Source organism: Lycium ferocissimum, chromosome 5 (assembly GCF_029784015.1).
Source record: "Lycium ferocissimum isolate CSIRO_LF1 chromosome 5, AGI_CSIRO_Lferr_CH_V1, whole genome shotgun sequence".
Lineage (NCBI taxonomy): Eukaryota > Viridiplantae > Streptophyta > Magnoliopsida > Solanales > Solanaceae > Lycium > Lycium ferocissimum.
Genome location: NC_081346.1, coordinates 64,573,842 through 64,628,553, shown reverse-complemented (window position 1 = coordinate 64,628,553; position 54,712 = coordinate 64,573,842). Strand labels below are relative to the sequence as shown.

The following is a 54,712-nucleotide window of genomic DNA, read 5'->3' as shown; positions in this document are numbered from 1 at the left end:
TGTAGGTGAAAATAAGATGAGATGGTTTAAAATCATTAAAATTTAAAAAATCACAAAACCACATATATCAATGCATTCCCGCTAACAATAACAATTGCTATACTTATTACTTAGGTTGTTAGTAGTAATAGATGTTCTGTTAGTTAGAAACGTTAGTAGTAATAGGTTAGTCGTAATAGATGTTTTGTTAGGTAGTTCAATAGAAATAGGATTAGTAATTAGTAACATTAGTAAGGTTCAAAAAATGGTTAGTAATTATAATATTTATCCATATTATTCATATCCAAAGAAATAAAGATGTTGGCTTCAGTAATTAGAGAAGATTAATTTACAACATTTTGTCCACAAATCCAATCTAGTACATAGTTGCAGTGGGAATAGAACTTCGAACCTTTTCAATGACACGACCTCAAAGAAAATCTTTTTTGGAAAATATCCACCCAACCCCACCCCCACCACCCACAACCAAATCCCAAAATGGATCACCCTCGAACGCATCATCTACCTACCCACCCCAACTCCATCTTATCCCACACCACCGCTAACCTGTCACCCACCCCCTCCCAAAGCGTCTATTTCATATATGACTACTTTGTACTTTGAAGACAACCCCAAAAAGTGACTATGTTTGTAAATTAGCCATTTTTTAAAAGTGACAAAAAATGGCTATTTTTGTAAATTGACCATTTTTATAAAGTGACACAAAAATGGTTATTTTTGCAAAAATTTATTTCTTGAAAACAACCGAAAATGTAAATTTGCAAAAATAAGCAACTTTTTTGTCATTTTTCAAAAAATGGCCACTTTACAAAAGTAGCCATTTTTGTGTCACTTTAAAAAATGGCTACTTTACAAAATTGACCACTATCTTAGATATGGCACATTTCAAAAAATGGTTATTTTAATACTTTCACAAAGAAGCTATTTTAAAAAATGGCTACTTTTGCAAAGACTACTTTCACAAAATGACTATTCATGAAAATTGACTACTTTCAAAAAGTGACTATTTTTAAAAGTGTCTACTTTCACAAAGTGGCTATTTTCTAAAAGTGACTATTTTCTTAAGTGAATACTTTTGCAAAACGACTATTTTTGAAAAGTAGCTACTTTTCGCAAGTAATATTTTGAAAAAGCTGCTACTTTTGTAATGTGATTACTTTTGCAAAGTTGCTATTTTTTTGAAAGTTACTACTTTCACAAAATGTCTAGTTTTGCAAAGTAGAGATAATGTGGTAGTGAGGTGAGAGGTAAGGGTCAAAGGATAGGGGTAGGGGTGGGGGCGGGTCAAATAAATGAAGGAGGTATCAAGGGGTGGGGGTAGGGTGGTTAAGGAACTCGTTTGAGAAAATATTTTCCAAAACATTTTGACCAACCAAATACGGGAAAATTGAAACATTTCCTTCATACCAAACACACTCTAATACTCCATTTTACCCATTAATTTACCCATATTTTAAGTGATAATATGGGTTGACTAATTGGACCCATATTAAATGGATAAATCCAACCCATTTAAAATGGGTTGGATCGGGCGGATAACCATATTTTTAACCCATTTTGCCACCTCTAGTCGTAATAGATGTTTTGTTAGGTAGTTCAATAGAAATAGGATTAGTAATTAGTAACATTAGTAAGGGAGGTAGTTCAATAGAAATAGGATTAGTAATTAGAAACTTTAGCAGTAGTAATAGTAAGGGTATAACAACAACAACAACAAGAAGCCCAAGATAATTCCACCATGTCTAGAAATACGAGCTAAGCCCCACCTGAAAGGTAGAGGCGGCTGAAAGACCCTCGGCTCAAGAGAGGAAAACAAGACAAAAGGTCGATAGCCCACAAGCATATCGAAAACAATATGAAAACAAGGAATAACAAAAGCGAGAAAGTCATGGTAGAATGTAAATCCATTAACCACTATAGATAAATAAGATAATCAAAGTACAACGCCCAACAAATATAAGCAAGAATCAAATGCCAAATGGCAATAAACAAATGAGCAAAACTACAACTACTATGGTGAAAGGATAAGCCACCTAGCCTTCTATCCTAATCCTCCTCCACAACCTCCTATCTAAGGTCATGTCCCCAAGCTGAAATCGCGCCATATCCTATCTAGTCACCTCTCCCCAATACTTCTTCGGCCTTCTTTTACCTCTCCTGAAACCGTCCATAGCCAACCTCTCACACCTCCGCACTGGAGCATCTGTGCCTCTCCTCTTCACACGCCCAAACTATCTCAGCCTCGCTTCCCGCATCTTGTCCTCCACCAATGCCACTCCCACCTTGTCTCGGATATCTTCATTCCTAATTCTGTCCCTCCTAGTGTGCCCACACATCCACCGCAAAGATTCGCATTTCCGTGACTTTCATCTTCTGAACGTGAAATTTCTTGACTGGCCAACACTCCGCCCCGTACAATAAAGTCGGTCTAACCACCACTTTGTAGAGTAATAGTCAGGGTATAAAAGTTGAAATATCCTTCAAATATTGAACGGTTTGTACACCCTTAAAAAACTTAAATATCTTTAAAGACGTATTTCAATATTGGATATAATTGTAATATTCAAGATTTATCTAATATCGAGGACTTCAAATTTATCTAAAAAGTTGTTATTTGACTACAATTGAATTTATCATGCTTCTAATGTACAATCTAATTCCTAAATAATAAGGTTTTTAATTAGTAGTATAGTTCTCTTATATTTTGATATTAGATTTCTATTTGAACTAAAGTAACTAATGTAATTTTTGGCTATCAAAGTCTTTTATTAATTGGACCTAGGGGTGTTCACGGTTTGATTAAAAATCTATCCGAGCCGCAAATCAAATCAAATCGATTAAATAAACCGATAGTTGTTTGGTTTTGATTTGGTTCGGTTTTAAATTTTTAAAAACCGGTAATAATTGGTTTGGTTTGGTTTGGTTTTATTAAAAACAAACCGAAGAAAAAATTGAACCAACAAAATAATATACACAAATTATATGTATACAATATATTAATTTTTATGAATAATTTTAAATACTTTGTTTACTATTTCATCATTTTTTTTTATCTCTATCAGGCGAATAACTTTATACCTTAAGCACGTTTCCTAAAAGAAATCCATGAATTCAAAAAAATAATTACTATGAGATTTAGCTTTTAGAAAGTTGAATTTCTTATAAACCTTATTTAGCTTATGAATCTTAAGACATTTTTTCCGTAATCCAAGAAAATTATAGCTTCCACAATAAAAGGGTAATAAAGGATGGGCAGAGGTGCAAATATACACATCAACTTTGCGATTTAGAGAATATACCCTTCCTTACAAAAGTGGTGTATATATATCCCTGCCGTTACAAAATGGTACAAATATACCCTTTTCGCTGGCGGGAGTTTTTTTTTAAAAATCATTTAGGTTATTTTATAATTAAAAAAAATACCACAGGACTTTAAAAAAAGACTAACTATTTTTTTTTTTTTTTTGAGTATACATATTTTTCGAAAGCCATGGTAAAAAAAATTTCTACTGTGTCGGTTATGGTTCGTTTAAAAAAAATATCTACGTTACTTTAAAAAAAATAAGTCTACCCATTTTTTTCAACAAACCAGACCCGACCCATTAGAAAAAAAAATTACTATGTGGCTTTAGAAAAGTATATCTACTAAAAAAAATGGGTAAACTTTTTTTTAAAGTCCCATGGCATTTTTTTTAATTAAAAAATAACCTAAATGATTTAAAAAAAAAAAAAAAAAAAAAAAAAAAAACCTGTCAACGAAAAGGGTATATTTGCACCATTTTATAACGGCACGGCACCTAATCGTAGGAAATAAATGAAAGAGAGAAATACCCTTAGGTTTCTTAAAAATCGAAAAACCGAACCAAACCGAACTAAACTGACAACAACCAAACCGATGGATATGTATTATATCTAATTTGGTTTGGTTTTAGTAATTGAAAAATGACTAGTTTGATTTGATTTTGATTTTAACCAAAAATCGGCCCAAATCGAATCATGAATACCCCTAATTGGACCCTACAAATAAGACTCATTCGTGTTGTAAAATTAACAAAATAAATGGTTGCTATAAGATACCAAAAAGTACGACTTTTTGACATAAATTAGGTTTTACATTTGATTTGGATTCCGCAACTAATGAATTAATTTTACGATTCTGTACATTACTATCATAGAGATATCTAATTAATAAAGGATATAAAAGTCGTTCAATATTTGAAGGTTATTTTGGGTCAACCAACATTTATATTCATGCTTTTTTATATATATATATATATATATATATATATATATATATATATATATATATATATATATATATATATATATATATATATGGGTTTTGCTAACCTACAACATAAAGGTTGTAGGATAGCAATGTACCTACTTTTTAATTCACAAAAATACCCCTGCCACCTCATACTGATTCTCTTAAATTTAAAATATTTCTATAGAGTCTTTTCTTATTCCTTCTTTGTCGCAGGGTTAAAACCAAAAAATATTTGCTATTTCTCGATGTTTTCTCGCGTTTTCTATAATACCTTCTCGAAACGCTTATGATAACATTAATGGAAATACAAAATGTAGAAGCTAAGTGAGATAGAGGATAACCCAAATAAGAATTCAGAGAAAGAGGATGAGGACATACAAACACTTGACACTTGACTTCCCAATACGCATAAACCTCTTCTTTCTAACCCCTACTTTTAACCTATTAGTTTTTAATTGAGCTTGAATCCGATATAAAATTCTTCAACATTTTACTCGGCCAAATATATAATCTTAACTGAATCATCCGAAGATGGACTTTAGAAATTTTCCTTTCAACCAGGAAAGAAGAGAAGGAAATGAAGACGAAGAAGAAGAAGAAGAAGAAGAAGAAGAACAACAACAACAATAACATACCCAGTATAATCTCAATATGTGGGGTCTGGGGAGGGTAGAGTGTACGCAGAATTTATTCTTACCTTGTAAAGATAGAGAAGTTATTTTCGATAAGACCCTCGGCTTTAGGAGAAATGAATGAAGAAAAATGAGGAGGAAATTAAGGAAGAAGGAATACTTATTGAATTGGAAAGTAGGCACATGTTCAAACTTGAGGAAAAGGTTTCCAACTTGATGGAAATTATTCCCTCTGTCCTAATTTATATGATACATTTTTTTTTTAGTCTGTCCCAAAAAGATAAATTTTTTATATTTAGAAACAATTTAACTTAAACCAAATCGTTATCTAGCCGTGTCTCAAGGATGAGAGGAATTCAACCAATCATAACAGAAGAGAAAAAAAAAAAAAAAAAAAACGCCGTTGCCAAGGATCAAACCCGAGTCACCTGCGTGACAGGCGGGAATACTTACCACTATACTACAACGACTTGTTTATATTGCTGTCCAGGTTTTCCATTAAAATGGTAGCGCAAATTCAAGAATTCGAACATAAAGTCACACCCTAGCACATTAAAGATGCTAGCGCTTTATGTTACAAGTTAATCTTTAAAATGATCTGAGATGGAATAATGGATCTTACAAGTGTTTAGTTATCATATGTTGTGGACAATATTTTATTTTTAAGTAAAATGTTTTCCACTAAATAGAAGAAAAAAAAAAAAAGACTCGATTCACTCAGAGGCAGGAGCCATTTTCTTTTACAAGAAAACTCCCCCACTAGTTTCATCACATCATTTGCTTATATCAAAGCTTATACATGATTATACCTTTTAACATTCAAAAATATCAGCAAATGACTATTCTTATACCTTATACTAAACCTTGTACCATATATCACTACTTTTTTGTTTAACCAGCGCGAAAACACAACAACAATAACAACAACAACAACAACAACATACCCAGTGTAACCCCACAAAGGAGGCCTGAGGAGGGTAAAGTGTACGCAGACCTTACCTGTATCTCGTGACGTGGAGAGGCTGTTTCCGGAAGACCCCCGGCTCAAGAGCAACAAATCAAAACAATTATGAAAAAGAAAGTGTTACAGTGAAAAAAAATCAACCAACACTAAAACATAATACAATCATATGCATCTTTAAGTTGTTGAGCTGATCTTCCTTTCCGGAAAAAAATGAAAAATCAAAACCTTATTACATTTATAAATTTGAAACCAGAGGTTTATCATCCTTTTGCCCTTTCTGCATGCTGAAAATTTTGATTCAAGACTGCTTAGACCATTTTGTGGAATACTTTGTGAATTACTATTGGAAAATTACATCCCTATTTTTTGATCTTCTGTATACATGACAAAATATAGCTTGACATATGGCATAACGAGAAAAGAACACATGGTAGTTGAAGGTGAAATGCTGCTTAGTCGTTTAACTTAATCGGAATGAAAGACTCCGGATAAACTCGGAGCAAACCAACGAGGGAAATTGTCTCGAGTCATTAATGAAGGGTGAACATTGTGAGACTGGTCCGGGTTCGAAGCAGGTGTTGTGATTTAAGATTAAAACAAAATTTATTGTCTATTATTACTCATTATTGAATTTAATCACGGCTTAAGTGCTGATATATTTGTATTATAAAAGGAGCTTAAAGGCAACCAAGAAGGATCATCGAATAACTACTTAGACACATTCATACTATTCAATCTTTTGCAATTAAGCTTACTTTGTCATTCATTTGTACCGATTTAACATTAATTTTGCAAGGCCAAAGCATACAATTAGTTCCACCGAAGGAAAACCTATCAAAAGATTCTGTCCAATGATCAACAAAGCCTAGGCTTATTTAATTCATTATTGCTTATAATTCTTTACTGATTTTATTCATTTGATTTCTCTAGTCATTATAAGCATTTTTATTAACTGTTTATAACAAATCAGATCACGTATCCTTTAGATCACAAACAAATTTAACTGTACTCTTTTTTAGGGTAAACAATATGGCGCCCACCGTGGGGCTAAGGATAATAGTGATATTGTTTTGTTGCACTAATTACTTTACTTATCACTTATTCAATCTCTGTTACCAGGTAGTTTTTGACAATGACAAACATTGGAAATCAAGTTGATGGAGTATTGAACAATGCTAATGCACAAGAAAGAGATCTGGGAATAGGAGAAGTCAGGCGAGGAATCATCAAGCCCAGATTTCTCCTCGTGGAAGCATACAGGAAATGATCTAATTCCTAATGATGAACACGAAGAAGAAGTGGCGGCTGCAAATCCAGGGTTAGCAAAGATCCTGGACCTGCTGGAAAGAAGCAAAAGGCTATTGCTGATCTGCAAACAGGAAGAAATAATGTTGGAACAAACTTACCCAATACGAATGCTGAGCACGGAGAAAGCAGCAATGAAACCCAAGTTGACAAAGACATTATGCAATACTTGGAGGCCCTTTCCAATCGACTAGAAATGAATGAGAAAGAATTAAGCAGTTAATTGGATCGGAACGAAAAAGAATTTAAGGCGTTCAATTCCCGGATAGACCAAATTCCAGGAGCCCCTCCGGTACTGAAGGGACCGGATTCAAAGAGATATGTCCAGTTGCCATACCCACTAAGCGCAGCGCCTAAATTAATCCCGAAGAGGTTCGAAATTCCTGAACTACCCAAATATGATGGGACCACAGATCCTCAAGAACATGTGATTGCATACACATGTGCCGTTAAAGGGAATGATATGTAGCCAGACGAGATTGAATCCGTTCTACTCAAAAAGTTTAGTGAAACGTTGTCCAAAGGGGCAATGACTTGGTATTCGTTGCTTTTGGAGCATTCTATTCATTCTTTTAAAATGCTAGCGGATGATTTTGTTAAAGCACATGCTAGAGCAAAGAAGGTGTCAGCAAGAAACGCAGATATCTTCAAGATTGCCGAGGGCGATACTGAGTTGCTTCGTGAGTTTGTTATAAGATTCCAAAAGGAACGGATGCTATTGCTGACCATCTCGGATGAATGGGCAGCAGAGGCATTTGCCAAGGGGTTAAACCCTAGAAGCTTGAGCGCGTCACGACCTAAATTACAACTGTGATGGCACCCACACTAACTCCCCTGGTAGGCGAACCATCCCTCAATTCATTTCTTATCCAAATTACGAATCAACATAACAAGATCAATCATAATAAGTTTAAGTCATAGATAAATGATAATGTGCGAAAGATATTAAGTCATAATAAAATCCCCATAAACTGAAGTCACCGTACAAGAACAACTAACTAAACGATGTCTAAGAGTAAATACATATGTCTGAAATACAAATAACAATGTCTAATGGAAGAATAATAGATAGATAGGATGGACTTCAGGGCTACAGTCAGGTAGTAGCTCACTCTGGGAATCACGACAGCAAATAGCCTCAAGGCTAGAAATAGGGTCTCGAATATGATCCGAGCTCAAACTCTGCACTCAAAAAAAATGCAGAGGTAATATCAGTACACAACGTACCGGTAAGCATCATAAGCCGACTAAGATTAGTTCATGCATATAAGGCACAAAATTAACAAGTTAAACGGATAGGCACATAATAATCACTCGGAGTTACAGAATATCACATAACCAAATCATAGCCTAAGGTGAAGCTTCTAAACCACAAGTCTGTCAAGTCTCAATAACTCTCAAGGCAAACACAACACAACCACAACCAACCTCAGTAGATCAATGTAGAATGGATGATAATACCTGCAATGCAATGAGATGGATGTCATGCAATGCAATGGCCAATAATCAAACCTGTATACATATGCTACGGACGGAATCTCGACGTCTCAATAGTCATGATCCATGGGGGACTCGCAAGGTCCATACACCTTGTTGCGGCGTGTATATATACAGATATATATATATATATACACATATATGTATGTATATATATATGTATAGATATATATATATATATACACTAAGATATACTAAAATAACTATATATATATATAACTAAAATAACTATATATATATATATATATATATATATATATATATATATATATATATAAAATAACTATATATACTTATATATATATATATATATATATATATATATGTATATATATATGTATATATATATATATATGTATATATATATATATGTATGTAATATATATATGTATATGTATGTGTATATATATATATATATATATATATACATATATATATATAGACATATATACATATATATAAATATGTTTAAGTTATATATAACTTATATATATGTATAACTTAATATATATATATATATATATATATATATATATATATATATATATATATATATATATATATATATATATATATATATATATATATGTATATGTATGTGTATATATATATATATATATATATATATGTATATGTATGTGTATATATATATATATATCTATGTATATATACATATATATATATAGATATATATACATATATATAAATATGTTTAAGTTATATATAACTTATATATATGTATAACTTAATATATATATATATATATATATATATATATATATATATATATGTTATATATTATATACTATATATATATATATACACACACTAATATATATATATATATACTACATATATATATAACTAAAATAACTATATATATATATATAACTAAAATAACTATATATATACATATATATATATATATATATATATATATATATATATATATATATATATATATATATATATATATATATATATATATATATATATACACACTAAGATATACTAAAATAACTATATATATATATATATATAACTAAAATAACTAAAATATACTAAGAATATACTTATAATATATAGTATATATATAACTTAAACATATATATATGAAACCAGCTACTTATGCTTAACTGCTCTAATTTGATTACAACATTTCTTTGTAGTATTACTAATCCACTATTTGAATCTTCTCCTGTAATTAAAGTATGTATTTTATTGGTAAAATTGTATGGATTTGCTCCCATGGATACTAGGTATTGGAATTCCATTGGAAAATCCTCCTTATATACTTCCCATGAGCTTTAGCCGATTCTCCTAAAAATGTCTCTAAGTATTTATACATAGTTTCCGCATACGTATCATTATAGGTTTTTATATAGTCTGGCTACTACTATTCCTTTCCAAAGGTCTATTCTGAATTCCATCTTTGTGGATCATGTTACTATATTTAATATTTTTCCTTTATTACCTCCTTCTTGGAGAATAATAGGTTCTTCTATAGGCATTCTTTTCCCCGATGGTTTTATATTTTCTATTGGTTCTCCTAATGATCTAAAAACTCTTCTTCTAGGTACATTTCCTTTGCTCATGTCTACGTATTGTTCTCTGTTGTTCTTTGAAATGGACTAGAACTAGATGCACTAGATTCCATTAATTCTTTTTGGCTTATTATTGAGTCTATGTTTCTTCATCACTATCTTGTATATCTTCTAATATCTTATCGAAAGCGACTGATTTCTCTTGGTGTATATGTTCCACTCTATATCCCCAATTATCGGTTCTAGCTCCACATAATTTAAAGTGACTTATAGTTTCGTCTATTGTTAGATCTCCTAACTTACATCCTTTACATCTAAAAGTTATATTGTTATTTTTTCTATGACGTATTTTTGCTTCTTCTATAGCTATGTCTACTTTCTGGTTGATGCTTTTTTCTTGAACTTGTGCTCTTTGTTAATGATCGATGATCTGCTCGTCTTCAAACACTGCTATTTATAGGAGTTGGCGGACTTCAACTGCGGACTTCAAATTTGTGAAGAATCTTTTTTGGAGTTCGGCGGGTTTCTCGTAATTTGGTAAATCGTCACGTGAAACTTTTCAAAAGATACTTTATAATTTTGTAGTTTCTTTGAGAATTTGTCCCATTTACGGATAAAACTTCTACTTTATTAAAGCTACTTTAATAAAGTCTAGTCTACTTTTTCCGAAACGTCCCTTTCAATTTTCCCAAAGTCTTCTTTTTTCGATGTTGTTTACTGAGAGTCTTCGTTTCTTGATATAATTGTCTCATCTTGAAATATAACCTTTCCATGTCATTGTCTCCATATTTATTGTTTTCATCTTCCTTCGAACCATATACTTACCAAATGTCTTTTTCAATTCTTTTTCTTGCCAAATGTCTCTTTCACTTTTTTCCGAAATGTTTCCTTTCTTTTGATTTTGTCTTGTAATGTCTTCACGTAGTTGTTAGGCTCTATTATTTCTTTCATTATCTTTTCTAAGTGTCTAAATTGTGTAAGCAATTGAATCAAAGCTACGTTCACAGCCTACATCATTTGGATCTTGCGAGTCTTGGAATGCACTGTCTTGAAAATTAATATCATCTCCTTCAAAATCTGAATTATGGACCGGTGACATCCCTTGTCTTGGAGATAATTCTGGACTATAATTTTTTACTATATGTTTATCTTGTTCCTTTGTCTGAAAGAATTTTTCTAGTGTCTCTTTTACTATATTTTCTATTTTTTCATTTTTCTTCTTTTTTGCAAGTGTGCTTTTCTTTGTAGAAGTTGCCCCTTGCGTAAGTGTCTTTGGTAATCTTAAAATGCGGTTTGGAGAGATGAACATCCCTCATCTTCACTTTTGGCAAAGTGACAGCCATCAACGGATTTGATAAGTCTTTCTGGACCGCCACCGTTTGAACCGGACTAGCTGTATCCTTACCCGATACATTGGGTCTAATTGCATTCATTGGGGAATGCACACCCGTCTCATCCATTTTTATCTGAGATGGAGAACTGGTAACATAACAATGGAAGTTGCATGATTACAAGAGATGGAGTAATTTTTCTAAAAAATATTACTCATACACCAGTACAAGCTGATAAAACTGAAACTAGAATCGACATAAAAAGATCTCTACTCCGGACAAATAAACCTACAAAAGAAAGAAGAGTTGTTGTAAGGATTGTCAAGACAACAATACATCTTTGTAAAAGCAAAAGAGAAATAAAGAATTTAATTCTAGAAGAAGAAGAAATACTAGACGACGATAATCTAATAGAAAAAAAATTATACTTTAATAGATATAGAAACAGAATTATATAATTTTAAAACATGGATAGAAAAGATAGGAGTAATAAAAAATCAAAACGATTTAGATAATATAATAAGAATACTAGATGAGATAGAAATTATAGGTGAAAAACCTTTAAAACATTGGAAAAATAACAAAATTGTATGTAAATTAGACATAATAAATCCAAAATATATAATTAAAACAGCCTCAATAGAAGCAACTAACCAGGACGTAGAAGACTTTAAAGTACAAATAAAAGAATTGTTAGAGTTAGGAGTAATAAGAAGATCTACTTCTAAATCTATCATCGTAAATTACTATTAAGACTTTAGTTCCTAAATTTTTTCTAGTTAATCCTTTTAATCCTATTACTATTAATCCCATATGTATTAGCGTCCTTCCCGTATTTTTTATTTGTCTTAAAGCTTCTGGATTTATTAGATTTATAGTAGTAACTTTAGTTCCTATAGGTGACAATTGCTCTTCTCTATAATGTCTATACAATTGTCTTTGTTCTTAAATCGTCCTATGTTGTATAAAGTCTTTGGATTTAATAGTTTTAATTGATTTTGTTGAAAATACGTATGTCTCGGCCCACATCTATTACCTCACTTAGCTCAAGGTTGTTTTCCTCCGTTTTTTTCTATTTAAAATTCTTGATAGAAAACTATTACCTATTCTATTATCCGAAAAACTTCTTGGTCTTGCTTGCCTTTCTATTTCTCCTTCGTTTCTTGATCTAGTTGGAAGAAGGTCCATTTTTGTGCTTTTCTAGTTATTTTGACTTTTTTTTTTTTGAGGTGTTATTTCTACCTTTTTTAATTGGTCTATTAATTCTTCAACTTCTTTAGCGGGCTCTTTATTTTCTCTTTTTGTTCACTTAATAATAGAACGCGCTCACTTATTACTTCTAACTTAGGTACTATTATTTCGATTTTTCTTTATTATTTCTAAGATTAATGAAATTATAGTAATATTTTGTTGTATGAGTGTTATTTGATCCGATTTAGCGTTAGGTATATAATCTTTATAGTCTGTGGTAAAGGTATAGACATTTCTATTAATTTTGAGGCTTCGTGTTGAGCTAAGGTCGGTTTACTCATATATATATATATATATATATATATATATATATATATATATATATATATATATATATATATAATACATATATATATATATATACATAGATATATGTGTGTATATATATATATGTATGTGTGTGTATATATATATGTTATATATACGATGCGCGCAACCCAATCCAAATATATAGGTTCAAATGAATTCATGAGGTGTATAAATGCGAGAAATCCATGAAATCAATGAATATACTATGGAATCACAAACCACCATAAGTCATATCAAGTCTTGCATAAACCAACAACACTCATAGAAACGGATCAATATCGACTTCCAATCACTACAATGAATCTATCACATCCCACAACTCCAATCAAGTAATCAAATACACCACCTATCAACAATGCGTAAATAACGGCACCAACCCACATAATCAGAAATCATACTAACCTAATTGAAAATCCATCCCAATATCATGTCCGAAGATCTATCATGTTTTCCCCATCAACACTACACAATCATAAATGAGTCTCTAATCAAAGTCTAACTAGAGCAAGCCATAATCTACCTTGATGCCGAGCACGAGCGTCGAACCGTCAAACTTGGGCTTTCCCCTTCCGAAGCCCCTCAGAACGATCAAAGTCTAACAATTAATAAATTCTAAGTAAGTAACCGATCACGGAATGTTCAATTATTCGCAAAAGGAATCGGTGCAAAAGTTAACCCCAAAACCCAAAAATACCCCTAACGAGCCTCAATGGAAAAACTGGAAATTAAGGGTGAAATTACATTACCCATAATTTAAATAGTCATTATACTTAATTTCATGAAATTCTAACCACAATTAGTCCTTCAATTTCATTAAATACCCAAAAACCCCAATTTCAACCTAGGGTTTATAAATTTCTAATCCTCAACCCAACATGTGATTATAACCATTAAATGATGAAAGAAGTAAGGGAAATCATGAAATTGGGATTAGGAGCTTACCCCAAATCTTAGATTCGTAGAAGCCTCTTGAAAACTCTCCAAAGAAAACTCAAAAACTTAGAAATTGGAAATGGGAATGAACCCTCGAATTCTAGGAATTTATCTTCAGTCGCTACAGTGCCTTCTTCACGATCGTGAAGGCTTACAGAAATCCCGACCCAAAGACCTATCGTGATCGCGAGACCGTGGCTCGCGATCGTGAAGAATTGTGATTGACCCACTCAAAACACGCGCCTCCTCGCGATCGCTGGACCTCTCCACGCGATCATGAAGGAGAACACCAGCAACAACTTAAACCAAATTTTCTGGTTTTTGACTCCAACACCCTGAAATCTCGAGACTTATCTAGAGCTTTCCGGATATAAACCAAATATACAAACTGACACTAAACGACGCTACAAAGTCACCCGTGCCCTCAGAATTTCCAACGGAGATCATCTTGACCCGGGCAACCCCCAAACGGCTAAAGTCAAGTTTCCAATCAAGTACACAAAATGGCCCCGACAGACGGAACCGAACCAAATACCCCACCAAGTCATAAACGAGGACTCGAACCTCACAGAATTGACGGAATTCCAAAAAAGGCCCGTTTAGCCAAAAATCAGCTATTAGTCAAACGTTTTCACTTAAAGGTCCTATTTTTTTTTAGTTTTTTTCACTAGAATAGCCCGATAAACTCAAGAACTGGGTCGACGGGGATAAAATGGTCAAAATGCGCATAACGACAGAGCTGGTCGTTACAGAACGTCTCGTTGAAATTAAAAGAAAGCCTGTAGGAATTTCCCGCTATAACATACGCGGATGTTCATTATAGGTATGAATCAAAAATTTGAGTGGAAGATGATCTGTTTGGTTTACAGGCTGGAGCCGAAACCATGACAAACCAAGAAGGAATACTGATCGCGATTTTAGATTTGGGAAAGAAAGGTATAACCCATATCGCCAACAGGAGAGATCCCATTCAATACCAGAACGGAATCCAAATAATCAATATGAGAGGCAAAATTCTGGCAGAAAGACTGATTCAAGTTAAAATAGACATGGATTACAGTCCAAATCTGCAACAGTGGATTCAGTTACAAATAATTTTGAAAATCAGAGGTTGTCGGAATATAATTTCAATGTTGATTTAGTGGAGTTAGTCGTTGCAATAAGTAAGATTGATGGTGCGAAGCGGCCCTGACTAATGAGGTCAGATCCAAGTCAGAGGGATATGAGCTTATTTTGTGATTACCATGGAACCCGTGGTCATTAGACCACTGACTGCAGGCACCTCAGGGACGAGGTTGCACTGTTGTTAAAAGATGGTCACTTAAGAGAATTTTTAAGTGACAGGGCCAAAGATAACTACGGAAAGAATAGGGATTTGGTCAAGCAAGAGCTTCAGACTAAACCACGTCATGTTATCAACATGATAATTGACGAGCTCCAGAAACCAAGAAAATTCCTCCGAGTAGAAATGATGAGGTGACAGGAGTTTGTGGAACTCTTGATTGTAAATGGAAGAAAACTTTGTCGGTTGGCAACAGAAGTGAAATCACATCCCGACCTATTGATTTGGTGATTTCTACTTTGATTAATAATTGCGTTGTTTCCGGAGTTGCAGTTGTTCCAAGAAGTGCAATGAACATTATTCAGTGGGAAGTCATAGAACAGTTAGCAATAATGGGTGAAATAGAATTACCCGTAGAAATTGAGAAAGGAGTTGTGGAATTATTAGTTGTCACTGGGGGCAGAGAAACGAATACAAAGTTCCAAGTAGTAAACGGAGGCATAGATTTCAAGGTTATCTTGGGGAGACCTTGGATTTAAGATACAAACGCCGTGATCACAGCTCCATTCAGACAGTTAGAGTTCCAAACGCCGGAGGGAGTTGAGTTCGTCCTGGCAAAAAGTTTCGACGAATGGAATGTCTGATAGTGGCATAGACAAGGCAGATTTACCCAAAAAAAAAAAAAATTACAAGTGAAGATGGAAGAATAAGCAGAAGGATTAAGCAAAGGAGTATTTAACCAGATAAGATTACAGGGAAGAAATTCATACCAAATGATTGAAAGTCAAAATCATTCGGCGTAAGTTTTAATTCTTCAAATGTTTTTTCTAAGAAAATTTCAACACTTATTACAGGATTAAAAGGAAAAGTGGATCCCAACAAGAAATGAGTTTAGAATCAAGGGAAGATTTCAAAATTACTCAGAGAACTTAGAAAATACATGCTGCTAGGGCTGGGCGTTCGGTCAGTTCGGTTCGGTTTCACAAATTCGGTTCGATTTTTCGATTTGTAAAAAATGGGAACCGAAACCGAACTGAAATAACTTCGGTTCAATTCGGTTTTTGCAATTTCGGTTCGATTTATTGGGTCGGTTTCTTCGGTTTAGATATGAATGACATAGTTAAGCATCAAGCTGATACTTCATCATTCCAGAAAATCCTAATAGAGCTTGGTGTGAGATAGTAGAAGTGTTGACTGCATAATAATCACTTTATCAGCCAAAATACAAATTAATGCAGTGGAAGAACTTTTCCCCACATTTCACTTAAGTCCACTATTACTAGTATTTCTTATTTGTCAGCCAACATCTTCTATAAAATCCAAGAGATATGACAGAGGGAATGGAGATTATAAGTAGTTCCTACTTGTCAAACTTTGTTGTATCACATCTTCCTACCACTAACCAAGAAGAGTTTTTTATTCACAATTTGCAATGTTAATATTACTAAGATAACACCCATTGTCACAAGAAAATATGCTAATTGGTGTTCTAAGATACATTGTTGAGGAAAGTTATTCAAAATCTACAAGGAATTGTATAAGGAATATATAACATATGTTTCAAGAAAAAAGTGGCTTGTTAAAATTTGGTTTTTCGATTTAACCGAATTAAATTTTGCATAAACCGAAAATCGAACCGAATTGTTGAAATCTTATAAATTTAAACTGAATCGGACCTAATAAATCGAAAAACCTAAACCGAAATTAACTTTTTGGTTTGGTTTGGTCGGTTTTTTGGGTTTGCATCATATTATGCCCAGCCCTACATGTTGTACTCTTTTTCCTTTCGTCCGGTTTTTATCCCTGAAAATGAGGAAAGAGTTTTTCAGGCAAGATTTTTAATGAGGCAAAGAACAAACGTGTTACCTTGAATAAATTGGATGGATCAAACATCGGAGGCAGCAGGAAATCAAGAATGACTCAAAAAGCTTTCGAGAAGAGGAATCAAGGCGAGAGACTGGGGACTGACGAAGGAAATGTCATAAGAAGTCAAAGCTTTTAAATCAAAGTCTGATACAGTTTTCCTAGATAACAGTTGGCCAAACTCTAAGCTGGCTGGTCAAAAAACTGTACAAGTTTGATGAATTTATTTCCTAAAAGTTTTGTGTTACAATAAAAGAGAAATGTATCAATCAAATAGACTTTTTCTCTCCAAGTTAGATTGTGATTGAGAGTTGTGCATACTTGAATTATGCACAAATTATAAGTTTTCACTTAAGAAAATAATGCCCAAATGAATTAGAGACGTCTAATTCATCAACATAGTTATAAGGCCTTATTCATGAAAGAAAACTGAGTTGGAAGTATCATTCCTGGCCGATAAATCAAATTTGGGGGTATATAAACCCAAGAAAATCAAATTCAGAGGTATTTAAACCCGAGAAAATCAAATTTAGGGGTATATAAACCCAAGAGAATCAAATTCGAGGTGTTTAAACCCAAGAAAATTAAGTACAGTGATATAAAAACCTGAGGAGGTTATTATCCATTTGGAGGTATTTAGTCCGGCTATTAATAAGATAACCAGAATAAAAAGAAAAAGAAAGGAAACAAACGTGGAAGTTACTTATCCAAATGCACTAAAGGTGTGCATAATTCACACATATATGTTGTTTTCAAAGTAAAATGGAAGAGACCATTTGCCTTGAAAAGAAAATGAGTCCGGGTGAACAGAAGATTAAAAGCTAACTTCAGGTACAATGCATCCGGATAAGCTTTGATTATTTGCGTATCTTTATTTTATCTTGCATTAGAATAAGGAATAGTTGTCGGAATTATGATGATAAAGTGGGATGAAGAATCACATTTATTAAATTCGAAGTTAAAGAGTACACGTTGAGAAATTGAAAAGGTACGACAAAAACCGAAAGGGTTACAATGTATCAGCAGGTAACTAGTCTTAAACTATTCATCATTCAAAACACCTATTGTTTTCATCAAAATTGCAGTAAAAACTCTTCCTATAAGTAAAAGCACTGCCTATATGGTTACGGTAGAGTTAGCCTACGGGTCTTATCTTCAAACCCCTCTGGAACCTTCTGCGAGGAAGAGAAGGGAACAACTTGGCAAGTCCATCAGTAGACATGTCAAGAAGAGCATCAAGAAACTAAACTTCTTAAACGTTCTCTTCTTTGGTTGCTGCCCAGCAACCTCGCCTTCACATTCCGTTGAGGTAAAATGCCTGAGGAATAGAAGTAGCTATAGTGAATAAACGGAAGAAGAATGGAAATAGCAAGTTTATTATAAAAAGGTTTAGAGCAAGTACGAGTCCTAAGTGTCCAGAGCAGCTCCAGCAGCAAGTGGTGACTCGGAGTTTTCACTCTCCGGTCCGTCCACTTTAGGATCCTGGATTTCCTCGAGAGCTATCTCCGCAGCGTTCAAGTCGATTTCCACTTCAAGCAGCTACATAAGAAGATCAAAATCAGGATCGCTTGCCTCTTCGAGCATATCCCTTCGAGTTTTCAGAATGGCTAAATCATGACGAAGTCGTATTTTTTTGCATCGAGCTCGAAGGCGGTCCCAGGAAACCTCAACACTGAAAAGCTAGCCCCGGATGTTGTTCAAATTCTCCTCAAAGCTGGAAACTTTATTCTGAAAACTTACATATGAGGAAATCGGAATCTGAAGAGAATTCTCCCGGTCCCTTAGTGAATTAGCTGCATAAACGCATTCTCAGGAAGGCCTGAAGAGAATCAGAATCTCGAATTTCAGCTTGCCCGCACCTATCAACTTCAGCCCTTAAATGATCGTTATCTTCCTGGAGCTTAATTTCGCCACGGGAAGGAGCAGTCGATTGTGCAAGTTCGGCAGTAGAGGTGGTAGCCACATGACGCTGATAGTAGAAAGATAAGGGGGTCAACTGATAATACTTGGGACTTGCGAGGGAGTTTACAGAGAAGACATAATAAGTACCTGCAGGAACATATTGTCTAGGTGCGCCAGTGAAGATTCTAAACTGACAACTGAGGTTTTGGACATAGAGATGAGCCTGAAGTTTCAGCTTCAACCGGTGGAATGAAGCCCTCTGCGATGGTTTGCACACTGGAGCAGCAGGGTTCCCTGGACACAATTCAACAGGAGAAACCTCGGGCTTCCCGGATGCTTTGCTGGAACCATCGGGAAAAAGGTCCTGGGGACTGCCAGCCTAAGGGTGCTCATCATTATCATCAATAAAGACCACCCCGGGTTGAGCATCCTGTTGTGCTTTGCACCACGCTTTCATGAGCTGGCGTAGGGTCCGTACTCTAGAACCAATTCCTATCGGGGAGGTTGATGCATCATTTGACTTACGCTTTTAGATGGAAGAAGCAACATTAACAATGTTCGACAGGGCGGTTTTTCGAGTGGGGAATCTCCAAGAAGTGGTCTATCTCACTGGAAGGCCTGCAAGGAGAGGATGAATAAAAAAAAAGGGAAGAAAGAAGAAGTGTAAAGTCATACACTAATTAATGAAATTGAGATTCACTTGCCGTGACTTTTTCTCCTCCACCAATCAGAGGTCATGCTGCTCCAAGATCGATTCACATTGGGAGTGGCACGCAGCAGTGCAACGACCCATTCAAAAATATCGATTAAAAGTTCAGGCTCAACAGGAACCGCTATAAAGTAGCATACGAAGAAAGTATTAAGCAAAGTAAGAGGCAGTATTATAAAAATAAGAAGGGGGAATTCCAGTAAAGGGCTTACGAGTGTTATTCCATGCCTCCGAAAATGGCTCGGGTGTGGAACGATGAAGGTGACAGGTCCAAATCATCGGTAACCTATGAAGCCATCCCCAGTCAAAATCATCCTCTGGGTTGACCAAGCAGCGTCTTCCACGAGGATATAGATGAACCAACCCTCCAGGAACACTCGGGGAGCATACAAGTGTATCAAGTGATCTAAGGTAAATGCAATACCAGCCTGGTCTGCCAGAATTTGAATACAGTAGACCAGGCACCACATTTGAGGAGCAACTTGACCTATACAAACTCGATATCGGCGGCAAAAGTCTTCAATGATTTGGGAAATTGGGAGGTTGTAACCTATCACAAAAGGATAGGTGTAAACAGGGAGAAACCTTCAAAGTGATGGTTCATCCTGGCTTCAGAATTAACAACATAAATTTTAACTTCGGGAGTGAAGTTGCAGTCCTCTCAAACTTTGGGGATAGTATCAGCAGTTATGAAGGATTCAATTTTCTCGACAGATTGATGGTGGTCGACAACGCTAAAATCTTCATGATACTTAAATCCAGCAGGGAGGATATAGGCAAAGAAAGGAATTAAGGTCAACTTCTTGACTTGTTGGTGAAATTGGGGCTTTCCCAGAACGACGTCCAGGAGATGAAGAGTTATTTTGAGAAGAACGATTGAGGGATGAAGAAGCAAACATAGTTAAAAATTTTGCAAGAAAGTAAAAGATGAAGATAAAGAAGATATCAAGAGAGGTTTCTCTCGTTTAAGGAAAGGAAAAGATTTGGTTGAATTTGGGTTTGATCTCTTGCCTTATATACACTTAATTAAGGTAGACGAATCGTTTTGATATTCAAAGAGGCACAATTTTCTAGAAACGACAGCTATATGTCGGTCATCGTGAGAAAGGTTGCCAGCGCTTCGCATTAAGAGCATTTAATTCAAGTTCGACGGTTGTCTTTTTGAATGAACTGTCGGGACGATTCATTTTCACGCCATTAAGAGGAGATAGGTCCGGTGATGTTTCAAATCCACTCTCCGGTGTCATTTCTCTCTACCGGAGAGTGGGGGACTATCTGTATACATATAAAATATAGCTTGACACATGGCATAACGGGAAAAGAACACGTGTTAGTTGAAGGTGAAATGTTGCTTAGTCGTTTAGCTTAATCGGAATGAAAGACCCCGGATAAACCCGGAGCAAACCAAAACCAGGGCAATTGTCTCGGGTCATTAATGAAGGGTGAACATTGTGAGACCGGTCCGGGTTCGAAGCAGACGTTACGATTTAGAATTAAAACAACATTTATTGTCTATTATAACTCATTATTAGAATTTGATCACGGCTTAAGTGTTAATGTATTTGTACTATAAAAGGAGCCTAAAGGCCACCAAGAAGGATCATCGAATAACAACTACTTACACACATTCATACTATTCAATCTTTCGCAATTAAGCTTACTTTGTCATTCTTTTGTACCGTTTTAACATTAATTTTGCAAGGCCAAATCATACGATAGTTCCACAAGAGGAAAACCTATCAAAGGATTCTCTCCAAGGAACAACAAAGCCCGGGCTTATTTAATTCATTATTGCTTATAATTCTTTACCGATTTTATTCATTCGATTTCTCTAGTTATTATTAGCGTTTTCATTAACAGTTATAGCAAATCAAATCACGTATCCTTTAGATCACAAACAAATTTAACTTTACTCTTTTTGAGGGTAAACACTTTCAAATCTCAAGATTAGCTAGAGCAAAGGAATGCCATTGTGTTTTGAAGCCGTTGGGGTGAGAAAAAGCATCTCATTTCTCAATTCCTGTCAGATGCAAGAGCCAAGAGGAATGCTTTTAGTATAAGAAAGTATTATAAATAAAATTCGTAAAATTGGAAATTTAATTCGACAGCAACAAACAAAATATACCGTACTTGACTAATAAAATTCTTCAGTTGTTTAAAATATTATTCAGTAACTTCTACTCGCTGCCGACATGGGCATTTGGTCTAGTGGTATGATTCTCGCTTAGGGTGCGAGAGGTCCCGAGTTCAATTCTCGGAATGCCCCAGTTCTTATATTTTGCTTCAACGTAAAATATAATTTAAATTTTGCATTAAAACCAGCATATTTTTTGTACATAATGCTACTAAATAACCAATCTTTAGTTGTATTACTGGGACAAGAATACATTTAGGTAGCACTGGCTGATAAATTTACATGGTAACAAAGACGATCATTATAGTTTTATACATTCTAATGTCCTCCATTGCCATCAGATTAAGCCTGTATGAAAGATGACAAAACTGCACAACAGAATTGTTGCGAGGATAGAGAAAATTAACTTTTAACCATCAAGAAATCGCTGAATGAACGTTTTTTAATAATAAAAGATTTAAACCTATACCACACTGGAATACCCCTTCAATATCATCAGTAACGATATGCTTGAAGAGCTATGTTTAGACACAGAGATACTTTATCCAAAAAACCTTATTCTTCTCCAAGTGAGTCATGTGTCGATGGACTGGGAATTTCTCTTGAACATTCAGAGGAGCCTGCTGATGCTGTTGCAGAAACTTCTTGAGTTGTGCTCGAAAATGAATCTGATCTCTTATGTTCAGTGCCCTTCTCTTTAGAATCAACGCTCCAATAATCAGTCAACATCTTTTTCACGCCAAAACCAAACTGAGAAACCTTGCTGCTATCATGGGACGGCGCGATTGGTGTTGTGAAAGGAGCTTTGATCTGACTACCCGAGACATGTACTGATATTGGAGTTCCAATGGTTTTACGAGAAATGATGCCTACTTTAGAGATTGGAACAAATTGGTCTGAGTGCTTAGTTAAATCATCCACGTAAATTAGGTCATCAATACGAGCCACAATATTGAATGCCAAGCTCTCAAGAACTCTTGAGTAGCTCTCCAGGATTGATTTGCCAACATCCTGAGAACATCATTGAACAACAATTGTCAAACTTGAACTTGCTAAACAAGACAATAATAGTAGTACTGATGTATTATAATTACAGTCAAACCTCTGTATAACAACATTTTAGTATAATGGCCAAGTTTTCTTTGAAACTGATTTTCATGTCATGGTATATTATATGTTCTATATATGCATTTCATTATAACATCTAAAAAATACTGGAACAAACGACACCGTTATAGAGAGGTCCAACTGTATAATTGGTTGAGAGAGAAAAAGTGACAAAAAAAGAGTGAGTTGATTTCAAGTGAAACCTTGTTATGTTGGATCTTGCTCATGTCTAAGGTGGTCTGAGGAAGACCAGGAAACCGTTGTTTTAAGCAAAGCAAAAGGCTTTTAGCTCTATCCGCAAGAAGGTCCCTCTTATCGACATCAATCACCAAATCTTTAACCATTTCCCATGAGGACTTTGAATTGGATCGGAGCAGATTATTCGAGGATTTCGCCTGAGGTTTTCTGCGCCACACGTAAATTGTCGTCTCTACTCGGTTTGCTATTTCTAATGCTTGATGCTCAGAAGACAAGTCAAGGCAGTCGAGCAGACATTCAGGTGAAAATTGATCTGAGGTGATATATCGGTGGATAAGATCACCTAAGCTAGCTTTTCCATTCTGCAGGGGGGTAAAATCAAGGAATTACATTTTTGGACCACTCAGAAAAATAATAGCCAGCAAATGTATAGGTTTTGTATATTAAGTATAAATATACATATTGTATACACAAACTATACATATATAATATACGGAATAAGTGTATAGGTTTTGTATATTTTGACTAGAGCCCGTAACTAATTTCGACTGTTGGGGAATAAATGAAAAAAGCTATTATTACACAAATGTAAGAGTCAATATCTGCACGAAAATTGTACCTTAGGAAGATTCTCAAGATATGATTCAGGCACCTCCATTTCAGCTAAGATGTTACTGTTAATGGCCATTGCAGCTTTCAAGATTTGGTTACTACAATCGCGTTTGTGCTGCAATTGCTTTTTTGCATTTTCGCTGAGACCATCAATGGGGACTCTAGGAACAGGAAGCCACCATTTCTCCTCTTGACGAGGGAGATGATTCCGGAAAGAGGACGATCCATCAGTTTCTTCAGCTGAGTGCCCCTGGTCGACATACCAGAATTCCGTGTTTCTAAAACTGTCTAAAATCTCCTGTAAAAGAGGTAAAATATTTAGTATATCTCATTCAAAAGCTAAGAAAGAACTCTCAGGGAAAAAGGATGTGTATCTTACAAGAAGCATATTGTCTAGTTTTCGCAGTGCTGGAAGGTTGACATAAAGGTCCAACCGCGGTCTAGAAGTCATTACCTATAACACAACATAGAAAGAACAGATGAACACAAATGTAAATATTAAAAATGCGTCTAGACATACATAGGCTTTATGCACAAATCACAAATACTAGCAACAAATCAAGTGTTTGTTCAAGTTCCTATTTTTTACCTCAAGCTTAGTGCCATCTGGAAATGTCTGCCAAGAGGGCGTCAATTCTACAATGTAATCACTAACACAGAGAAGCCATTCCATTTCTCTCCTCCACATTAATCTCTTCTCTGTAGGTAAAGGTTCCAATCTCCAAATTTGTCCAAAAAGTGTAGCTAAGACCAAAATAGAAAAAATAGGAGACGCAAAGCAGAACTTTAACAATTAGTAAAACAAAAGCACCAAAACAAACCAACCCCATTACATAAAACTAAGGACGTGTTTGGACTTCGAATTTGAAATGTGTGTTTGTCTATGACATTTTGAGCAATAACTTTAAACTCAATTTGAAATTTTGAATTCAAATTCCAAATTCACCTAAAAGGTAGAATTTCAATTCCAAATCTGTGATTTCAAATTTTTAAAAATTTAAAACTTGATCCATAATTTTAAATTAAAAAAAAAAAAAGACCCATATTTATTAAAAAATAGTAATTACTCAAGCCTCCTTCACCCAAAAATAGCTCCTTCGCCAAACGGCCACACCTGCTCAATCCGCCCAAGTCGTGGCTGTCCCAATCATTTGCGACAGAACTCTTTAACAGCGATTTGAGGAAATAGTTTTCACAAATTGTTGTGGGATTTTTATGTTTACAAGAAAAAATATAACTTTCGAAATCTAAATTACATGTCCAAAATTAACAATACCCAAATCAATGATTTCAAATCATGTCCAAACTCGTACTAAATATCTAACAAATAACAAGGAAACATACCACATAAATTAGTTATAGCATTTGAAATCACAAGTGCTGTACAAACCCCATTTCCACAACCAGACATATCTTCACCAAGCAGCAACTTTGAAAATCTTTCCTTCATCATCTCAACCTCTACATAAAAACCCCACAAAAAGTTCAACAACAAAAAAAATCCAACTTTCCAAATTCTTGAAACTAAAATATACAAAAAAAAAATAAAAAAAAAATCCAATTTTTCCAAATTCAACAAAAATATACAGAAAAAGCTAATTTTTTCAATTTCTTGAAACATAAATATACAAAAAAATCCAATTTTTCCAATTTCTTGAAACATAAATATACAAAAAAAATCCGATTTTCCAAATTCTTGAAACAAAAATATACAAAAACAAACCTGATAAACAAGACCCTTGTTTCTCCAACTTCTTTTTTTCCACATGGGGTTTCTCTACTTCAGAATTGTCACAATGTTGTACTTCATTCTCTTTAATATGCCAAATAATTGAAGGTGGAGAATATGAATCTTCAGAACTACTATTTTCATCATTTGAATACGCAAAAGACTCACTTTTGTTAGACAAAACCTCCATTTTATCATCAAGAAAATCAGAATAAACTGAGTTTGTCACTACAACCTCATGAAAATCAAACCTTTTACTTCCAAACCTGTTTGATACTTTTGCTTTTTGGTACAGATTCTTGAAAGATTTGTAAACCTGGAATTTGAATTTAGAAAAAGGGGTATGATGATGATTCTTGGAATTTTTACAAGTGTTTATAGGAATAAAATGCTTGAGCTGTGGCTGAAATTCCATAAAGTTTCAATTTGAAACATTTCTGCTCTATAGAGGGGAGTTGTTAAAATTGAAATCAAGAATAGTACCAAAAAAAAAAACAAGAAAAAAGAAACTTCCTTAAATAAAAAAGAAGCAATGAGTGATAAGTATATGAGGATTTTGTTTAGTAATATAAGTAGCTTAAATGAGGCGCCTCTGTCACGCCCGTGTTGTTTTGTTGAGGTATTGCTTAAACAAGAGCTCTTATAATAATAATTGTTGCTTACTACGTTGGTGTAGTAGGAAAAGACATTCAATATTTGAAGCTCCTTTTATGTGACATCATTAAAGTGATTGAGATTACTTGGTCGTGGGAGTCGTGTAATTGACGGATCAACCCATAATAATCTAAATACTATAAACTTTTCTTTTTAATTTTCCTTTTAGTGGACTATACAAGTTTATAATTGACTATCCCGCAGAACTGATAAGTTAGAAAATTTAGTAGTAAAGTGTAAATAAATAAAAGATTCAGTTATTTTTGTACTGATTCGGAACATCAGTGTGGTGCTTAATTCAGTTTCGTTGTGGTACAAGGATTTTTTTAGAGCCTTGAGTATTTCTTTGATTACAAGAGTGGTTATGTAGTTAACCACTGTGAGTACAATTGACTGTGCAAGTTCTCGTATGAATTCCTACTCTCTTTTTCTTTTCTTATCAATAGTATATAACTCTTTGAATGAACTTTTCGTTGTCGTCTTCGGCATTAAGCTTACAAATTAAAGGTCTGTCACAGGCTCACAGTGAAGGATATAATTTAGAATCTATGTACCTGTATTTTATTTGTTTCGGTAGTTAGGACAAAAAATTTGAAGCTGACAGATTATGTCATATAGTTTGAATTCAACACAGAATTTAAAAAAGAAAGCAAGACTCTTAAAATTCATGATATAAAATAAAAAGAATATTAAGATATGAAATATGCGACTTAGAGCAAGTACATTACGTTAAAAAAGACGACGTATTTGTTTCGGCAGGACAAAAACTTTGGAGCTGACAAATTATTTCGATACAGAATTTAAAAAAGAAAGCAAGACTCTTAAAATTCATGATTTAAAATTAAAAAAAAAATTAAGATATGAACTATGCGATTTAGAGCAAATACATTATGTTGAAAAATGATGAAGTAATTTGTTTCAGCAGGCAGGACAAAAACTTTGGAGCTCAAAGCTCTTTACTTCGTTTCACTTTGTCATGAATGGAATGAGATGCGAATTTAGAATTTTAAACTAAATAAAGCATGAAGTATTTTCACTTCCTTCGTCTTGTTTTTACTATTACTTTAGCTCAAAAAAAAAATCTCAAAATAATTGTCACTTTAGAAATTCAAGATTAAAGTTGATAATTGCTTTCAACTATAGCGTTAACATTAAAGAAGTAATTTTTTAATACTGCCTAATTCTCAAAAAAATATTTAATAAATATATGTAACTTAGTAAACTATATCTTGTATTTATTGCTTTTTTTTTAGTGGCCGTGAAAAGAACTAAAACAACCGATAAAATGAGACAGGTGGCCGGAAGGAGTACTATTTTGTGACATTAGATACTAAAACTTAATATAAATTCAACTAACTATATAATTTAAACTAGTATTGTACGCATCTGCTGACGTTTGATTACCCAAGGATAAAAAGAAGTGAAAGTGACACATTTTAGCTTCGTCAACAACTATAGTTGACTATTACTACGGAGCATTCGATTAATATATTTAAATCACTCATGTGTTTTGAGCTAATTCAAATCTTAGTACTCGTGAAATTATTAAAATCAAAATAACAAATAGTTGATAATCTCTCTCCCCTCGATTGTGTCGACTCAAATTAAACAAGCTACTATATATTAACAAGTATTAGAGTTGAATATTGTCATTATTATCTTGTTTGGTTAATAAGGTTTAAAACTTGATCCAAGCTTAGCTTGCACTGAATCCACGTAGGAAAACCAAAGATAAATAGTATATTAAAACAGAAAGAAGAAGCTAAAATTGTCCTTTTATTTCTTTTCCCTTTAAGGTTGTGCCCTTTTTATAATTCATTGAAGAACATCTCGTTGTCGTCTTCGGCATTAGATAACAAAGGGAAATCTACGTACAGGATAGGTTAGGAAAAACAAATCATATGTTTAAATTGAGAATTTTAAAATTAAATTATTTTGTAATATAAAAATATATCATTTTTTAATAGATTAAAAAAGGAAAGAGTGTCAAATAAAATGGAATATTGGGAATACTTAGGGTAACCACTAAAATTAAATCTGCTAATGAAGGTTACTGATTCAATCAAAAGAAAGAAACTTATAATATCATATTCGGTCATGGTTATTTTGGCCAATTAATCTCTCAATATGTTGATTTCAGCAACTACTCTCGTTCTCACAGTTCTTTCCAGAAATGACAATAATTAGAAAGAGCTACTAGAAGTTTCTGTTGCGATCGAAATAATCAGGGCGTCATGTGGAAACTAACAATTGCAAACGTCGAATGACGATAAATCAGAGGTCAATGAAAATATACCAAAGACATAATATTTTAATAGGGTTTGGTCAATTGACTTACATATCAAAAAACTAATATAAAAGAAACTATAAAAAACAAAAAAAAAAAACTGTAGAGAGAATAATCTCCCGGTCCCCTAAACAAGACTCTTTCGATGACTACATTGTGGATGTTTTTTCTGTGTATTTTGGGTGAGAGAGACGGATAATCCATAGTCCTTAGATCCGAATTTATTAAAATTTCAGTTACTAATAAGTAGAAAGTATTAAAACATCTAATATTCACTTACAAATTACGATAATGTGTTAATTTGTAAATTCACTACAATTACATAATTTTATTTTTGATTTTCAACTATATCAATCGAGAAAGTAAATCACATTTATACTTATCAAAGAGTCCCCATTCTGACTTTCAAAGATTGTTCTTCTGGCATGAATATGTGATTCCTAGAGTACTTTCCTGTTTATTCTTTCTTATTATCATATCATTTTTGTCTTTCCTCTTGCTTATGACTTGCAACTTGCAACTTGACAAGGTCCATGCCCTTTAGCTCGATTAAATCTTTGACCTGCAGAAAATGAAAAGCACTTGTCAATATAGGAGATATTTTAGAAAAGAAACAAACCATGTTAATTTATAAGAAACAAATATTTTTGTTTTTGCACTTTTTTTTCTTCTTTTTGGAATTAACTATGAATTTCATTGTTAGCCTGTCACTAAATTCCTCGTAGCTAACATATATTTTTTTATAACCTCCAGTAAACCATCGCTAAATAAAATAAGCGATAAATTTTATTGTTTAGCTACAAAATTTGTCCGTAGGTAATTCCTGTTTTTCAGTAGTGTTTATTTACGGTTTAATTGTTCTTTTTTTGAAAAAGAAAAAGAAAAAAAGAAGTGAAACAATCACTGCTTTTGGACACCATAATATTTAGGATAACACGAATGGATAGAAAATGGTAAATAGGCCAGAATAGGAATCAACTACAGGAAAAGGCAATGCTTCCTAATAGAATGGTTAGAACTTAGAACCTTTTCACCTTAGTGGAAGTTTAATATATATAAAAAAAAAAAGAATATAAAATTTTAATCATAATTAAATATATAGAGCTAGGAATTGAAAAGAAGTTAATTTTGTAGATCTGGAGATGCCATTATAAACGAACTAAATTAGACTATACAAGCTTGTGGGACCCATGAGTCCACTTGTCAAATTATAAACTAGACTCACATAAATAATGTTGGTTACGTGACTCACAAAATAAAATTTATCGATAATGATAGTATTTTCTCATGAGTTGTATGGTGTTTAATTTTACATGATAATTGATAAGACATTTACGATTGGGCCACAAATAATCATAGTAGATATTTCTCAATATCATATATCCAACGCTTTAAAACCCCACTTTGTATTTATATATCTTCTTTTAGTTTTCTTTGTAGCTTTCCTTGTAAGGATTTAAGTTATCCATGCCAATGAATACTTTTTTGATCATAGTGCCGGTAGTTCCAACTGAAAACAACAAAAGACAAAAAAGTAAAAAGTTGAAGAAAATTAAAAAGAAATTGAAAAAGAGAATGTGGCATATGGAGATTTTATTAGAAAAGCTCCTCTCAACGGCTATATATATATATATATATATATATAGTTGTTCGATATTCATATGAATGGAAGTTGATAGTTGAATTTGAACAACTACAATTCATACTTCTGACCGTTTAGTAAAGTTATAACCTACCATATGTTAAAGACAATATATGTAAAGGTAAAGATACTCGTCACTTTATACCCTACCTTTGTATTTGAATAAGATCCCTCCAAAATTTACCACTCCAGAATGTATGCATGCTCTTCTTTTTCTTGTTTTCACTTTATGATTGGCAGTTTTCCTAAGGTTTAAGATGCTTGTAGAAAGACTAACAATGATACATTCAAACTTCAAATGATTTAATTTTGGTCTACAAAATACTTGTTTTAACATTTGGCCTCGATACATGTTTTTGTTGGAAAACCAACATTAGTATTCCCACTCAATAGCAAGTGCTCTTCCATCCAAGTGAAGATTTAGATGAAAATATTTTATTACTTTTTTCTTTATTCCCTCCCTCTTTTGTTTTTAATATTTTTATTAGACTTTAATGTGACTAGACATCTAGATAAGTTTTCGTAATGTATTATGATTCATAATTACATATTCAGATGTCTAATTTTGTAACTTAGATCCCACGGAGTTCAAATGTCCAATTTTGTTGGGTCTTGACAGGCCAACTTGGTATGTATCACTAACTCTCACCATTGCATAACGGTATGATTTAACTAAAAGTCTACTGAGCTTTATCTATTAGGAGCTCTTAAGGAGAATTTTAGACGGATAAACTATTTTTAAGTCCTAATTAGGGTATTTTTATATTTAATTATAAAATATAACAATATTTTATCAATTATAGCAAAATAATAGAAAAAATAAGGGATTATTCTCCAATCTTTTCCAGTTTAGGCTCTAATCTTTCCTTCTCTCTCTCTCTCTCTCTCTCTCTCTCTCTCTCTCTCTCTCACACACACACACACACACACACAAATACATACAAAGCTATAAACTCCATGAAAAGCTCCATTGGCATCCGGCATTAAAAGGCATCGAAACCTTGAATTCGAATATCGAGTTTTTGTGAAACTGTTGTTTGTCTGGATTTAGTTGAAATTTCAGACTGAAACTCGAAGAGGAAGAGGAACAATAAGTTGTATGTATTTTGTATATCGGGTATATATTATTCGTTTGTCCAATGTATCAGTGGACATACAATGATATACACACAACATACAAAATATATATAATTGACATGCATATACATACAACAACATAATTGTATGTTTTTTGTCTATCAATTGTATTTTTTACCGGACTGTACGTTTTTTTTACCAGATTGTCTATATTTTGTAAAAATATTATTGTTACTTTATGAAAAACAATTATATCGCTAAATCAGGTGATTTCACCTCTAACTTTGTATATCTAGGTAAAAGTTCCGATCTCAAAACTCTTAACTAGATGAATGGCCCTTCTGAAATCTATTGTGAGTCTAGCAAACCCTAAAATGAAGCTCGAAACATTATGCGTGTTTTGCATTGAATAAATGGGCTTGGGTACACCCGAGAAAATTCTCTATAATAAGGGACTAGATATACGAAAATAAATCCATAAATACCATAACTAGCAACACTATTCAACTTTTAAAATATAGGAACAAAAACTATACAAACCATATAGAGCATCCAACAAATTCCATAGTGTCTTACCTTTCACACGAAGCCGCCACTGTCCTGATGCCACCTGTCGCCACTGGTCCCCTGCCAACTGTTGTTGCTCTGCTGAAAAATCACTGGAGCTTTTCTCCCATAGCTTTTTCCTTTTTGTTTTTTTGTTTTTTTTGTTTTTGTTTTTCATCGTCATTCGAATCCCACACGTCGACTCCTTCTGTTGTTTTTTTTTTCTTCACTAGAGATTTATTTTTTCCGCCGGAATTCTCTCTCATGACTAGCACAAATTGTTCTCTCCACGTATAACTTGTATATCAATGTATGCCATGCATATGTCATGATTGTATACACTTGACATACGCATGACATACATTGATATACGTTAATGACACAAGATATTCACGCGAGATACGTATAATATACATATATACTTGTACAATGTATGCGTCGTGTGTATGTCACTGCATGCATAGTGTAATACATAAGATATATAATAACTTACATCTGACAAACACCAGTTGTAACGACCCAACATGTCGTTATGAATTCTAGTGCCCCGTTCATTAATTTGAAAATTACCTTAAGTTTATATGATGTTTTGAGATTTGGGGTACGGGTGATTAGGACCCCAAGAGGATCGGGGGCATTTCGAAACCATTGCATGCAACGTGGAAGTTTAAGGAACTCTAGGTCTAGTAGCATCCCTACCCCTCGTTTTGATTATTTGTACTCCATTGCATGTGTTGAGATCTTGGATAGGTATGTATAGTATTTTTGGACTTGTATGATTTTGGTTGGAACTTAAGGTGCTCGCGCGTTTGAGTTCTGGACCTTGGATAGGCTTGCAACTTGTATGAGTTTGAAATGCTTCATATATAGTTGCTGATTTTTGTGGGGGGGGGATTAGATTACTGAGGTACTGGCGAGTGTGGCCTTGGCTGCGGACTAGTGTGTGTCAGTACTGTAACATTCTTAAAAAAACTAGAAACATCGGGTTTTGTGATTTTATTTCATTCATCACCATTTTGGAGACATGGGAGATCGGTCTTGAATGATTTTTATCTGGATCATCATCCACAAACTTGGGGTAAGTGATCCAACTTGAATCTGTGATTATTTCACGAGTCTAACTTTGAATTTGTCATTTGAACATGAGATCAAAGATGAAAATTGGGGATTATTGAACTTAGACCTAGAACAACCTAAATTGAGTTATGAAATTCAAATGGTAATCTAAGCATATATTTGGACTCGTGTGGTTATGGGTCAACTATTTGACTTTTGTTTTGAAATTTGATCATCGAATCTCGGATTTTGATTTTTGAGTTGAATTTGACTTCGGGTTACCTTTAAATTATAAAATTGATTCCTTTAAATTTATTTAACCTCGTTGAATTTACTTTTGGATAGATCAAAGACATTTGATAAGTTTGAAGCAAGAAAAGGCGATATTTGAAGGATAGATCTTGCATAGGAAGGAGGTAAGTGACCTCAATGATAGAATTTTCGCAAGTTGATATCGTTCCACACACACGTGTGTGTGTCTGTGTGAATATAGGAGTTATAAATACTATACGGGGTATAGGGTGTAGTTGACACACATGCTTTATGTATTTTTTTTGTGTCCTTTGCCTACTTTGAGCATGCTTTCATGCTAGAATAATGTTCTAGGCATCGTTTCTTGCTAGCTAGTTTTAACATTTTGGGCTATGTGCATGTTAGATTACATGTTTAGCCATTAGTCATGCATTGTTTGTATTTATTATAATTGCATACTTAATTTCACACTTAGATGTGGTTATGATACGCATGAGTTGTTCGTGTGGATTTATAGGCGACCCCTCAGGATTTTGCTCCAGATTAATGTGAAATGGTTATTGTTGCACCTTTTCTTTTAACGAGACCAAAATTTAAATGGTAGCACCCGAAGATTCTATTTGCGCAAATAACCAGATATATCATGTTTGCGATGTATTTAAAGTTTAGCCGCAACTTAAAATGTGGACAAATATCTGCTGCTGCTTCTTGTTCTTCTTCTTCACTACTTTCTCATGTGTCCTAAAATTTAATTTTTCAGATTAGAACTCCAAGATAATGTGCTTTTAAGTTTAATTTTTTCAGTTCAAACTTCAGGGGACTCTGTCCTTAAGTTGAATTTTCATTTCAAAACTTCAGGCGATTTTGTCCTTAAGTTAGTATTTTTTCATTCAAACCTCACAGACGCTATTCTAAAGTTCAGCACCATATATTAATTTCTTATTGTTTGAATAGTACAATTAAAAATAACAAATAGGTGATCCCCATAAACATCAGGGGTAACAAAAAATTTACCATAAAAAAATCTGGAAATTGAACCGAAAAGACTGAACATCAACTACTAAAAGGCGAAAGTGAGGAAATCAATGAATCGTAACAAAAAAGCAAAAGGAACGCCGTTGCCGGGGATCGAACCCGGGTCACCCGCGTGACAGGCGGGAATACTTACCACTATACTACAACGACCTGTTGATAAAGATGGCAAAGTTCACTAATAAGACTGACTTCAAGAATTCGAGCATAAAATCATACTCCAGCACCTTGAAAATGCTGGTGCTGTAAGTTATAAATTTATACTTTTAAAAGGAAATGAGATGGGATGGCGGATATATCAGATTTTTAAGTGTTTAGTTATCATATATTGTGGACAAATTTTATTTTTAAAGACATTATTTTTCACTAAAATGGAAGATAACTTCATGCACACTTGGAGACGAGTCATTTTCTTTTACAAAAATCCCACCATTAATTTCATCACATCATTTGTTTATATCAAAACTTAAACATGATTGTCACCTTTTAATATTTAAAATATATAAACACAAGACTATCCTTATAACCTATATAACCTTCAGGACATATTTAGGTTTGGATCGTGGAGTTAGAACTTGAGGAGTGTCTTTTTCTGAACATGAAAAATAAGAGAAGGGGGTAAGTGTCTTTTTTCAAATGGTGGCCAAATATTAAGTAGGCATTTGGCCATAGAATCAAATATTTTCACTTTATTTGATATTTCTGAAGTTGGAGTTGAGGATGAAGTTGTATTTGGTTACAGTTTTTGCAAAGAATATTTGGTTGTTTGACTGTACTAAAGAAGTTTGGGATGAAGTTATGTTTGGTTACAGTTGTTGTAAATAATATTTGGTTGTTTGAATTTACTGAAAGTAAAAAAGTGAAAATAGAATTTTAGTAGGTGTTTTTCAATTTCTAAATACAATTTCAAGTTGTGTTTGAAATTTTTATGGCCAAACGCTTATTTTCAAATAAAGTAAAAAAAATTCCAAAAAAATGTGAATAATTCTCAAGGCCAAACGAATAAATAATTAATAAATTCAAGCTAAGACTTGAGCAACAGCCCAAAAAAGTGACAACCGGTGGATTTCGCCTAAAAAATTTAACGATTTTCATATAGTCAAACAAGAAAAGCTAAGAGAGCTGAGGGTTGATGCTACCATGATATCAGCCCTTATGTCAGCTTCGCATTGAACAAATATTACAACAAAATAAATAATACGTTGACCACAATTTTCAAAGTACATGAAGACCTTCGAACGCGTTAACTAGTCAATGAAAGCATGAATTAATTGACCCCGTAAAAGTTGAGTGTGTTATAAATAATTCGACCAAATTTTATGATGCACTATACTATTTTCTCTTTGGGAATTTGAGTAAATGTTGTGCCCACTTTCCGAGATTTTGTTAATGTTGTCCATATATAGTCAAACAAGAAGAAAATACAAACTTCCTTTTTTTTATGGAAGCTTATATATACTCTCTTCAGAGATGAAATATTTATCGTCCTTACTAAAAATATTTGTCGTTTTATTAACTCAAGACAAAAGTAAGTAGCTTTTTCCCATTTTACCCTTGTATTAATTACATTAATGAGCTAATTTTGTGGGTTCACATACCAACATGTAAAATGTTTTATCATTAATGGAGTAAATATTTATGGAGGAAAGAGAACATGATGAAATATATTAAGAGGGTGAAATGGTCAAAATGATATCCTTATAAATACTTTTTTAATAGGCGTGCAAATGAAAATGCGACAAATATTTTGAGACGGAGAGAGTAATACATATGAGTGACATCAATTTTCAGAGAGTTTGCCGGTACATATGAGTGATATGATAGTTTAAATATTTTTTTTTATATTAACAGTGACTAAATTTAATCTCGAGAACAATGAGATGACTTATGTGATTATGTCACCCACCATTACATGAAATTATGTGGCTTGCTTTTTTTTTTTTTTTTTTTTAAAATAAACGGAGGGGTTTGAATTAGCTCCTCCCGATTGTATTTCTCTCGAAATGAAAGAAAAGATTGGCAATAGCTATAACAAAAATTGAAAATGTCTCCTTTTAATTTACGATTATAATAATAAAAAAAAAGTTACAAAATTTATATTAACCGCATTCAATATAAGTTCAAGACACATGAGGGCTCTAACCATATCTTGACTTGTGATCAATCCATAGATACCGATAGAAAATAAATAGGCACTCAAAGCAAGTACATGTTCGAGAATCATTAAACAACTCCTCTCGATTCAATGATGAAATTGATATGATAATACATAAACAGGCCTTCAAATTTGGCCTCAGCTGACAAGTATGTCCTCCAATTGTAGGTGTGTATAAGTAGGCACCTCAACTTGTATAAAGTTAAACACGTAAAAACTAATGCTGATGTGACACATAAATTTTGGAAGTGTCTAGATGGTCATTTTGTAAGTTGGAGAGTTCAACTGACAAAGTGAGGTTGAGGTCTCTTGTGCGCGCTTGGAAGAGCATAGCAGACACCCTTCTTGTCGCGCATACTTGCTAACTGAAGCTAAATTTAGGGTCTATTTATGTATTATGTCTTTATTATTATACAATCACTTACCAGCTAATAAATTAAATTACAACAGTAACTCGACACACTTCCTGATATGTTACTAGCTGGCTAAGCCCAACTGAGAAATTAAAAATAAAAAAATAATAATAAAAAAAACAAAAAAAACTAGCTGGCTAAGCTTAGCTTTTTCTAACAAGTAGTTTTAATTCTGAACGAGCTTAATCTTATTAAAACATATAATTTAATTTATTTTCTTTTGCATACGTGTACATAATTGAATCTACGGAAGTCATCGTAGATTCGTAATTTCATTCCGACACATGATCAGTCTTCATTTTTTAGCAGCAGCACGAGCTCGAGCTTGGAAAAAAGCAACCAACTCATCTCGTCTTGGAGGTAGATATTCCTTGACTTGGCTGCAGTTAATGTACTCATCTCTCCAAGCACAAAAATTTGGAAATTTTTCACTTGTCACTAATGGAACAAGTCCAGAGGCTTCTTCAAAAACTCCTAGCCAAAGCCCCACCAAATTTGCAGCCATATCAGCAAAACCAAATTTATCACCCACAAAGAACTTCTTATCCTTGAGCTCATTGTCAAGAACTTTCAGCATCTCACAAACTTCCTCTTTACCTTTCTCTTGCTCCTCTCCTTTGCGAAAGAAAGTTTTGATCATAGCTGCTATCTGCAAATTACACTCAAAATTAACAGCAATTATGACAATACTACGTGTCAATCTCAAGCAATTTAGAATCGAATTCTCAATAACAATGTCACGTTGCTCCATTTAAATCCTCACAACTATTACACAAAATTATGAAAAGTATTCCCAGCTCTCTTTGTTTTCTACACAAGACCTAATTAAAGTAAATATACTAACATGGCTAACTAAATCATAGTCCCAACTAATTGATACCACCTATACAGACCTTATTTGTCACTGTATGGAAACATTGAAAGTTACAGTAGTCTCAAAATAATGTTTAGTAAATTATGCTGATAGGAATGTATATCATGAAAACAAATTGTACCTTATCATCAAGGAACTTGACCCAGAAACGGGCTAAAGCTCGGTCATAAGGGTCTTTTGGCAAGATGGATGGGCCTTCAAATGTCTCATCAATGTATTCAAGAATAACCATAGACTCACAAATAGGCTTGCCATTGTGAATGAGCACTGGAATTTTCTTGTGAACTGGATTAGATTGAAGAAGTAGAGGGCTCTTGCTATTTCTATCTTCTTCTATATATTCATATTTTACCCCCTTAATTTTTAGAGCCCACTCAACTCTGTGACTAAACGGGCTGTACCAAAAACCGAGCAACTTCACTTCTGCCATCTCACAACTTTGGTTATTATTTGCTAGTTTACTATGTTATAGGGAATTTCAGTGGTGGTTCTCTCTTGAATTATGGGCTTCTTATATAGAAGGAAAAACCAATCAAGTGTCTTAGCAACCAAGTAAAGGAGGGAGTGGTTTAAAAGACAAACAATTACTATTAAATTAATTCATATTTGTCCAAGACTTAAAAGATATACGTAAGCACATAGCTAATTCTAATTTGACTCACTATGACCCAGAGATTCTCTCAAACGTTATGGTACTTTAGAGATTTCATGTACAAGAATTTTTAACGATTGGTTTCCGTGTTCAAACTCTAGGATGAGGAAATTTCTTTAGGGAGCATTTCTTCTTTTAATAGATTCTAAGCGGAACAAATTTGAACTGGCCGGAGTAATGAATACCATATACAAGATGAAAAAAAATAAATAATAATGTACGTCAAAAAAACACTACTCCGTATCCCTCCCCTCAATTTATGCGGCATCATTTGAATTTCGAGAATCAAACTTCTTATTTTGACTGTGAATTCATAGAACCTTTAATCTTTTTGAAATAAAATTTACATTTTTGAAAACTACATAAAATATAATCAGTACTCCCTCCGTCCCAATTTGTTTGACACTTTTCGTTTTTCGAGAGTCAAACGAGTTGTTCTTTGATTGATTTTTTCATGTCTTTTTAAATATTTCAAATTATTAATTATGGTGACTTATAGTACTTTTCATGTAGTTTCCAAATATATAAATTTTATTTTGAAAAATCTAAAGATTCTATGTGAACACACTGTCAAAACTAAAAAGTTTGACTCTCAAAAAGCAAAAGTGTCAAACATATTGGACAGAGGAAGTACTACTATAAATCACAATAGTAACAAATAAAAATATTTAAAAAGTATATGAATAAATTGTGATCAGAGAAAAATTGGTTTGATTCTCAAAATTTTAAGATACTAAGTAAATTGGGATAGCTAGAGAGAGTAATAGAAGTACGAGTATATCTTTTGTAGTGCAAGATAAGTCGTCACTGCAAACGCAAACGTCAAACTAGGCACCTATTTTTGGTATTGTACTTGCTTTGCTTTGATGACTCCCTCTTTAGAACAGAGGACAAAAGACTATTCAACACAATAAGCTAATTAAGGGAGCAACCAATTAACTTGCTTTTCCAATATAGGAGATTTTTGTATGGATTAAGAGGCGATTTTTCTGTTTTATGTATTGAGAGAATCACTTCTTGTTTTACTGAGTTTCAGAGTTTGTTAAATGTATAATGTTTTTAGATACAGTTTCTTAAGCATTTTGCTCTATCCCTCCTCTTCCCCAGCTCTTCTTCTTTTTTTTTTTTTTTCCTTCTTCAAATCTGCCATGGGTTATGGTGGAGCAGAGGTGTTATGGTGAATTGATAGTGTTTCTAAACATATGGAAGATCTCTTGATTGTGATGAGAATTCTCTTTTCCTTTTCTTTTCCTCCAAATGTGTCATGGATAAACACCGCGCGCACGTGTGTATATATATCTGTGTAAATGATCACATATAGTGGCAGATCTAGAATATTTAATTCATGGGTGTTCAAGTGCCTTTAATCTTATTAGATTTCTTTCTAAGATTGGGTGTTGAATCAATACCTTTGTAGTAGTATATTATTACTAATTCTCGATATGAAAATATTGTGTGTGGGTAACAATTAATGGGAGCTCAAGCACCCAAAAACCTCTTCATAGGTCCGCGCCTGATCACATAAATATATTGATGATCTACACTGGGATATCAATGCAGTATCCTTAACTAGAGGTCTTGTTTACGGGTCCCGAGAAATGAAAAAAAATTCTAATAGGGGTCGTGTCTTTGTTTGATAGGCCTCACTCGATGCAAATTCGGATTAATGAGGGCTGAAATATAATGCAGATATCGTTGCTGAAAAATTTAATTTGGTGACAATCAACAGAATTTTTTAGCATCGTGGCTGAATTTTCGGTGGTTCAAAGTTCTGGCGATTGTTAGGAGCTTGCTTTTTCGAAACTTTTCTTAACGGGGGACAAAATATAAATCATTAAAAAAAGATCCATCCAGTAATTTCTAATGACAAAAATAGGATACTTCTGTACCACTATTGATTTTCTTTTTTCCCTGATAACAAAAGTTTTGGGAAAAAACCCTGCCATAAAGCATGGTGAGCATGATTTTCCCTAAGCGACAGAATTTTAAAGCACAAAACAGTTTTGGTGATCATCAGAATTTTGTCACAAATCTTGATGAATCACCAGAATGTTTCAGCATTGTGGCTGAAAATTCTGGTGATCGTTAGAATTCCTAGTGCTTCAAATTCTAGTGATCCAGTGCCCAACGTGCTTAAAATCCTGTGTAGGAATATTTTCCCAAAACGTTTCTTAATGAGATCAAACTATAAACAGTGGTTAAAACAAGGTTCATCCAACGTAACTCTCAACTAAATGAAAGGATTCTATTGCACTCTAGCAACCCTAAAAGTGATGAAGTTGGAAACATTAATATATAATTTTCTTAATGATATCCATATTAGTCAAACGAGAAAAGATAAGAGAGTTGAATGCTGATACTCTGATATCAGCCTTTGTGTTAGCTACGCATTAAACAAATATTACAATAAAATAAATAATACTCCTATGTTGAAAACAATTTTTTAAAGTACATGACGACCTTGAATGCATTAACTAGACACAAGGTGATAGTCAGATTACTATATCATTCTTCCATCCATTAGATAACTTATGTGCTTATGTCACCCACAATTTCATCAAATTATGGCTTGCTTTTCCTGCTTCATTTTTTTCAATTCGCCGAGGAAATCGATATGATTTATTATTATTCAATCACTGACCAACTAACTAATTAAAACAGTAGCACAACACACTTCCTGTTATGTGACTAGCTGGCTAAGCTAGCTTTTTCTAACAAGTAGTTTTATTAGGAAGAGAGTGCAGATATAGAAAATCATAAATCCTGAACGAGCTTAATCTTATCAGAATTTTGACATGATTGAATCTATAGAATTCCTCGTAGATTCGCAGCTTTATTCTGACATGAGCAGAAGCAGAAACTGCAGCTTGAAAGGCTTTGAAAAAAGCAAGCAACTCATCTCTTGGAGATAGATATTTCTTGACTTGGCTGCAGTTAACATACTTATCTCTCCGAGCACAAAAATTTGGAAATATTTCACACGTCACTAATACGACTCCAGTGAGCTTTCTTCAAAAATTTCTAGTCAAAGTCCCACCAAATTTGCAGCAATATCAGCAAATCGAATTTTTTTCACCCACGAAGAACTTCTTATCCTTGATCAACTCATTATCAAAATCTTTCAGCATCTCACAAAGTTCCTCTTTGCCCTTCTCTTGCTCCTTTCCTTTGTGAAAGAAAGTATTCCCTACTGCTGCCAACTGCAACAATCACGACAATATTAGGTCACAATCTCAAGCAACTTATGTATAAAAAAGTTCTCATAAACAATGTTAATTGCTCCGTTTAAATCCTCATCATTCACTACAAGAAAGTACAGAAATGGCAATAACTCTTTCGCAACAAAAATAATAATATTGGCAAAACTTAATATTTGGCAACAATTTAGTTTTATTGTTGGCATATATGATGAAACTTTTAAAAATCAACCTTTTATTGTTGCCAAACAATTTAATTTTGTTGACATACACTGACTATTGTTGCAAAAAAGTATTTTTGGCAACAACAAAAAAGTTGTTGCACGTCATTGCATTAACGGCCGATGGAAAAAGTTTATGCAACAACAAAAAATATTGTTGCCCAATGTATTTTTTGTAACAATAGTACAATACTTAAGGTAATAAAAAATTTGTGGCAAAACGTCTTCTTTCTTGATTATTAGGATAGCTCGCCCCTGAATATGGTGATGCATGAATCATTTGCCAACAAAAAAATCCAAGATGGGGTGCACTAAAGGACACATAGTCAAAGGTGGGCTGCGCTTAAATTTGTAACAATTCGCCGGATGCTATGGTATGAATTTCTTTTTTAGAGAAAAAGATCAAAGGTGGGGTGCGCTTAAAAGTGTTAGATGTGGTGATTGACTCGTTGCGCATGCTAGATGAACTCATAAGGATTGTGCATCCTTTTCTTCAGAGTTCAGCGCTGGAAATGTTGAAAATTGATTTATGATTTTTTTGTTTGTTTTTGTTTTTAGTAGTTCTGCGTTGCATTTTGACGGATTTGAGGTTGCATATTCGTTCTTGATTTTTCAATTTGTTGACTGAATTTGTTGTTTATTTTCAATTAAAATCCTTGATTTTCTTATGTATGTCTTGCTAGTTTTCAAATTATATACTACAACAATTAGGAAGGAGATGATACAAAATTTATCCTAAAAGAGAAGAACAGATCGGAAGAAATCGACAGTTAATAGAGAAAGGAAAAAATATCAGTATTTAGACAAGAAATTGGATGTTTGTAAAGAGGGGAGGGAGGAGAGAGAGAGAAAATAAACCTTGGTTAGAATAAAACAAATCTAGTCCGCTGAAATTTTCATGAAACACGTGTGAATCATCAGATACCCCACTGGAGGAAATGGAGGGAGCTCCTACTGGAGCCGAGCCGAATCCATTTTTGCTCCCTCTATTCCAAAATAAATGAATTTTTGGAATGTTAAAAAAAATAATTAAAGGGTAATTTGTCAATATTACTCTATTACTTGTTAATGTTGAGATTTTCGGGAAACCCCTTGGAGAGAAGGATAATTTTGAAAGAAAAAATAATTGATATATTTTTGGCCCTTAAAAAATTCATTTAATTTGGACCATAAAAAAGGTGCCAGAAATTTAGTTATATTAAAATGGAGGGAATACTATTTAAGGAAGTACGTAAGTTCTTGTCATTTGGAGGAAGGCATTTATGTCATGCATTTGCAGCACCGACTAGTGGTGGCAAATGAGTGGTTTGGTTGAATTTGGTTTGGTTGAAAATGGTTTGAACAAAAATGGGTTGGGTTTCAAACCGTCCATATTTTATGTGGGTAAATATGGGTTAGGTGATAAATGGCTGGGTTGGTTATGAGTTAACCCATATTATACAAGTGTAATATTATTTCAAATGTATGTTTATAATTTTTTTCTTTATTCAAGTTAAATTAATTTTTCATATAAATTTCAGGGGGCGAGGGGTAGGGGTCATGGAGGGGGTGGGGTGGGGGTAAGAATTTTTATTTATTTTTTATAATTTTTTTATAAAAGTAAAATATATGAAATTGATTTTTTGCGGTTGCGGGAGCGGGGGGGGGGGGGGGGGGGGGGGGGGGGGGAGGGGTGGGGTGGGGGACCGAAATTCTTTTCCATTATTTATAAATTTTTTATGTATAATTTATATGAAAATTGAAATTTGGGGGGGGGGGGGTCGTGGAGGGGGTGGCGCGGGTAAGCATTTTTTTATTCCATTTTTTATAAAACTTTTATAAAAGTAAAATATTTGAAATTGATTTTTTTTTTGGGGGGGGAGAGGGGTGGGGTGGGGTAAGAATTTTTTTTCATTTTTATAAAAGTAAAATATTTGAAATTGAAATTTTTGGGGTTTGGGGGGGGGGGGGGTCATGGAGGGGGTGTGGTGGGGGTAAGATTTTTTTTTTTTCATTTTTTATAAAGGTAAAATATATGAAATTGATTTTTGGGGAGGGGGGGAGGTATGGTGGGGGGCGGGGTAGGGATCGAAGTGGGAGGTAAGAAAAAAAATTTCTCCTTTTTATAAACATTTTATAAAAGAAAAATAAAGTATATGAAATAAAAAAAAAGTGTGTGGGGGTGGGGGGCATGGCGGGGTGGGTGGTGGGGTAAGGGTTGGGGTGGGTGGTGGGGTAAGAAAGAAATTTCTCATTTTCAAAATGTTATTAGGTCTAGTGTGTTCTTATATGGATAATCATATTTTACCCATATTTGCCCATATTTTTATGGGTTAAAGAGAAGCAGGCATATTTACTTTGAAATATAGTGACCCAACTCACTAACATGTGAGTAAAATGGGCTAATTTTCTAAATATGGGCTCAAATTATACACCTCTAAGACCGACTATGAGAAATTTTCAACTCCAGTACAATTTACAAATTGTAGTTTCTTATTTGAACCCAAAAAAAGAAAAATTATGCTATCCAAGCTTGCATATGACACCTTAAGTTTCTAGAGGAAAAAATAGGTCAAAAGCTCAGTCAGATGCAGCCAAAAATATTTCGAAATTTTCAAAATTCCTTGCTATGAATCAGTTAATTATCACCCTGCAGTAATTTAAATTTAGGTGTTATGTGCTCTTCCATCAGCTACAAATCTTCAAAGAGGAATACATTAATGCTTCTCCTTTATCATAGGCTCATAGCTTGTCATGAGACTGCTATATATCCGTTTAACTAATTGTCTAATTGAAAATAAAGCTGCAATTTTCTTATTTTCATCAAATGAATTAATACATAATGTTTGGATTTCTAATTTTCATTATATAAACAATAGTAAAAAGATTCATAGAGAGAGACAAATAGGAGGAGGAAAATTCGAAATCAATTTCTTCGGGATGCTTTAGTATTTCCCTTTTACACTCCTTATATACTCTGAAATAGGGGTTCATGTACTTTATTTTTTCTTTAGAATCCTTTTTTTCATGTACTCTCTTTTATCTTTAGAATCCTTGTTTAAGTTCAAAATTGTTTGTTGAGGTTGAAGCCATTAACCAAAAAAATAGAGAGGACAAATTCACATTCTTTGGGAGTAAATTCGTATTTCAAACCTTATGCTAAGAGTTGTACAAATACATATCCGTCCCCATGTTGATCTCCAAAAATGCTTTCTCTCCTCCTATTTGGACGATTTAGAATGAGTAGATAAATAGAAAAGACAAATTTGTATTTTTCTCTAAATGACATTTCTGTAACAATTGGAGTATTATTTTTCACTTTTTAGGATAGGAGTCCTTGAAGGGAAGCCCTGGAGCAACACTAAGGTTGTGTCCGTGTGATCTATAGATTACGGGTTCGAGCCATGAAAAATAATGGGTTCCAAGGCCTGCAGGCCACATTAACCAATATACTCTCTATAGTTTAGCCACAACTTAAAACGTGGACAAATATCCGCTTCTTCTTCTTCTTTTTGTGTCATGAAATTCAATATTTTAGCTTAGAACTCCAAGACTATGTGTTCTTTAGTTTTTTCAATCCAAAACTCCAAGGGACTATTGTAGAAGAAAATTAGAGTAGGGACCTATGTGTAATTTAGTAAAGATGATTAGTTAGTTAGTTAATTTTTTTACACAGAAGTTAGTGTAGGAGTTATATATATATACAGCTCTATGTACAGATCATTTAAAATTCAATGAGAAGATATTTTCTCCCAAACTTCCTCCAAGTGATAACCGGCTTCTCTTCCTTTACTTAGCTTTGATTATCTCGTTTTCATACTCGAATGTTTCAACATCGTATCGAGCATTGATTAGATCATATTACATTCAACTGAATCAGAAATCAAAGAAAGAATTGAAGAAACTATTTCAATTCGTTTTTTGTTCTTTTTTCTTTTTTTGGAAGTTGTTTTTGTCGAGAATCCTTCGATTAAAGCTAAATTCGAGGTCTAGAAACTCTGTTTCTACTTTTATTTCTGCAATTTCCAGTTCAATTTGATTAGATTTGTGCATTTTAATACGAATTAGCTATTCACAATGATGAACAATGAAGAAAATGTTTCTGGTGAAACTATCTGTGTTGGAAATGGACTAGCAACTGCTACATATTCAGCCGAACAAGTTTATCACGATCATCCTTAGTATATTCATCTGTCTGATACGCAAGGTTAAGTTCTTATCTCACTCAACCTTCAAGGATCTGAAAACTACTCATTGTGAAGTAAATTATGAAACTAGTCTTAAATTATGTTTTATCTTAGGAACCTGTAAGAAATCCAATTATGATGAAGATTTACATAAACTCCGGGATAAATGTGATGCTATAGTTCTAGCATGGATTATGAACATTGTTTCAAAGGATCTAATTAGCACCGTGATATATGCCTCTAATGCACATGAAGTCTGGGAAGACTTAAGAGAGATGTTTGACAAAGGCAATGCATCTAGATGCTTTTACCTCCATAAGGAGATTGCAACTCTAACTCAAGGTGTGAGTTCAGTGTCAGTGTATTTTTCCATACTAAAAGAATTATGGGATGAATTTGAGGCATTAATGCCTCCTCCTGGCTGTAGTTGTCCTGAGTCTAAGCAATATGCTACATTTCCATCTCGGAAGTTATGGCAGTTTCTCATGGGACTTAATGAGTCTTATTCTCATGCTAAGAGTCACGTACTGATGATTATACCTACTCCAAAAATCAATCAAGCATATGCTATGATTTTGAATGTTGAAAGTCAAAGGATCAATCGCACGGGAAGTTTTGTCACACCCTAATCCGATAGGGTGTGATGGGCACTCGACTCGACCACCTAGGGCGAGCGAACCCGCTGACTCTGTGACATTCATAATCATCTTGTCCTTTAGTCATAACATAATTACAAACGGAAATTTTTCGTAAAGTCAAACATACTTTTCATCTTGTTCAAATCAAATAAAACTTGTAACATATGAAACGTATAATACAACACATAATAATAAATCGCTTACATAGCCGCCGACATAATCGACATCTTATACCCACGACAACATCGTCCGCAAAGTCTCTGTAATACGAACATGAAACCATAACATAGTAATCGACTCGCGGCCTCCGGAGAAAAATGGAGCTCGCCAATCCACATTCGGAACATCTTCTACTAATATCTTGACTCACTGAGGTGTACACAACGCGGCATGAAACGCGACCCCAAGAAGAAAGGGGGTCAGTACGGAATATGTACTGAGTATGTAAAGCATGGAGTACAGAAAACGAGACCATAACCGACGTGAGAAGTACAAAAAATGTGCATAATAGTCAGAATACCGAAGTGCATGCATCTATAATACAAAGAGTGCATAAGAGGTACAAAAGACAGATATATTAATCATAATGCTCAAAATACTTAGCTTTCTTTTGAAAACATTTCTGTCTCATATGTGTACAAAATATAACATATCATAGTAGCTAACATTAACCGATGTGGGATTCGCCTAAACCAATGTGGGATTCGCCTAAACCAGCGCAGAATTTTGCCTCGCCATTGGGTTTGCCCCACCATTGGGTTTGCCCCACCACCGGCTCTGAAGCCAACAAATCATAGTCCAGACTATCAAAATCACATATCATATGCATACAAAACGTGTCCCGGCCCTCTAGTGAGGGACTCGGTGAACAAGATCATCATATGCATGTCGATTGTCGGAAATCATATGCGGGTTACAGAAAACAGGTATAATAATCAGAATATCAAAATGCTTACTGAGTAAATGCAAATCATGCATAGGGCTCTTAGAACGGTGGTCGCCCGTCGTTGAGCGCCACACCACATCATACTCCGTGTTTTCATATCTCCGTATCCCCGTCCACACAACATATCATATAACCACGCACCCGGCCAAGAAGGGGCGCGTGCGGACACATCATAACACCATTATCCTCGGTTCTCGGCCAAAGGGGCTCGGCGAACCGGACACATCATACTCCGGAAATATAACATATATGTGCACGATGCAACCGACCCCGGGACTGCGGCGAAGGAAGTAACAATGCGCGACGTAGTCGTGAGAAACTATATGCAATTTAAAATATTCATGACCATATGCAATGTAAACATTTACACAGACTTAACGGAATAATCAAACAAATTATCATTTACCAGCCAATGGCATTAGTCAATTCAAATCTCTTCCGGATATTACTCGGAAACATATCAAATAAAACTCTTTCAATCATAGTTACGAATCCAAATCCTACGCATACGAATTCTTACTTCAGACTTAACAGATATATAAGTAATCATATACGGGAGTCAGAATGATAGCCATCTTAAGTTCTTTTAACAAATTGCTAGAACTATGCAAGGAGCGTCTTGCGGGCCCACGGACAAGTACTCAACCGATCCGGGCCCGCCCGTGGAAGTTAAGATCATCATACGCTACCGAACCTCCTACGGACATATCGAAGCGATCCGAGCCTTCCTATGGAAGTTACGGACGTTCGTAGTTACAGACCCTTTTTCGAACATAATCTTTTATGCACATTCATATTTGATCATACAAAGGGCATAAGAATCATAATTTGACTACATTTTGAAAACGGGTATCAAGAAGTGAATACGGATCATAAACATGCTCGGATCGTAGGAGTAGAGTTACCTCGGGGATCATATCATAGCCTACTTTAACTAGGACATGCCAAAGGGAGAAAGGTGAGCTTTACATACCTTGGCCGCCCTCTAAGCTAATCCAACTTACGTCTCGGCTTCTCACGATCTACAATAATGTAATTGGACACCCAACATTAGCCATCAGCATTAGAGAACCCAATTTCAAGCCGTCACTTTATCTACCGAAATTTCGGCAGCACTTCCCCTATAAATCCAACCACCCCGAGAATTCAACTCGGCCAAATCACAACAACCAAACCAACAATTATAATAACAATATCGATAGGCAATTTAAGATGTCCAAACCAACATCCAATCTTACCCGAAACCTTCCAACTCAACAAGAACAATAACAACACATTTCTCTCTTTCAAATTCATAAACTATATCAACAATTCCATAAGTTAGCAACATCATTTCCATCAATACAAGAAACTATATTAAAATCATATAAATTTTCCAAAATAGCCCGCAACACTACAACTTCAACATGAATCATTAAACCTTCATTCTCACCATAAAATTCACAACAACAAGAAGCAAAATATCAAGTAAACTCAATTCATTCCATCTACACTATGGCAGCCCCTATTCGGCCACCCCACCATCACACTCATCTTCATGAGTTTCATTCATTTTCTACACATTACAACACACACAAACATACGAACACCATTAATTCATCACTCCAACACAACTCTACATGTACACGGTTAAACACACACATACTACACGGCTACACTTCAACATCACACTTCCATGCATCATTCATTCTACATATCACAACATGCTCAAATTATTCATGAAACATGAAAAATAAGATTGAACCATACCTTCTCCATTCATGTTCTTCCTTCGGCTAAGCTTCACACATGGCATCAACGAACGATTTTCTCGCTCCAACAACTACTCCATGTCGTAGAGGACCCTCTAATTAGTAGAAAGGCTACAAGGAAGTAAATTTTCTAGGCCAACATGGGGAGGCTGCCACTCTCGGCCTCTCTTTTCTCTTTCTCTCTCTCTGAATTTTCCTTCCTTTCTCTTGAACTCTCTAGAATATATATATATATATATATATATATATATATATATATATATATATATATATATATATATAATGTGTGTGTGTGTGTGTGTGTATGTGCCCCTATTTTCCCATGCCAATTTTTCTTCAATTTTCTCAAATTCTCTAGAATTTTCTTAAGTCACAAAGATAAATTATATACCTAGTTAGTCATCTTTTCATATATGCATTTTGCATCCATGGGCCATAGTCCACCTCACACACTTGATGGCCACAAGACTTCTTCAACAAGTCATAAATAATAATTTCTAAATTTCAAGTTTACCCTTAATACCTCATACTAATGCAAAGATGAATATGCAACGTATGCATTCTAAAAAAAATTGTAATCTTGTCCTTAACTTCCGCCATTAACTCGGAATATTCCAATGTACGAAATGCGAGGTATAACAAGTTTAATGTTCAAGGTGAAAGCAAAGTGAACACGCAGCTATGCTTAGTAACGGTTCTCTAAACAAGAGGCAAGCCTAAGAACCGTATGACAGAATCACTATGAGAATCTGCCGTTTATTCAAGCAAAACTATGTATGTTGACAAGTGTACGCTCGACGTGACTTTTGTCATCTAAAAAGGACATGCTGCGTATTTCGCTGGCGCAGCTTCATGGATATCTGCCAGTTATAAGTTCGAAAAGCGGAAATCATGTCAACAATGCTTCCCTTAGTGGCCCGGTCATCCAACATCGAGTCACGGTATCGAGTCATAGAATTACTCTCGAACTTATGTCATCAAGAACCTCTCTACTCTCCGCAAACTCTACTCTCAAATCCAATTTATCTTTAACCAACTTACTCTCAACCTATCCCTATTACTACTCTTCCTACTAAATGCCGGGTACCACATGTGCGGGTATATTCTATGCTACACTATCTCTAATTTTGGGCCGATTATAACTAGATAGTTGATATAGCGACGACTAATCACATGGTTCATAATGAAAAATTACTCGGTAGACTTAAAGCTTTGATGTATCCAAAAGCAAGGTACATTTACTTGTGTGGTGAATAAGTCAACATCACTACATGGTGATGCTTGTGTGTTAAAAACAAAATGTTACAAGATGTGCTATACATTCCTAGTTCAAATACAATCTTGTCACTTGCTAAGATCACAAAGGAACTCAATTGTTTGGTCGTATTTTATCTTAATTTCCGTGTATTTTAGAACTCTTCACTGGAAGGTGATAGGGATTGGTAAAGTTGCATTTGATGGACTATACTTACTAGATGGAAGACTAAATATAGATGGATCCTTCTGTGGAAACACTTTGCAGTCAAGTTCTGTAGATACTGTCGGGTCTACTATATCTAGCAAATTCGTTAGTTTAAAGTGTAAATAGTAATATCTTGAATAAGACTTGTGAGTTGTCTTCTCTCGTTGCATACGAGACTAGGGTCATGCTCCTCTCTTAGAGTAGTGAAGAAAATAATCAAGCCTTACTAATGCAATTACAACATTCTTCATGTACTCGTTTGTCCAATTGCTAAACAACAGATTTCCATTCTCATCAAGTTTCTACTTACTCTTCATCTATTTTTGATTTGATCCATCTGGATGTAATGGGACCTTAAGGTAAAGTTTCCTATTCATGATGGCAAAGGTACATCTTAACCGTTGTTGATGATCACTCTAGTACACATGGTCAAGCCTAATGACCACAAAAGTTGATACACTCTAGTAATTCTCAAAGAGTTCTTTATCATGGTTAAAACACAATTTAAGTGCAACATTAAATGTCTTAGGTCGATAATGGTCTCCGAGTTTCTCAATCATCAAATGTCTATCTTATTGAAGGAACACGGTACTATTCATCAAAGTTCTTGTGTCATACTCCTGAACAAAATGGTGTGGTCTGAGAGAAGATAGAGATACATCTTAGATACGGCGAGCCTTAAGATTTCAAGATCAATTCCTCTTAAATTTGGGGAGTGTGTTTGTTCTCTATTGCCTATCTATCAATAGAATCCTTAATCGTCCCCGCTATAGAACAAGTCTCCTTTTGAAAAATTCTTTGGTAAAGTCTCTTCCTTGGATTATTTGAGAGTGTTCGCGCCTATGTTATGCCACAAATGTCAAGCCGTATAGATAAATTTCCCCGTAGCTTTTCGCTCATTTAGTTATTATCTTCGATGTAATGTGTCTTGTATGATTTAAGTTCCAAGACACTATTTGTCAGCAGAGATGTCTACTTTCAAGAGAGTGTTTTTCCTTTCAAGCATCAACATACAGTTCCCTCACCACTATTTCCTGTTTTGCTGCACTTAATGATGATGATTTTTCTTCTTCTCGTGACCCTATCCCTCGCAAGTTGTTTCCTCCTTCCCATTAGTGTCACGACCCAACCGTAGGCCATGACGGGCACCCGAAGCTAACCTACCGAGTACCTTTAAGCATACATTCTTTAATAATTTCCGCGACCCCAATGGTGGCTTTCATGGTTTGCCATAACCTGTAAGGACCTATATCACAACATAACGGTGCATTTCTATATAATCATCAACAATTATACTCATCATCACCAGCCAATAAGGCTACCAATATATTATACAATAATATGACCGGAGTCAGAATGTCTAACCGTACACATACGTCTACGAGCTCTACATAGAATACAATTGATCATAAGGACTAATACCAAATGTAGACTCAGCCTCCGAAGTAAGTGGAGTGCTCCCGAGAATCACCGATAAAATACCTACGGGTTCCATCCGTTTTCCCGCCTACCTCGTGTACGAGCGCACGTCCAAGAAAGTGACGCGCATTTAATAATGTACCGAGTATGTAAGGCATGAACATAACATAAGAAGAAACGTGAATATAATAAATACGACAAGATAACTTGTCATCCGGGAACGTACAATATGTAATGCTTGAATCTTAGAAATCATATGTAAGTAAGACACGCACGTATATATATATATATATATATATATATATATATATATATATATATATATATATATGATATGAATGTTAGTGTTGCGAAACGTGCAACCCGATCCATATATGTTAGTGTCGAAGAACGTATGACCCGATCCATAATATAATATGTTAGTGCCGAGGAACGTACGGCCCGATCCATAATATAATATGTTAGACATATACATAATGTAAATAATACGTATAAAAACCCATATGAACGCCACAACTTTATCGGAGCGACGTAAGGCCGGTAACCTCCGATTACTTTATGAATAACAATCATCGCTATATCTCACCTTGACGGAACAAGTAACATAAGGTGAGAGCAACAACAATGAGCATAATCAAGGAAATCATGAAACAAACTCAATAATCTCATAATAGCATTAAAATCATAAGCTTTGGAATTTCTAGAATTAGAATCATCATCATCATGTTCATCATAGAAAACATCTCATCTTTAGTATCATAACAAGCTTTTAAGAATCATGAACTTCTAACTTTTGAATGCAAAAAATGTTATGGCAAAATTTCCGGAATCATAACATTGTGAATCATGCCTTCGAAAAGAAAGGATTAGCCTTAACATACTCTGGAAGATAATTTCTCGACTTCCAACTTAATTCCTATCTTGCAATTCACTTAAGATCATTCGTAGCCTCGTAATCTACATATACAATCATTCATACTATTGTTAGGCTCATCGTCCCACGCTCGTCTTAAACCCTTAATTTAAATCCATTTAGACCGTAATTCCTACAAAAGATTCCCCGTTTATATGCCTAGCACGAAATCATAATATCAACAACCAATCAACAAAAACAATACCAATATCATCAACACCATTATCCATACCAATATGTTTCCTAAAACACCCCACATGATGTTTTCCAAATATCTCAACTAATCAACTTGTGATACAACTATTTAATAACTTTATTTCCGTAAAGAAGCCAAAATTAATAACAATAAGGAGAGATTCGTACCTTGTCCTTATTATAACAATAATATCTCCAATATCCACCTTGAATCCAAGCTGAAATTCACTGCAAAACGATACTATAATCACACTACACGTTGTCCGGACCTCGATTAATACTCCGTAACTTGAAATTACTCAAAATCCTCACTTTTATATGATATATAGGCTCTCATATGTTTGATGAGCTTTCTAGAGCATTTGCAAAATTTTTTGAAGAAAATGGGGTTTTGCCCTTATATAGCGTGCTAAAGTCGGTGGCGTCTCGCAAAGATCCGTGTAGCTAGCCGCGCCCGCTTCCGCCCCGCCTAACTTGTAACGTCCATAATTCTCTACGCCGATGTCTTATCAATGTGCGGTTTGTTGCGTTGGAAACAAGACTCGACGAACTTTATTTTAGGCTTTTGTTTTACCTTAAAACTCCTCATATACTGGAAGATATTATTCCTCCAAGTTGGGCCAAAATTACCCCTTATATTTTCTTCAAAATTCCAACAAATTTAATTTCCTTGATTCACTTGCCTTTCAATCCTTCCATAGCTTATTATATGAACTTAAACCCTCATAAACATAAGATAAGTGCATCTAATCTCATGTATCTTTGGAGGTAACTCCAATGTCCATACTTAAAATAGCCAACACCTATAAATTTCCACGTACAAAACTACGGGGTGTAACAATTAGTCCTTCTCCCTCTTCTTCTAAACCTTTGGATTCTTTTCTTCCTTCTTGTGCCCCCTGTGTCTGATTCATCTTTAGATCAAATGCCTTTCCTTACTTCTATCCCGCTTCAGCCTAGAAGATCTACTAGAGGTTCTAAACCACCTATTTGGATGAGTGATATCTATATTCCTTACAAAAATTCTCCTTCTTACCTATTTCTTCCTATGTCAGTTATGATCACTTGTCACCATCCTATAGAGCTGCCTTAGCAGCTTTTTCTCCATTGTTGAACCTACATCTATCGCTGAGGCTAGCAAAGATCCTAAATGGGTGGATGCTATGCAACTTGAGATTTCTGCTCTTGAAGCAAATCAGACTTGGTCCATTGTTGATCTTCCTCCCAACAAGGTGCCCATTGGGTACAAATGGATGTTTAAGGTGAAGTACAAGTCCAATGGTGAGGTAGAAAGGTATAAAGCCAGATTAGTTGCTAAGGGGTACAGTTAACTAGAAGGCTTAGATTACACTAAAACTTTTTCCCTTGTAGCTAAGATGGTCACTGTAAGGTCTGTAGTGGCTCTGGGGGCGCTTCTTCTCATTAGCACATTTTTCAAATGGATGTCCATAATGCTTTCCTCCAAGATGATCTAGTTGAGGAGGTTTACATGAAGGTTCCTGAGGGGTTTGCAAGCCGGGGGGTGTCCTATGAAGGCTTGCAAATTACACAAGTCCTTGTATGGTTTGAAACAGGACCCTAGGCAGTGGAAT

General features: G+C 34.3%; 2 protein-coding genes and 2 non-coding genes across 4 annotated transcripts; 1 reads left to right on the top strand and 3 right to left on the bottom strand.

Moving 5' to 3' along the window:
• Nucleotides 1-21,986: 21,986 nt before the first annotated feature.
• On the top strand, nt 21,987-22,058 carry TRNAP-AGG (transfer RNA proline (anticodon AGG)). The gene has a single exon. It is a non-coding gene; the product is annotated as a tRNA-Pro (tRNA).
• A 145-nt stretch (nt 22,059-22,203) lies between these two features.
• On the bottom strand, nt 22,204-26,260 carry LOC132057074 (rop guanine nucleotide exchange factor 7-like). Its single transcript, XM_059449511.1, has 7 exons — nt 25,567-26,260; nt 25,188-25,304; nt 24,433-24,587; nt 24,223-24,297; nt 23,851-24,141; nt 23,237-23,593; nt 22,204-22,937 (listed from the first exon to the last, which is right to left on the bottom strand). Exons 1-7 carry the CDS (start codon nt 25,985-25,987, stop codon nt 22,482-22,484), a joined length of 1,872 nt encoding a protein of 623 aa, XP_059305494.1. The 5' UTR covers nt 25,988-26,260; the 3' UTR covers nt 22,204-22,481.
• Nucleotides 26,261-34,199: 7,939 nt separating this feature from the next.
• On the bottom strand, nt 34,200-34,271 carry TRNAD-GUC (transfer RNA aspartic acid (anticodon GUC)). The gene has a single exon. It is a non-coding gene; the product is annotated as a tRNA-Asp (tRNA).
• Nucleotides 34,272-36,637: 2,366 nt separating this feature from the next.
• On the bottom strand, nt 36,638-38,084 carry LOC132057072 (probable glutathione S-transferase). The gene is made up of 2 exons (XM_059449510.1): nt 37,682-38,084; nt 36,638-37,335 (listed from the first exon to the last, which is right to left on the bottom strand). The coding sequence occupies exons 1-2, from the start codon at nt 37,988-37,990 to the stop codon at nt 36,982-36,984; spliced, it is 663 nt and encodes a 220-aa protein (XP_059305493.1). The 5' UTR covers nt 37,991-38,084; the 3' UTR covers nt 36,638-36,981.
• Nucleotides 38,085-54,712: the final 16,628 nt, after the last annotated feature.

What these genes read in the sequence shown, in the direction of transcription:
- LOC132057072 (XM_059449510.1), bottom strand. Translation starts at nt 37,990, where the DNA reads ATGGCAGAAGTGAAGTTGCTCGGTTTTTGGTACAGCCCGTTTAGTCAC. An exon ending in TCAAGTTCCTTGATGATAAG is followed by an intron (nt 37,336 to 37,681) that starts GTACAATTTGTT and finishes TGTAATTTGCAG; the next exon opens with ATAGCAGCTATGATCAAAAC.
- LOC132057074 (XM_059449511.1), bottom strand. Translation starts at nt 25,987, where the DNA reads ATGGAATTTCAGCCACAGCTCAAGCATTTTATTCCTATAAACACTTGT. An exon ending in CAGATGGCACTAAGCTTGAG is followed by an intron (nt 24,298 to 24,432) that starts GTAAAAAATAGG and finishes GTTGTGTTATAG; the next exon opens with GTAATGACTTCTAGACCGCG. An exon ending in GCAAGATCCAACATAACAAG is followed by an intron (nt 22,938 to 23,236) that starts GTTTCACTTGAA and finishes TGATGTTCTCAG; the next exon opens with GATGTTGGCAAATCAATCCT.